The sequence below is a fragment of the Xyrauchen texanus genome, chromosome 17 (assembly GCF_025860055.1).
Source record: "Xyrauchen texanus isolate HMW12.3.18 chromosome 17, RBS_HiC_50CHRs, whole genome shotgun sequence".
Lineage (NCBI taxonomy): Eukaryota > Metazoa > Chordata > Actinopteri > Cypriniformes > Catostomidae > Xyrauchen > Xyrauchen texanus.
Window position 1 is genome coordinate 40,200,197 of NC_068292.1, and position 60,948 is coordinate 40,261,144.

The 60,948-nt window shown below is 37.2% G+C and overlaps 2 protein-coding genes and 1 pseudogene across 9 annotated transcripts; all 3 read left to right on the top strand.

Moving 5' to 3' along the window:
- The first annotated feature begins 5,187 nt into the window (after positions 1-5,187).
- On the top strand, positions 5,188-8,300 carry LOC127657795 (protein rapunzel-like). The gene is made up of 2 exons (XM_052146709.1): positions 5,188-5,280; positions 6,701-8,300. The coding sequence occupies exon 2, from the start codon at positions 6,755-6,757 to the stop codon at positions 7,427-7,429; it is 675 nt and encodes a 224-aa protein (XP_052002669.1). The 5' UTR covers positions 5,188-5,280; positions 6,701-6,754; the 3' UTR covers positions 7,430-8,300.
- A 288-nt stretch (positions 8,301-8,588) lies between these two features.
- On the top strand, positions 8,589-9,233 carry LOC127657694 (protein rapunzel-like; annotated as a pseudogene).
- Positions 9,234-31,683: 22,450 nt separating this feature from the next.
- LOC127657787 (protein rapunzel-like) lies at positions 31,684-59,296 on the top strand. Of its 8 annotated transcripts, none has more exons than XM_052146693.1 (5): positions 31,722-31,831; positions 34,134-34,225; positions 34,306-34,342; positions 39,530-39,734; positions 41,266-43,066. In XM_052146693.1, the coding sequence occupies exon 5, from the start codon at positions 41,307-41,309 to the stop codon at positions 42,486-42,488; it is 1,182 nt and encodes a 393-aa protein (XP_052002653.1). In that variant the 5' UTR covers positions 31,722-31,831; positions 34,134-34,225; positions 34,306-34,342; positions 39,530-39,734; positions 41,266-41,306; the 3' UTR covers positions 42,489-43,066. The 8 variants fall into 8 exon arrangements, with proteins under 8 accessions (XP_052002654.1, XP_052002659.1, XP_052002653.1 ...); XM_052146692.1 differs by having other exon boundaries at positions 39,579-39,734; XM_052146694.1 differs by lacking the exons at positions 34,134-34,225; positions 34,306-34,342 and having other exon boundaries at positions 31,684-31,831; positions 39,579-39,734.
- Positions 59,297-60,948: the final 1,652 nt, after the last annotated feature.

The following is a 60,948-nucleotide window of genomic DNA, read 5'->3' on the forward strand; positions in this document are numbered from 1 at the left end:
GTTAGAAGGGAGCTTCCCATGCACTCTCTGCTTATTTATCATGTGAAAATGTCCATTGTCCAAGCTGCCTTTTTTTCTTTTCTTTTTTTTTTTTTAAAGAAGTCCCTAGAGATATAAAAATGTTTCTTTTTTTTTTTTTTTTAAATAAATTGTCCTGCAACAGGGTTTATAAAACTAACCTGCAGCATATAGAAAAATGTCATCAAAATAGATATAAGACTTGACTTGTGACAAAAGACCAAGGCTTGAGATTTTAATGACAGGACTTGGCCTTAAAAGACTTGAGAATTGACTTGGATTCTAGGTCAGAGAGACTTGAAAACATATAGATGAAGGGAATGGCATAACATGGAAATTATTATTCTGCATTTCAGTTGATTGTTAATTTATGACCAACTACTTGCTAAATCCTATTTCTATGCAATCGTTATAAAAAATTTAAAAAGTCATCAATGAAAAGTATTTTTTTTTTGACATCATACTCTTGATCACACAGGAAATCATAGGGTTGTTTAAAATGTCATACTTTTTTATTGGATAATAGGCACAAATTGTATCACATGCATTTAAATACTAGCCTTTATAACCTCTTATTTCATATTGTTCATCTTTTTGATTCTTTGCACTTGACATATTAAAGTAATCTCATCTTCTTGACTACCGGTACTCTTATTTCTCCAGATATTCTCCAAATTAAAATTCGTATTCTTTTTTGTCAAGCTATTTTCATTGTCTGCTGATTCAGAGACGCTGGTTAGAATCCTGCTCAGGCAATCAGTCAAAAGAAAAGGAAGATGGGAAGATGCCCAAAAAAGGGGAAAAGCACACCTGTCTCTCCCTTAACAGGCACGAATCGGTGTTATTCAACAATGTTCAACACACATTGAGTTCAGTTAATTGATTAAAGAGAATGGGTGTTTACTAATTTTTAAGACACACACATACATTCAGTATCTTGTTGATGTTTTTTCTGAACTGGTATGGGATGTGATCCAAAATGTAAAAGAATTTCAGCCTCCGAATGGAGTGCTTCACGTGTATCCTAGCACTGGAGATTAGTCTGTTAATGTTCACTTCCACCTGTGTGAACCATCCATTGACAAGGAAAGATGGGATGTTCAGCGAAATGTCCTGAATTGTGGAGCCCTTGTCTGCCATAACCATATCACCTGGTTGTAGATGTTGAAGAAGTTCACAGTCAGCTCTTATTGCCTGTATGAGGCACTCCCACCATACAGGTCACTGGCGAAGGTAAGTCTTCCCCTCATTCAATGTGACCCAGCAGCTTTGCTTTTGGGGAAATGCCAACTGCACACCTAAGAGTTGCACTTTGGGGTAAAGTTTTTGCCCCTGTAAAATAAAAAAAAATCATCATTACTTAAGTTCTTTATTAATCATGTGCACAACAATTACAGTGAAGCAGTCATTGGCATGAAAGTCTTAAATCTCAGGGTCCCTCCAACAATGCTCAAACATTATGTATAGAAAAGAGAAACACACAAGTTAAAGTAAAAATAAGAATCTAAGACAATAGTGCAGAAGTTAAAAAATAGTAATAAAATATAATATAATACAGTGGTAAGATTATATGATAGCAGGTCTACAGTAATGATAAACTCTAATGTAGACAGGTTGTGCACTAATGTATATGCATAATGAGAACTGGTAAAGGCAGGTAAGAACAGGATGTAAACAGCACTATCTTGCTTGTTTAGAACAAAAACTGTCAAATCAGGGACATCCGCAAAGCGCCGGTTTGGCTTTTGATAGTGGTTGCTAACGTTAGCATCCACTTGTGCCAAACTTTGTTTTTCTTCATTTGTTTAGGAAATGTAACTTACCTTATCAACTGCAGTCATTTCCTCTTCTCTTTCTCCTTACAAGGAAAGCGGTAGAATGACAACTGAATAGTTTTTTGGACTCAGAGCACTGCGGCATGTTGAAAAGGCAAAACAGCATCATCGGAAGGTCAATACGTCACGTCTTAACAAGCGGATAGCGTCCAGCTATTAAAAACCAATGGCAATGCTTGGCAGCTGGCCTCTTTGAAGACTCTGTGCACCCTCAGCTGCCTCCAGAGTGATAGTTGGTTCTCTGCACTGACTGTCTGACTGTTGGAAGGCTGGAAAATTTGAATGTCTTTGAGGGAGGCCATCTGTGGCTTTAGGAGGGGGCTGGCCAATAAGGCCAATAATCCATGCCTCTGCAATGGAGCAAGTGGAGACTTGCATTAATATGGAGGCCAAAGCGCCCCTTTTGTCCCCAAGGCCTTTTAGACATCATTGGTATAATCCTATCTGAATAGCCCTCCATATTGATCTTAAATGGAAGAGCCTCTTGCAGTGTTTGCTGGGAAGAAGTTCACAGGATTGGGACTTTGGAGAGGGTGGTAGCGATCTAAAGAATTAGTCTTTAGAGCTGTGTTCCACAATAGCCAGGCCACTAATGGATGGATGGGCTCATTGAGATGCACAATGGCCCTCATGCATTCTTGTATATGGACTTTTACTGGTCTTACATGGTGTATGTATAGGGTTGAAAATGGTTATCATGCTTAGCTTGAGCTAGGAAATAATAAGGGAGCTGCTAGGGGGAGCTATTACAGGGCAAACAGCAGCTATCTGAAAAAGATCCTCTCCAGATGGGATGTAGACCCTTAAAAATACTGCTTTGCAATTGTTCTGTCTTGCTCGCTTGGCTGCATTTCCAAGGGAAATGCCTAAACTGATAAAAAGGCAATGGTCTATAAAAGAGCAAAAAAGAAAGAAAAGGTCTTTAAACACGATATAACCATATAAATCATATGATTTATTGTGTAAATGTGTGATTTTTACAAGAAAAGTTAAGATAAACAGATTAGCTTCTCAGTGAATTGACTTCTCAGAGCAGTGAAAGCTGTTGGGACGGTTTACTTCCTGAATCAGCTGAATCGCTGTGTTGTTTATCATTGTGTTCAAGCATATCAAACCTTTTTCCAAATAAAAACATTAGAAGATGTAATCATTATAAACAATTAAGCAAACAAATAAAAATGATGGCTCATCTGCATGCTTGACTTGCTACCAGACTCTGGCCTAATCGAAGTTATTGCTAAATTAAGAAGTCTAAATCTGTGGCATTTGGGAACTGTTTTAGGATTAGTTAAGTGTAAAGTATGGATATTTCTCTGAATTATCTTTTCAGAGTCCTCCTTTAAGGTCTGACATGGACTAGTATTAGTTTAAAGCACAGCTTTTGATTGTTTATAATGTCCAAAGACACTAACTTCTAAGATGATGTTGAACTGGTGGTGCTGCAGATATATTTTGACCTAAAAACCCTTTCTGTGATGATATCAACCAATAATGATTCACAAATTGTTTTTTGTCAATTTCTTCTTGTAAATGGAGGAAAGTTTAGAAACTTTACCTACTGTACATAACTAAGCTATTCGATTAATACACCGATCAGCCTCAACATTAGAACCACCTGTCTAAAATTATGCCCCCAATTCAAAATCAAACAGAGGTTTGATCACTAGCATGCAATCAACAAGGAGCTATCTATTTTATTTATTTGATTCACACCTAACCTGCATTCCAATCTACATTTTGATTACCTTTTTCAGCTGAATGGGCATTCCTTCTTCACAAGCGGATCAACTATTCGGTGAATCCAAAAAATGTATTTCCAGGTTTAATTTATATTTTGAATAGACTTTTTCAGATTATGTTTTCTCGTTTAATTGAATTTTTAGTGGGACTATGGTTTAAGGGGGGTGTTCCTGTATGCTGGGATGGAAACCTCAAGGATTAATAGTGGTGTTTTCCTCATTACATGACGTGCTGTGATAAAAGTAAAAAGAAACAAATGAAACACGTAATCATAGCGCGATAAACCGGCTTGAGATGTGCGAATGGCTTGCACACACTACACAAGTATGTTGGGTATACTGCATTCTTGTCACATTTTAACTTTTTGTTTAGCCATTCAGCTCATGAAAACACTCTGCATGATCATGAGGTAGGATTACATCAATATGTAGACAGGAATGCAGGTGAGGAATTTTATATGAATAAAATGGCCTACTTCTCTCATCTTTGCTGGCGTGCCAGCCACTCCGCGTGCCATAGGTTGCCGACCCTACTGTAGTATTTGTTTGTACCAGTCTGGCCATTCTCTGTTGACCGCTCTCATCAACAAGGCATTTCTATCTGCAGAACTGCCGCTCATTTAAGGTTTTTTGTTTTTGGCACCATTCTGAGTAAATTCTAGAGACTGTTGTGTGTGAAAAAGGGGCAGTGGTGGCTCAGTGGTTGAGGCTCAGGGTTACTGACCAGAAGGTCGGGGGTTCAAGCCCCAGCACCACCAAGATGCCACTGTTGGGCCCTTGAGCAAGGCCCTTATCTCCAGGTTGCTCCAGGGGGATTGTCCCTGTAATAAGTGCACTGTAAGTTGCTTTGGATAAAAGTGTCTGCCAAGTGCATAAATGTAAATGTAAAATCCCAGGAGATCAGCAGTTACAGAAATAAGCAGAGAGGAGGCTTGAGATTTCATGATATTTTAATTGTTTAATTTATGTACAGTAGTTTATTTTTCTCACCCGAATTTTTGAGGAGGCCCTGCCTGCTCTGACTTCTCAGAGAAATCGCTTCTGACTTATAGTATTTTTCTTTTTTTCTTTTGCTCTCTCCGGTATGACTCGCAAAGAAAAGCCATTTGGGATATCCATTTCTTGCCACTGCGACGTAAGAGTTCATTTTCCTGTCTTAACTGGAGTGTTTGCAAAATGAAACCCCTAAAAGCCCGGCTCACATGTCATGAACTTGACTCGACTTACTTACAGCTGTTTAAATGGTAGCTGACATAAACAGTTGCCAGACAACCGATAGGCTTTTACATCTATTCATCCTTTGTTTTATGTTTTAGTGGTATTTCTTTTTTAACTTAACCAGAAGAGACACAACAGGAAATACCTGCTTCCTTCATTTTTACACACATGGCAACATTCATGAAAATGAACAGGAAGCACTATAGTGTAAAAATAGTTGCTATGACTTAAATGACAGAATTGTTTTACAAAAAATGTACACAATCATTTTAGATGATTAGTTTCATGAAGGAGTGCACATTTTTTTCCACCTTTCTAAGCCAATCAGCATTGCTTAGGTATGAGTCACTCCTACACCCTGCCCTTATAAAGGAGGAGCTGTTTCTCAGTCAGGACAGTGAAATGGTGGCTGCTTATACAAAAACTGCAGCAACACCTTTAGGAACTGAGCAGCTAGAGACGTATTACTGGTAAGATTCGTAGCTTAGCCATTTTCTTGCTCTCAAGTGTACTGAATTTGTAATCATTTTGCTGCTAAATGTGTTGTGTAACTGACTACTTTAACTGTTTATCTTGTCTTGAGCTAATTATGTTAGCCTGCTTGTGGGCCGTGCCTTTTTTCAGCATTCATTCTGTCCAGAAACCTCATGCAGTGAACAGAGACAGCTGCATGTTACAAGAGGATATCTGTTGCATTTGGAAATCTTTTAGTTTAAAACGAGGAAAACTCGAGGAAAACCACAATCATGATATCACTTATTATTCCATGTGGTTTACTAAATGTGTAAAACTTCTCAACTGCGTTGTTTTGGTTGTAGATATACCAGTTTTCTTTTGTATATCCTCTGCAAACCGGTTTTGATTAGTGAACTGCTAAATGAGTTGCCTTATTTATGTGAATATAAGGATGAGTCAATACTTCCTGTGAGCATTCTTTGTCAATGCACAAAAACTTGTAAACCAAATGAAAGGCTGTGTGACTTATTACCTGTTTAATCTTAGTGTTTAAGTTTAAATGTTGTGTATAGTATTGCCTTAAGTGTGAAAATTGGGGAACAAAATGGTATAAATGGGGAAACTGCATCACTAGACAATGCAGCTTTAGAACTGGAGCTACTTTTTGCACTTGTAGGAAGAAATATTTCAACCTGGACTCATAGAATCATATTACTATACCTAAATTTTTCAAATTGATTTCTATGTGGCTTGTTTGTATTGCAGATGTTTCCTGGTGAAGAGAACACTAGAGGCGCTAAAACAACTTTTTTTATTTCCTTTCACACAAAACGCAAATAATACGACAGATCATCAATAAACACTTACTTTTCAACCTGTTCCTCACAAAAGTCCATCTTATGACATTAAACACTTTTACTATAATGCATGACTTGTATGGCAACATATTTTAACATTTGTATTACATAACCAACTACGCTAGTTAGGTCGAGAGTCATCAAATTGCACAGTTGATCAACTGAGAGTGTTGCGATTGCAATGGACTGGGGTACGAGACCTAAAGAACACACAAAGTCCACAAACAAGCCGAAAGTGCCAAAGAAGCATCACAAAATGACGTGGTTGCTTTAGCAATTACGTTTTTCATCTTTTGGCACTATTGGTTAGGTTTAGGGTAGGTAAGTGGGTTTGGTTTAAAAACATCAACTGTTTAGGAGAAAATGTAACTCTTTTAACGCCACTTAGTGGACATTTCACCTCAGATCTGCTTATTTGATTTTGTGAAAATGTCGCCGCAGTTATGTAATTTTCATGTGATCAGGCCAAGCATGTTCAGTTCAAAATTTAACGTTAAAGACAGAAAATAAGTGGAATCATTATTGTTTGCTGTTTGAAGAGTGTCATTTAAGAACTTCTGTTTTCCTCTCGTTTCAGAATCCAACAAGACTGAAAGACTTTGGGACCAAAGCCCAAGGATCAGACCTTCCTATGGCAGACAAACAACAGATCAAAGTGACTGCAGTCAAAGTGCTGGGCTATGTGGAGAAGATCTCGTCCTTTGCCGCCTCCATCGATCCTCTCTTTGGGATCGTAACCTCTGTAGTTGGGGTGGTTAGGAAAGGCCTAGTGGATGAGGAGGACAATGAACTGGACAAGGACTTCAAGCAGATCCATGATAAGCTGGAAAACATCTCTGAGAAGAACAAGCAGACCCTTCGACAGATCCACATTGACGAAATCAACGAGACGTTTGGGAAATATGAGGAGTTCATCAAGCATCAGTATGGAGCTTTCAACACCATGGTGGAAAGAGTAAAGCTAGATCCTGAGAACTCTGATCGTCACATGGAGGAGTTTGTGAAGATCTATGAGAGGGACAAGAGTGACTTGAGCTTAGATGTTTATTATCGTGGTGTGATTGGCATTGGTGCTCTTTTTGGGAGGCCCATGTTGAAGGTGTTCCTGGAACACTGCAACAAGAATAGACAGGTGATGGAGGCCAGGTGCTCTCACCTGGCTCACTTGTTCTACATTGGTCTCATGGCACTGATGGCTTACACCTCTGTCACCGAAGATGACGAGGATGAAGTGAGAGACAAATGGGCCCAAAGGGTCATTGATATTCAAGCCAAGATGCAAGAAGCTCTTGACCAATGTACATAGATAACTGAAGGCGACATGTTGCACTAAAAGATTGCAGAGACAAATTCCAGATTCTGAAATTTTGAATCCGGAAGCATACACTACCGGTCAAAAGTTTTGAAACGTACTCCTTCTTTATTATAATTTTTCCTCATTTTAGAATAATAGTAAATTAATCAAAACTATGGAATAACATAAATGGAACTATGGGAATTATGTTGTGACTAAACAAAATCCAAAATAAATCAAAACCGTTATATTTTAGCATCTTCAAAGTAGTCACCCTTTGCCTAGAATTAACAGACATGTACTCTTGACATTTTCTCAACCAACTTCTTGACGTATCACCCTGGGATGCTTTTTAAACAGAATTGTAGGAGTTCCCATCTATGTTGGGCACTTATTGGGTGCTTTTCTTTATTATTTGGTCCAAGTCATAAATTTCAAAAACGTATTTTTTATTTCATTTTATAATGAAACCAATTAATATGGTGGCACAACTATATTTTTGTGTACAAAACTAATTTCAAACATTTAAGCAAACGCCTTCAAATCAGAAGAGAAACATTTCAGTCAAGTGTTTTAAAACCTTGGACCGGTAGTGTGCATATATGTATGTGGGTAAAGGGTCGTAAAGTGGGTAATTTCTTTCAATGCAATAATAATGTCCCTGTAATGCAATGCTCTAGAAAGCTCTCCGCCAAAGCTTTTTGTTCTGCTTTCCATTTCTTTTAAAGCATGTTGTGGGTCCAAATTATGTGTATGGTCTGTGTGACACCTGAATCTTTGATGTGAGATACAATCATTGTTATATAATAACATGCTTCATTATGTTTTGTGGTATTCTTTGCACAATAAATTTATATTTATTCTCTTGAATTGTGGCAGTTACTATTCCGTCCAATAAAATGTGATTTCTGTCAAGTCAGTTCATGACATGAGTGCACAAAGTGCTGTGATTTATGCATGGATCCAGGTGAATATGGAAATTGCTCTGATTTGCATTAAATGCAAACTTGTCCGACATTTTCAGAGACTGGATTGCCATCGATGGTCAGTCTACTAATCCTATCTGGGAAATAAATATATTGTGCTTTTAGAAGAACTAATGTGAACTTTCCAAATGTAATATGATTCCTTCTTTAGGTGAACATCATTAAGAAGAACTTCTCAAGTCGCAATGGATGATCATGAGATATTCGAAGACCCTGAAAAGGTAAAGAGAGGCCTTGTGAAAGTTCTCGAAAGATCTCGACAGCAGCAGTGGTGGTCAATCCCATCTTCGGCATTGCTGGCTCTCTGATCAAGTTGGTGCTGCACCATGTGAACAATGAAGATCTTCAGAAACTCAAGCGGGAAAATGGGAGCGTGAATCGAGCCCTGGATGAAATTTCAAAAAGAACCATCGAGACCCTGTTGCAGATCATGAAGGAAACTGGACAAGCTGCACAACTATGTTTAAGAAAATTATTATGCATGAGTTCTGCAAATTCATGGAGCTTGTAGAGGCAAATCCAGATTCCCTGCAGCATCAGAGGGAGAATTTATTTTCGTTAACAACAAAGATGTCCAGAACCTGTACATGCTTGATGGCGGTGTAATTGGGAAGAGGAAGCTCTTCAGTCAGCCCATTCTGGATGTATACTTGAAGCATTCACAGGGTGACCAGCACGTCATGAAAAACCACTGCACCTGATTTGCTTACCTGTTCTGCATTGGTTTCATCACTCTTATGGGCTACTACGACTTCATAGGGGATGACTTGGAATCTCACAATGAGGAGTGGGAGGAGAATATGCAGGAGGTGCTGAGGAAGTGCGACTGATTTATCTCAACGACTTTCTACAAAACCAAAGCCTTCATGAAAATAGTCTCTTTTGCCTTCCTAGGTGTGTGCTTTTGCTTTCCTCTCTCGCTTTAATGGACCGTTTCATTATGGACCTGCAGCTATCTAATGCAGCATTACCCTTGCAATGCCTGCAGATTACGTTGACGTGAAAATATGATACACTTCCTATCCTATCTATATTTCTTTTTTTTCAAGTACAGGATCACACATTTGTATGGCTTGTGTTAGTTTAACACTACACCAAATTGTCTTTTTTATATATATATATATATAAATAACAATGCAAATAGCTCATAGTGAACTAATTGTGAATATATGAGATTTGTTAGGAATGCCATGCATAAAAATTATTAAAACGGATTCCTGTCCTATACTCTTATATTTTTTTATCACAGGATTACACTGCAAATATATGCATAAGCAGTCATAAGTAATGCCACACATAAAAAATGATTCAAATCACCTTCAACACTACATAATGAACATCTTTTTTACTGAATAATTATTGAGAAAATAAAGAGAAAAAAATTACAAAATGAAATGTATCTATAATATCGTCCGTCCGTCTGTCTGTGCATATTCAAATAAAAATGATTTTCAAGGAAGTTTTAACATTTATAGTTGTCATTTTTATAATTGTTATTATTTTGATGATTATTATTTTTTTATTTTCACCATGAACTGGTGTTAATACAGATTACCAGAGCAGGCATACAGTATATTTTATTATGAGAACTGACATCGACACATAAGGTTTCTTTTAGCATTACTTTGATCTTTTTATTTTGGATACATGAAACAGTTCTACTGATGTTATGGACTTGTGCTACAGTGCAGCATGTTTTATCCAACCTTGCCAAAGTTTTTCTGGATAATCATGTTTATTGCACATTTATTTATACATAAAATACTGGAATATATAAAGTATTTTTTTTTTAAATGTCTAAATAATTATCACCTTCCTAGTCATTCTTCAAATAAGTTTTCATCTACACAATTCTTTGGAATTACTGCTGTTGTCATCCACTGCAGTTTCGTCGTCTCGCATTTGTCACTACTGAATTAATGATACATTAATGATACATGAATGCTTGTTTCCAATTGCCACTCATATGTATGTATATATATATATATATATATATATATATATATATATATATATATATATATATATATATACGCTGCCCTGACTACTGCTCTTTGTGAAGTATTGGAGGTTATATATGCCTGATGATTTCCCCCTGGTTTTTGCCTTTGTGTTACACCTTTGGATTAATCAGTTTATCTTTTCGACTGTTACCTGGCTGATTACTATTTTTCTTCTTTTTTTTTTTTGCCTGTTGCGTTTGGATTATTGTATGTCAATTAACTACTCTGCATATGGATCCATCCCACTCATCCACAACACCATACTTGCGGATACAATGTTATCACAATGTACCACACTTTAAAGCCAGAGTAGATAGCCGAATACAGTAGTCTTTAACAAATATTTCTAATAGATATTTAGTCAAATGTTTAGACACAGTTGGCTGAATTTACATTTCTTGTGATTTTAAAGACCTTTTGATCCATTCATGCATGAATACTTGGAAATTATTATTATTATTTGAATGGATGATTTGGAACAGATAGTAAAGGAAAAGCACCCAACAATTGTCCAGCATAGATGGGAACTTCTCCAATGTTTTTTTAAAAAGCATCTCTGGTGGCACCTCAAAAAATAATTTAGCATATTTTTAAGATTGACAAATTTCTGTTTCATAACAAAATTCCATAAAATAAAATATGTATATATATATATATAATTTAAGTTTTATTAATTTCATTTTGTTCTGAAATTAAAAACGTAAGTCTTAATATAAGTAATAACTTAATATTTCCAGTGTGAAATTGATTGAGTGTTAAAAGCTGTAATCTAGGCAAAGTGAGGATAAAATCTTCATGTATTCATGGATCTTTATATATACCATATGCCATATGCATCATTTATAGGTATAAATCAGCCAGGTAACAGTCGAAAAGATAAACTGATTAATCCAAAGGTGTAACACAAAGGCAAAAACCAGGGGGAAATCATCAGGCATACACTCACCTAAAGGATTATTAGGAACACCTGTTCAATTTCTCATTAATGCAATTATCTAATCAACCAATCACATGGCAGTTGCTTCAATGCATTTAGGGGTGTGGTCCTGGTCAAGACAATCTCCTGAACTCCAAACTGAATGTCAGAATGGGAAAGAAAGGTGATTTAAGCAATTTTGAGCGTGGCATGGTTGTTGGTGCCAGACGGGCCGGTCTGAGTATTTCACAATCTGCTCAGTTACTAGAATTTTCACGCACAACCATTTCTAGGGTTTACCAAAATGGTGTGAAAAGGGAAAAACATCCAATGCCTTGTTGATGCTAGAGGTCAGAGGAGAATGGGCCGACTGATTCAAGCTGATAGAAGAGCAACTTTGCCTGAAATAACCACTCGTTACAACCGAGGTATGCAGCAAAGCATTTGTGAAGCCACAAAAGCCACAACACGCACAACCTTGAGGCGGATGGGCTACAACAGCAGAAGACCCCACCGGGTACCACTCATCTCCACTACAAATAGGAAAAAGAGGCTACAATTTACAATTCACGGCCTACCTGAGCATTGTTTCTGACCATGTCCATCCCTTTATGGCCACCATGTACACATCCTCTGATGGCTACGTCCAGCAGGATAATGCACCATGTCACAAAGCTCGAATCATTTCAAATTGGTTTCTTGAACATGACAATGAGTTCACTGTACTAAAATGGCCCCCACAGTCACCAGATCTCAACTCAATAGCTCAAAGCTGCTGCAAATTTGATTGCTAAACCCATCTCTTCCATTTTTAATCTTAGTTTATGTAGTGGCTCTATCCCCAAATCATGGAAATCTGCATTTGTCCTCCCACTATTAAAAAGTGGAGACCCATTGGCCTTAGATAATTATCAGCCAATTTCCAGATTATCTGTCTTGTCTAAAATATTTGAGTCTCTTATAAATGAGCAACTAAAACATTTTTTAGCTGATAAATGTATTTTAAGTTCCACTCAGTCTGGTTTCCGGAAAGGACACAGTACAATTACGGCTGTAACCTCTGTTACAAATGATATTGTTAATGCTTTAGATGGCAAAAAGTCTTGTGCTGCTCTATTCATTGACTTATCTAAAGCTTTTGATACCGTTGACCATAATCTCCTTCTGCAAAGATTGCAAAACATAGGTTTTAGTAGCACTGTGCTAAACTGGTTTTCTGATTACCTGAGTGGTAGAACACAGTGTGTGTGACACTAGATAACTGTACCTCATCATTGCTAGAAGTAAGAATGGGTGTCCCCCAAGGATCAGTTTTGGGTCCTATTTTATTTTCTATTTATATAAATAATTTAGGTTTAGGTCTGAATCAAACAAAGGCTCATTTTTACGCAGATGACACTATTTTGTACACCTCTGCTACATCATTGAAGGAAGCATTTTATCATTTACAGTCTGCCTTTAGTCAGGTACAAAAATCTTTGGTAGGATTAAAGTTGGTATTAAATGCTAAAAAAACTAAATTAATGGTCTTTACACGTTCACATTCTCCTATGGATTACACTATTTTAACACAAAGTGGTACTCCAATAGAGAGAGTGACTTCTTACAAATACCTAGGTATTTGGATTGATGATGAATTGTCTTTCGGGGTCCATATGGAGAGCCTTTTAAAAAAACTCAGACTTAAGTTAGGTTTTTATTTTAGATTAAAGAGGTGCTTTCCTTATTCAGCAAGGAAAAGGTTGGCGCAGAGTTCATTCTTAACAGTATTGGATTACGGTGATTTAATTTATATGCACTCTACCTCATTTTTATTTAAAAAAACTAGATGTATTATATCATTCTGCCTTACGTTTCATAACAGATGCAACAGCTAGGACTCACCACTGCACTCTGTATGAAACTGTAAAATGGCCCTCCCTCTCTCTCAGAAGAAAATTTCATCTATTGATTTTTATTGGCAAAGCACTAATGGGTAAATTACCCATTTACATTTCAAATTTACTTATTTACCAAAACAGTGTTTACAGAACAAGGTCGTCAAAAAAAATATTATTAATTATTCCATCAACAAAAACAGAATTTGGTAAAAAAAGCTTTTTCATCATATGCACCAAATGTCTGGAATGAACTCCAAAACGCCTTAAATTTAGAATCACCTCCATCTATTCATATTTTTAAAAACCTTTTAAAGTCAACTTTGACTGAACGGTGTAATTGTTTGTAACTAGGTACCCTTTAAATTATATGTTTGTATTTACTTAAGTTAAATAAAGGTTAAATAAAAAAAAAATAAAAAATCTCAACCCAATAGAGCATCTTTGGGATGTGGTGGAACGGGAGCTTCGTGCCCTGGATGTGCATCCCACAAATCTCCATCAACTGCAAGATGCTATCCTATCAATATGGGCCAACATTTCTAAAGAATGCTTTCAGCACCTTGTTGAATCAATGCCACGTAGAATTAAGGCAGTTCTGAAGGCGAAAGGGGGTCAAACACAGTATTAGTATGGTGTTCCTAATAATCCTTTAGGTGAGTGTATATAACCACCAATACTTCACAAAGAGCAGCAGTGGAGCTTGACGCTTTTAGCCTTTTAGTGTGTGCTGTCATCTTCTGCCACTAGATGTCAGTAAAAGATCACAGGCTAAGCTCAGTGTTCAACCAGGAGTTCTATTTAAGGATTAGTATTGCAGGGGGACAAACAAACAAACAGAATCAGAAATAAAAAGCTCATTAATATTAATTATGCACAAACAATTTTAAATTGTTTACTGTTTCGATCATTAAACTGATAGAAGAGAATTTGGACATTTCATTTTCAACAAATACTCATCACAATATTAAATATTGGCTATGGCAATAAGTGGTGGGGACATGCCCCACCCATAAATGATGCATATGGTTTTTGCCCACAGTGTGTAGTTGCAGCATTAACCACAGGAGCTAATATTGTGTTATTTAATGATCATTCAAACCATTATAGTGCATTTCTATAATAAAATATTTCTATTGTTATATCCACAGTAGTTTTGTCAGAAAGAAACACAAGTCTGTCAAAAGAGGAATTTAGCACTTTCCTATTTTCTTGTTTTATTAAATTAAATAAATGAAAACAATAGTGTTACATTACCCCTTGTGACGCCATTACTCGCCATCTGACAGAATATGATGTGAAGATTCAAGCATCAAGACGGAGAGGCTTGTTTTCTAATGGGCATATGGACATTTTACATTCCACTCAGAGCAAGAGTGTGTGTTTTAGAGATAAATATAAGATGAGATTCAAAATGATTCAGTATTTGACAAAGAGTCTTTTCTCTGATGGTAAAACAGATCTGGGTCTTACAGACCCATAGATTCCAGTAGACTTAAATTGAAGGAGGGACACGAGCCATATCTGGACCAGAATATTAAAGAGACTTGTAGGTGGGCTCTTTTGACTCAGTCCAGTAAGCAACCTAGCAACGCCCTAGCAACAACCATCCAGAATATCCTCGCAATCGCACAGCAAGATGCTGAAAACACTTCAGACCACTTCAGCAACCACCGATCAACACCCTGGCAAACAACCGCACCCACAAGCTTCGTGGTGGCAGCTTTTGCACGGGCAAGCACAACACACATTTCCCTCAGAAAACTTAAAAATCTAGTTTGATGTTATTACTAGTACAATGAACTGGGAATACTTCTGTATAGGCACATACCTAAAAGTCTTGTCTACATAAATTATGTCACCCAGATAGAGGTTATTTAACATATAATTGACATTTAACATTCCCTGCTGACATACTGTAAGATAAAAATAAGTAAAAGTAAGACACTAAAAAGGCCTTCTTCCACAATAGCTGTGTTTCAAATGCAGTATTATAGGGTCCTTCATGGCTTTTCAGTCAAATTTAAATATACAACAAATATGATAACACTGTACAATTCATGAAAGAAGTAAATTGGAAAAGGTAACATACAAAAATATAAATACTTTCGCTGGCCAACACAATCCAACCTTCAGTTTGCAGTCAAATCTATATTTTTATTATATAGTTTATTTGGAAATGTCTTTACTTGTCTACTCAACCACTTTGAAATGTTTTGGTTTAGGGAACAGTTTACAATTCTAATTTCAGACTAGAGAAAACACAATAATGCCATAGGACTATATTTTACTGAAAATCTTAGGATGTTTATTTTTTTGGTGCACACAGAACATTAAAGTGATACACAGAATATAAAACAAGGTAAGAGTATAAATAGACATAGAAATAATAGGACATATAACAGAATGGCATATGTACATGTGCAAGCGGTAATGTATGTGCAAGCGGTAATGTATGTGCAAGGGGTATGTACAGTTATTTAATTAAATATGTGAATTTACATATGTACATGAGATATGTATTGACATTACTGTGGGAGTCCTTAGGCAGTTTGTTTGTTCATGAGGGTAAAAAACTGTTCTTGTGCCTGGATGTCCTGGTGCTCTCTCAGCCAGAGGGTAACGGTTTAAAACGTGAGTGGGCAGGGTGTGTGAGGTCCAGAGTGATTCTACCTGCACGTTTCCTCACTCTGGAGACCTACAGGTCTTGGAGGGTGGGCAGGGCGGCACCAATAATCCACTAGAAATGATTAATTACTTCTCAAAAATTTTAATCAGATTACTTGTTACTTCATAGAAAAGTAATAACATTACTAATTACTCTAGGAATATTCTGGGTTCAATACAAGTTAAGCATTATGCCATTATGCCAAAAAAATATTTCGACTCATCCCTAATCGAGGTAACAGTGAGGCACTTACAACGGAATGGCATTATGCCATTATGCCAAAAAAAATTATATAGGTATTTTATATAGGTATTTTATTTGTTGTGTAGTCTCATGTGGTCCTATGTTGGTCCGTTGTTGTTTTTATGTAGCACCATGGTCCTGGAGGAACGTTGTCTCATTTTGCTGTGTATTGTACTAACTGTATATGGTTGAAACGACAATAAAAACCACTTGAACTTGAAGTCAATGTGGCCAATTTATGGAGGGTTTAAAGGCAGAAATGTGATGCTTATAATTTTACACCTATCAGCCACAACATTAAAACCACCAGCCTAATATTGTGTAGGTCGCCCTCGTGCCACCAAAACAGCAAAACAGTCTCTAGAATTTACTCTGAATGGTGCCAAAAACAAAAAATATCCAGTAAGTGGCAGTTCTCGATGCCTTGTTGGTGAGAGAGGTCAACAGAGAATGGCCAGACTGGTTCGAACTGATAAAGTCTACGGTAACTCAGATAACCTCTCTGTACAATTGTGCTGAGAAGAACAAAATCTCAGAATGCTAAATCTCAGATGAGGGTTGCCACTGTTTTGGTGGAACGAGGGGGACCTACACAATATTAGGCTGGTGGTTTTAATGTTGTGGCTGATCATTGTATAACAGCTCTTACATTAATTCCTCTCTTAAAACTCATGCATTACTTGAGCTGTACATTTTTTTAAATCCAAATTTTTACTGTCGTTTTAGGGTTTGTTGACATTACATCGTCATGGCAACACAGTTGTAAAATTGGCTATAACTTCACACTATCACTATAGTGTGACAGGGCGGAGGGCGGGGCCGGGTCGTGATTTTACACAGGATAAGGGCCGACTGCAGACTGTGATGTGGGAGAGAGAGAGTGTTTATGGGCAGCTGTCCGTCATATGTGTGTGTTTGTGTCTTTTTATTTAATTAAATATTATTTATATTGTTAAGCTGGTTCTCGCCTTCTCCTTGCCCATCTTAACCCCCTTTACAGTAAGTAAGCAATTGCATCACACTAAAATCATGTTTACAGAAATTTTGTTTATGTCTTGAGGCTATACTTTTGAAAAAAAAAAAAGAGTATTTAAAAAAGATTTACACCCATTTGAAAAGAAACGAGGTATAAATCCAAAAATGTTTGTGGTAATCAATATTAATCCACAAATACTGTCGATCGAGCTTTGCTTGTTTTGAACCCTGCATATTCTTTTAAGTTCCTTTAAGTAACAAAAATGTTTTGCTCAGATAATGTGAAATAATGTCTACATTTTCTCTTTGTTCATCTTCGCATGCAAGTTATAAGCTTGTTTCTCTCTTGCAATGACTTGTTAGGAGGCATACACTCTTCAACTGTTAAAGAAATGCAAACAGAAGTACATATAAACATGATTCATGTTTGCATTTCTACATAATAATGTTTTAGAAATGTGTAACCCAAGTATTGTACTTTAAAGTAATCTTAATTGAAAATCAGTAACTGTAATCTGATTAGAATTGTTAAAATGCAATGTGCTATACTGGATTTTGACCAGGTAATTGGATAACTAATAAATTAGTAATCAGACTACACAAACCCTGCTGGCCATAGTCAAAAATTAACAGCGGCTCGGTGCAAAAATGCCACCAAAATTGACAAAAATGACCCCAAAATTCAAAATACTGAATACAAGCAAAAAATACCCCCGTAATGATTTCCTACTGAAATACATTATTACACAAAATATAAGTTGATGCTGATTTATTTTATAGGTAACAAACTTACAGTACAACTTGAAAAGGTTGAAAAGATTGAAAAGGTATTGAAAAGATATTCCCATGAATTTATTAGACTTATACTATTGAACATGAAATGATGGCATTTAATGTGTTTAATGTGTTTTTAATATGGTTAGAAAAACATATGCCCTCATAAAAGGTAAAAATGCCCCTGAAAATCAATTCCAGATGGCAAATATTGCACCTTAACTATAAAGTTAATTTCTGACACTGCTGCTGACAACCCTATTACTCATTCTGGCAGAGTTTTGTTTTTAATTATTATTAATTATTTAATTGCTATAACATACTGACCTTCCACAAATCACAGTTTTAAGCTGTATTTATGATTTCAAAAATTGCAGATCTCATAGAAACGGAATAGAGAATAAAACAGCTCATGTAGTTTGACGTCCAGAGATTGACAGCTTTCTGAAGTTAAGTACCACTTTTCACTGTTTACATGAATTGCATTCTATTATAATTAATTCCAGGCCATATTTTGGATCCTATTCATGGAAAATTCCTACTGATTTCAGCTGATTTATTGTTTTGTTTGGCATGTTTCACATTTACATGACTTACAAGCAATTGTTGAAATTCACTTGCTGAAGTGGACACAATGTATACAACTCAAAGCCATGTTTAATAAAATTAGTGCTTTTGTAAGTAATTCAGCATTTTCTAGCCAAGGGCTGCAGCAATAGAGGGTGAGTAACCTTTCACTCTGATAATACAAAGCAGACGAGCTCCAGAATGCTGTTCAGACCTCTGGATCCAGTCATTAAGACACTGAGGTGCAGAGAGATGGAACAATTGATTATTTTACACTCAGGAGGACCTTAAGCTAGTATGTGATTCTATTACACACTACTGATGTTCTTTAAAACACCAGGCCAAAAAATGTGTATTAACAATTAATTGCAAGACAGATTAACAATCTTCTTGGTATCTTTGAGGTTAAAAGTTCTGTCTGGTGCAATTACTTGATATAAATGGGAATGCTAACAGACTGTCCTCTTCGGGTATTATAGTAACTCATATATTCATTAGTGGTCAAGGCGTCTGTCCTGGATGGAGCTATTGATCCATCTTGCTTCCATCTCTGATAAAGCTTTCTCAGTAGCTAAACCTTTAAGCCTGGCTGTTACCAGACCAAACCAAATGTATATGATTCCAGTATGACCTAGTGATGTGCTTGAGTTTTACTGGACTTCAATAATTAATTATCTTAGAGAAATAGGCTAGCCTTTGTTGTTAAACACTCTGTTGGCAGAGGACGCTAACAACACACCGATTGAAGCAATAGTAATGGTGACTTCACTGATTTATTTTCCTTTATCCTACTCATTTTGAGTTTGCCAATAATGGATGAAGTTACATATAGCCTGACACTGGGCTAGTAAAAATTAGAACTTAGTAAAAAAACAAACAAACAAAAAAAATACATATTAAAACATTTACAAACTGCATTTAGATGATGAAAAATCTAAGCCTACTCCAGTAAAGTCAATATCAATATTTAATAAACCAATACGTGATTTTAAGAGACCCAACAAGATGGTAGTGCCAGGGGCAGTCAATCAATCCCAGGATGCCTCACTCTGGCTGAATCTGCCAGTTAATGACATTACCTATTCATCAGAGTGGACCATCGACCGGCCTGCTGCCTTTATCTGATCTGATAAAAAGCATTCAAACATTTGTACTGTGACACACCAGCTCACCTTCAGCAGCCATATGCATAGTATTGTTTGCTTGCAGATGCCACTTGGCTTAATATTTTGTATCTAATGCAATGAGGCACAGACATTTTTTGAATGACTTAAAGGAATAGTCCATGTAAATTCTCTCATCATTTACTCACCTTCATACCATCCCAGATGTGTATGACTTTCTTCAGCAGAAGACATACAAAGATTTCTAAAAGAATATTTTAGCTCTGTAGGTCCTCACAATGCAAGGGAATAATAAGTTGATAGTTAAAAGGACTTACATTTTGATCTGTTTCTCACCCACTCTTATCATATCACTTTTGAACACAGGATTTATTCCAACTGGAGTCATATGGATTACTTTCATGCTGCCTTGATGTGCTTTTTGGAGCTTAAAACATTTGGTACCCATTCACTTGCATTGTATCGATCTACAGAGCTGAGATATTGTTCTAGAAATCTTCATTTGTTTTCTGCAGAAGCAGGGACGGATTAACCACTGAACCAATTGGGCTGTTGCCCAGGTGCCTCTAAACCCAAAGGGCTTTGTAATATTTGGTTAACCGTGAGTTTTCACGAATGGTTACTCTGTGATTTGTAGGGCGTCAGGAATAAAGAACATTTATTGCCATGGATGCATCAAACTCAATCTCAGATAGCAGGGAATAACGTGCACAGTGAGCTATGAGCCTAAATAGAGCCACAATACATAGATATTCAAATGATAAAATCACATTAAATTCGAACAAAAATAATCTGTCACATGGAGCCAGCTAGTGTAAAACCTCACTTCCCTGGCCTCAACAGGCGCACTAGTGACTGAGGCTAGGGGCTGCAGCCTTTGGCCTCCTCGCTAGCATGCCTGCCTCCCATGCCGGAGATGCCGGGTGCAGCTGGACCGTCGATACCTGCAACATAGTAGGCCTATTCTTAACCAATGGAAAATGCATAATTCTGCCCGGTAAGTTCACTTTCCATGAGGCAGCGAACACTATGGATTATAGGACTCTTTGGAATACTTCGATTTTTTTTAACTTGTGTAATTATTGTCTGCACACCAGAGCAAAAGGGGGAGAAACATTTGCTCACCATGTATCAAGCGCTGAAAATTCACATTAAGCCTTCTTTGCAACTTGAACTTCATCAGAATGTCGATTTGTGACACCAGCACTGATAAAGCTTGATGCAGCGCAACAAATGGTGAAGACACAGGTGTCTCGAGATGCTTTAATAAATATTGAAATTCTTTTTACGTTAACGTTGTCTAAAAAAAATGCAAGGGTCCTGCACAATGAATTGTAAAACAGAATGTCTTGAGATGCTTTTATAAATATTAATGTTCTTTTAAACTTGACACAGTGTCTAAAAAAATGCAACGGTCCTGCGAGGTACACTGACAAAACTGAGTTGTGGCACAACGATCAAAGATGTCCATCCAGTGCGTGTTGACGCATGTGTGAATAGCTCGTAATTCGCCCTATCCACCTTGTTTTTCAGTGAATTAGAGCACCGCCATTAACAACCACTTCTGGTATAACATACAGTACTTCCAGCTATTTTAGCTATACAAAAAATACTACATTATTGATTATAGACTGGCAATATGTGTCAACATAATATTATCATTAATTACAATTTTCATATAGTTTTAACATTTATCGCATTTTGCCATTGTTTCATCACATAATGTTGCACAGGAAGAATGAATTAAATCAGGCGCTGTCAAACTTCACACAACCAGCACAGAGAAAGCTGCCAGGGAAATGCTGCTTCAACTTTCTTAGCACCAAAACGGCATCTTGTTTCATCTTAATAATAAATAATTAATGCATTTTACTCTCCGTTCTTGTCAGAGAACATTCTCTCTCTTTTAGAGGGGCAGGGAAGTAAACAAATGGACATGTATACCTCATTCAGCATGGCTTATGAAACATCACCTTTGAAAATAAACAAATAAAAGCATCATTGGAGGTTATGCAGATACATATAAATGGAGGTTTACATGAAGACATGAAAGACTGCATCATCAAGATATCGGTAAAGAAAGAAGCAGATTTGATTACATCTCTTCAATACAATAAACACAGCAACAATTGAGTTATTACTTACTCTTTTACTATAAATGCTGACATTAGAAATGATCAGACATTGACACATAATTCTGCTGTATATGTGGTTGTTATAGTTTATAAGCCCAGATCACTAACTGGTATTATTATCCTTCTGTTAATTTACACTGTGGTCAATGCCAGCAGAACTTACACACATTCGCCGGAAATGCAACAAGTCGCGGAAGTAGGTCGCTGCTTACTTCCGAGTTGCAAAAGAGGGTGGATAGCCTACTTGAAAAACTGACCCAAACCTGGCCCAAAACCTGTAGGTTTGTTGGGTACCGTAGGACTCAGATCGGATTGAAGACCTCTACATGTGTAGAATAACCAAATAGTGATTTGGGTTTTTGAATGCCATGCACATCATTAACAACGCATGATTTTGGATCGGATCATAATTAAAAATGACATATAACTGGCCGTGGAAGACATTGCTCCAAACTTTTCTTCTGTCAATTTGAAAAATCCAACCAAATCTGGCAAGCGTCCTGTAGCGCATAAAGGTGAATGTAGTCATGTGACACATCGTAGGGGGCCTCCATGGTGTGCCGGCCCATGGGCCTCTCAGTTCTTAATCCGTCCTTGTGCAGAAGAAAGAATGTCATACACAACTGGGATGGCATGAGGGTGAGTAAATAATGAGTGGGTGAGCTATCCCTTTAAGTGTCCAAAAGTTTCCAGTCTGTCTCTGAAGACACGTCAACACTCTGGAATCTCTCTCTATCTTGATGTTTTCTGTCTGGTGGTGAGATAAGCTCCACTCCCGTGCTCTGTTGACTCTAAACAGTGTGTCTCCTCAACACTGCAGTATATCAACCTGACAGTATTTCTCCCACTCTACTGCCTACATGTTCTAATATAATATATCTAATATATGTATGCACTAGATATATACACTGGCGGCCAAAAGTTTGGAATAATTTACAGATTTTGCTGTTTTGGAAGGAACTTGGTACTTAAATTCACTAAAGGTGCATTCAGCTGATCACAAAGTATAGGACATTACTGATGTCAAAAACATCACCTTCACTATTTGAAAAAAGTCAAATATAGACAGGCCCAATTTCCAGCAGCCATCACTCCAACATCTTATCCTTAAGTAATCATACTAAATTGCTAATTTGGTACTGGAAAATTGCCATTATATCAAACACAGATGAAAGCTATTTGGTTTCTTAAACAAAGCTTAACATTGTATTTTATTGTGTTTGTTTTTGAGTTGCCACAATATGCAAAAGACTGGCATGTCTTAAAGTCAATATTAGGTCAAAAAATGGAAACAATAAAAAAGAAACACCTTTCTCTAGAAATTTGTCAGTCAATCATTGTTTTGAGGAATGAAGGCTATACAATGTTTGAATCTGCCAAAAAACTGAAGATTTCATACAAAAGTGTACATTACAGTCTTCATAGATAAAGGGCAACAGGCTCTAACAAGGACAGAAAGAGATGTGGAAGACCAGATGTACAACTAAACAAAAGGATAAGTACATCAGAGTCTCTAGTTTGAGAAACAGATGCCTCACATGACCTCCGCTGACAGCTTCATTGAATTCTACCCGCTCAACACCAGTTTCATGTACAACAGTAAAGAGAAGACTCAGGGGTGCAGGCCTTATGGGAAGAATTGCAATGCCAATTTTGAAACAGAAAAACAAAACGAAAAGGTTAGTGTGGGCAAAGAAACACAGACATTGGACAACAGATAATTGGAAAAGAGTGTTATGGATCTTAACCCCATTGAGCTTTTGTGGGATTCGTTAGACTATAAGGTGTGTGAGAAGTGCTCAACAAGACAGTCACATCTATGGCAAGTGCTACAGGAAGTGTGGGGTGAAATGTCACCGGAGTATCTGGACAAATGGACAGCTAGAATGTCAAGGATCTGGAAAGCTGTCATTGCTGCATGTGGAAGATTTTTGGATGAGAACTCTTTGAAGTAGTTTAAGTAAAAGTTTTTTTTTTTTTTTTTTTTTTAGAATTGTAATAGTAATTATTCACATCCTGACTGTACATTGTGATCAGTTGAATGACATTTTGATGAATACAAGTACCAATTTCTTTCTTTATACACTCGTTTTATACACACACACACACACACACACACACACACACATATATATATATATATATATATTTATATATATATATACACACACAAATCACAACATAATTGTATTTAGCCAAAATCTTCACATTGAAAGGTGTGATGATCTGCTTGTATAGTAACAGTCTAGAGATGTCAAGAATGTAAATAGACTTATTTGCAATGTGGTTTGAAAGTTGGTAGGTACATATAGCAAGGATAACATTCAAAATGTTGGTATTAAGGCAATGCGAGAAATTCAGTCTTGTAAAATAGGCGAAATAACATTATTTCCACATAACAAGTCTAATTTCTTGTTATGACTTCACAGATAGATGTGATGTGCGATAAACTTGCATAATATACAACGATGTGATAAACCTCAGATTAATTGGTCAAAATAAAATAATCCCCAATAATAAAACGAGCAAGTACCAAGTAATAACCCCAATATTTGCCCCCACCAATATTTATACCATGATCAGTGGAAACATGTAAAAGCCATGTTGCATATTGCTTATTTAAATGTACTTAAATTTTTTTTCTGAAAAAGTAGTCCTCCTAAACAAAGTAGGCTTAAGGCTTAGCCTACATCTAATTACTTTTCTTATATAACAAATTTCTTAATTTAATGAAAAAACTTTATTTTCTAATCCTGATGCTCTTCTCTTATACCAGCACCTTAAAATCCTGCACCTCTGACACAATCGTTCACATTTTAAAGAGTCTTCCTCAAGAGGGCGCTCCAAAACCGGCCAGGCCAAAAAAGTTAGAATCCTCTATTGGGCTATAGTAGCCTACATCTAAAACTCAGGACGTTTAACTTTATTGACAGGAAACATTTTGTACACGAAAAGTATGCTTGTTCGGTGTCATGCGCACGCGCTAAAATGATCAGATGCTACAATGTAGTTAATAATAATATTAACAAAAATAATATCTGGATGTGTTAAATAGCCTTGATGTTAAATAAAACGTTATTAATTATACATTAATAATTTTAAAGAACATTAACCACTTCATATCTCTGAATAATGTTCATTGATTTATTAAATTGGCTTGAAGGAATTGCTAAGTTTTATATAAGCTCCTTATTCCCAATCCAGAGAAATACTGTCATCTACATCTACTGTGTCAGTGCATTTGATTTGTGGGCTATTCATTTAATAGCCAAAATATTTGGAAATATGTGAATGAAAAAAAAAATTTGTCTTCCGCACAATGCACGTTATGCAATGCCCCCTATATTTAAGGGGGTCAACCCCAATAATAATATAAAAAATATGTCCAGTTTATTATCAGACACTTCATTATAAAAAATTGGTATTGGTTTAAAAAAAAATCTATATTAGTCGATCTCTATGTAGCCAAGTGGAGAAATATCTAGTAATCATAAATTGGACGTGGCCCCTTTAAGAACTGGAATTTTGCGACACCCGCTTTCCTGCACTCTCTAGAGGTGAAAACACAAGTTGTGCAAGAGAGCTCCCAGTTTTGTTCATCGGTTGAGAATTCTTTGGGTAAAATATCAAATTCTACACAAAATGTTAAAATTGCATTAAATATGTGTTCAGAAGTCTTGTATGTTTAAATAATAATAATAATAATAATATATATATATATATATATATATATATATATTTTTTTTTTTTTAAGAATGCATATGGTGTGGAGTTCAACCACGTTCTGTGCACATGTAGGACTGGGTGTGTAAATTTAGTATTAATAATATCTTATTCAATGATTCATAGCCCAGTGTGTTTTCCAGTTCAGTGAATAAGTGTAATTTGTGTTACATGTGAAAACGTGTTATGCATGTCCTTAAAGCCTGGTTAAAAATGCATAAAGTGCTTTGAGAGATTTAAGCATGTGTTAAATGCATACAATGCTGTGAATGATGTAAGCATGTATTAAGGTGATGTATGTTGACGTATATGGGTAAGCTAATGCCATTTGAATATAAGCCTCTTCCATATTTCATTTTCCATGTTCTATTTTTACATTTCATTTCCTTTATATATAAATCAACAGCTGGGGCATATATATAACAAATCAGACATGTCATGCTACACGATTAAGCTGCATGCTTCTGCATTCTGCCCCTTTTTGTGATGGGAGTTTAATTGTCTGAATGTGAAGGTCAGAGAGAGCGTGAGAAAGCGTAGGAGGGAAAAGATCAGGAGAAAAAAAAAACTTGTGGACTGTGCAATCTTGGAATTCAGGAAGTGATTGCTCGGTCAAATAAAAGGATATTTTAATAATAACAATGATTTACAAATATTTTGAACCAGAGTATTTTTGTTTGAAAAAGATTTAATGGTACAATTGTATATTTCAAGCATGAGTTCGGCAAACCGGACAAAGCAGAAAAGAATAGGGGCTTCTTTTGGCAGAGAGGTTGCTATGACAGTCCCAATGTTTTTCCATCTGATTGTTTTTCCCATCCAGTTCATGTAAACGGTTTACTGGACTGCATAACACAATGTAAACAAATGTTTAATACAAATTATTCAAATCTTTCATGAGCGTATGCTTTTACTTCAAGCAAGAAATCTACTATGAACAAATATAAGTCAAATGAAACTGATAGAGGCCCTTTGATCAAGTAAAAAGCAGAAACTTGTCTGACAGGAACTAGATAAACAAATGTAGGCTCATGTGGGAGGAGAGGACAGCTCTGGTGTTTGTTCCAGGGTCTTTATCTCTGTGCTGGGAACGATCTCCCAAAATGTTCATGTAATACCTTATCTGTGAATTTATTGCCCTGCAGTTTGTTTTGGACATTTTCACACTAGTCTCTTACAAATCCTTTACAATTTAAGGATTTATGTAATGGATAAATTATTTCCATGTTCAAAGTTATTGTAAAATGATGCACACTTGTGACTGCACAAACAAATTTTATGTAAAGTTGCTATGTTGCTTGGCAACCGTAAACAACAAAGCAGCATAGCATGCTAAGGCTAATTAATCATCTTAATTTGTGGACTTACACTTATAATTAATAATAAATGTAGCTGTAAATGTAAAAAAGTAATATTTTAACCTGGATGTTGACAGTGTCAGTTTCAGGGGTTCCAGTGTCCGTTCTTGTCTAACAAAATCCACAAAAGCCATCTGTAAGCACACAGTCTTTCCTCTGGGCTTCTATCTATCTGTGGTAGTGTTCACAGTCTACATGTTGATGCATTTTATCACTGTGTTCTTGGTGGAGCATCACATGACCACCAAAGTGACCCTGGATTGTGGTAAAAATGGGCAGCAATAAATGTCCTTCATACAGAAACTGAATGCAATGACATAGCGTTTTCACACAGCAAAGAGGATCTGTGGGATCGCTGTCCTTCAAAACAGATACAAGCCAAAACACTATTAAACTCATTTTCAAGATGGGTACTACACAAATCTCTAGTTTGGTACACCCTTCTTTTTTTAAGGGATAGTTCACCCCAAAATGAAAAGCCTCTCATCATTTAATCACCCTTATGCCATTCTTTCTTCATCAGAACACAAAGATTTTTAGAAGAATATATCGGCTCTGTAGGTCAATACAATCAAGTGAATGGTGATCAGACATTTATAGATCCAAAAATCACATAAAGGAAAAATAAAAGTAGTCCAAACGACACCACTGTTTAAATCCATATCTTCAGAAGCGATATGATAGGTGTGGGTGAGAAACAAATCATTATTTAAGTCATTTTTAAATGTAAAAGTGGAGATTTATAGTCAAAAATGACTTAAATGTTTATCTGTTTCTTACCCACACCTATCATATCACTTCAGAAGATAAAGATTAACCACTTATGAAAGATTTGATTTTTATGATTTTTTAATCTTCAAAGGTCTGGTCACCATTTACTTTATAGACCTTTGTATAGTTCTACAGAGCTGAGATATTCTTCTTAAAATCTTTGTTTGTGTTCTGCAAAAGAGAGAAATTCATACACATCAGGGATGGCATGAGGGTGAGTAAATGGTGAGAGAATGTTCATTTCCGGGTGAAATATCCCTTTAATTAAACTAGATTTTTATATTTTCTTCAGAATATGAGTGGTACTTGCCCATGCAAAACTCACTGCCACGATAGGGTTGCTAAGGTGCTCTGAGTGGTTGTTAGCATATTGCTAAGTGATTTATAAGGTGTTGTGGGTGGTTGCTAGGCCATCAATGGGTGGTTGCTAGGGCAATGCTGTGTGGTTGCTAAGGTGTTCCGGTTGGTTGCAAGGGAATTGCTAGATGGTTGCTGAGGTGTCATTAGATGGTTTCTAAGTGGTAAATATGCAGTTGCTAGGGTGTTTTTGGATGGTTTATAGGATTAATTAAATGATTAATCTTTGAGGAATTTTGCATCAACCCTTAACTACAATATAGTAGAAAAACCTGCAATTATGCAAATTACTGTATATAATAACACAATTTCATACTGGTCCAGGTTTACTCGCATACAGTAATTACCCTCAGACAGTGAAAACTTCAATATAAAAGTCCTAATAAGCATTATTAGCAATGTTATCTCATTAAACGAAAACATTAATCTTAGTAAACTTTAATAAATGGTGCCTTTCAAACCTGACAGCAAAACATTGACAGCTTTTGAGAAGAGACAGGCAGATTTATCTGCGCTTGAAACTATAAAACAACAAAGCAAAATGTAGCACCTTATTTGCATACTGTACATTTCCTCATTCATAGTTACAGAAGACAAAGTTTACCTGTTTACCTTTTACTTGCCTAAAGCTGATTGTTGATGTATATAAAATGAGGCGTGCATACTAACAGCTCCACTGAAATATTTTGTCAAAATGCCTTATGTAACAATACAAACAACAAAATTATTTTGTTTCAGTTAAGAGGACAAACCTGTATGAATAATTTCAACTTAAATGTTAGTCAACGCAGCCCCAAGCCAGTTCCCATAATTGACTCTGAAACTTTTCCAAGCAACATGCCAATGCTTGTTTACGTTGTACCGTCTACTGGTACAGATTCATAAAATGAACATTTAAAAATACAACAGCTTTGTAGGCTATAACTTCACCCCAACATGGCATATATCTCAAGAAAAGTGACCTCTGGGGCCTGGGTAGCTCAGCAAGTGAAGACGCTGACTACCACACCTGGAGTCGCAAGTTCAAATCCAGGGCGTACTGAGTGAATCCAGTCAGGCTTCCTAAGCAACCAATTGGCCCAGTTGCTAAGCTGGGTTGGGTTAACCTTCTTGTAGTCACTATAATGTGGTTTGCTCTTGGTGGGGCGCGTGGTGAGTTGTGCGTGGATGCTGCAGAGAATAGTGTGAGCCTCAACGCGCGTTATGACTTCATGGTAACGTGCTCAACACAGCCACGTGATAAGATGTGCAGATTGACGTCTCCGATGCGGAGGCAACTGAGATTCATCCTCTGCCACCCGGATTGAGGCGAGTCACTACGCTACCATGAGGACTCCTAGAGCATTGGGAATTGGGCATTCCAAATTGGGGAGAAAAGAAAAAAAAGAAAAAAGAAAAGAAAAGTGACTTCTTGTGGCTATGAGCATACATAAGCACATAAATAAACATCTTCCTGCAGCCATATAGTGATACACTCCACACACTGAAGCTAAAAAAAGCCTCTGTATGGATCATAAATCTGCCACAACACACTTCAAGTCCCTGCTTACTGATTATCAAGGCACGTCTGTCAGCCATCCCCACACTGTTGGGGTACTGCAAGGTCACATCATTTGTTATGAGCACAACTGATTTGCATAGTGCAAGATCTTACAGTGACATCGAAATGCTAAATTACTGGCTCGCCCATGCCAGATCCTCTGTATTGCTTGACAAACCCTCACTGTTCCTCTGTGGACGATGTATGCCAGCGTATAACAGCGACTGCTTTAACACAAAAGCTCTGGGTTTGTTCGCCTGCCATGCCGGGGACAACAGTAGAGTCTTTCTCTGCGATGTAAAGCACTGTGGAGAAATGACCTAGACGGATCAGGGCAGTTTTCACAGTTTTAGTTTGGCGAGTGTTTCTCCCCACATTATACCAATTTCCTTTTTAATGCAGAGATTTAATGTGATGAATTTAACTTATTTGTTTAAACTTTATAATTCTTCTTTTATCCATCTGATGATGTCCATCATTACAAGCCATTTTTATGTAATCAGGGTTTGATGTTACCTCCAAACCACCATGGGTCATTATCTTTGAAACTTACACATAATTCTATAGGACTGTCCCCTTTATACAATATGTCGTTGTGTTCTTAATTTTAGCTTCAGTCACCATTCACTTTCATTGTATGGAGAAAAACAATGCAATAAAATTGAATGGTGACTGGATGAACAAAATGAGGGTGAATAAATGATGAATATATATATTTGTACAAACTATCCCTTTAAATAAAAATATTTACCAATCTGGTCTCATAGAATCATACCTACATTTTTGCTAATTGAAATTAATGTTGCTCATTCTAAGTATCACTGCAGTTTCTACACACTCTCATGGTGAGATCGCCAGAATTCGTACGACTTTTCTGAATTTGGCTAATTCGTATGATATTGTGCGACTGCACTTGTTTGAATTCATATGACTTTCAGTACAGCCAATGACATCGCTGGAAATCGTTTCCATTTAATACCGGACAATTACATGCTTCTGTCCCAAACAACAGCTTCCTATCATCTTTACACACTCTATTGATTGTTAAGTTTAGATAAGTGGTTAGGGTAAAGACATAATATTAATAAGTACAGTATGTCTTTAACGCCTTGTGCGCGAAACTCGCGCTTACTTCGCATTAGACATCCGGGAATTTGCAAGTGATGAAGACGTACGTGTTTATGCGAACAACATCGTGCAAGACCATACGAAATAGCCGACTCATAAATTATGTATGACTTTTCATGAGTTGGCAGTTTCCTGGTGAAATGAACCCTAAATGTGCTACAACAACAATTAATTTTATTCCCTATCACACAAATCTGGAGTAAAATGGCAAATTATCAGTCCATTAACACTTACATTTCGCCCTGATCCTCACACAATGCTATCTTACGACATTAAAACCCTTTTACTTCAGTGCATGACTTAACACGTTTTCATTAAACAGCAAACTACAATTACAAGCGTGTTCAAGCATGATTAAGTTGTACGGTACTACAACTTTTAGCACGAGGCACTTCCAACGTACGAGTCCCGAAGAGATGTCACGTGAGCTGAAAGTGTCACAGAAGCACCATTAAATGACGTGGTTGCTTAGCAATTTTGTGTTTCATGTCACATTTGCTATTTATGACACTATCAGTTAGGTTTAGGGTTAAGGGTTTAAAACTCAATAGAGCGTTAACCTTAAAAATCTAATCTGTTTGGGAGAAAATGTAACTCTCTTTTGGTTCCACACAGTGGACATTTCACCTCAGAAGTGGCGTGATGCGTGCAACCATGTAATAATAATAATTAATAATAACTCCTTACATATAGTTCTTTTCTAGGCACTCAAAGCACTTTACATAGCATAGGGATGATGCGACGGCAGCCATAGTGCACAGAACGCCCACCACACACCAGCTATTGGTGGGGAGGAGAGAGTAGAGTGATGTAGCCAATTCAGGGATGGAGATTGGTAATACGATTTAGCAAAAATGTCGCCACAGTCACGTCATTTTCATCAGATCAGGCTGATGTTTACATATTCTCTTAAATCGCAGCTACTAATAGTACTTGTATCCATGGCAACACCTTCAGAAGTACGCAGCATATTTTATATAGGAAAGTCTGCCACTGAGCATTTCTGGCACTATGGTACACACTACTATTTTCTCAAAATTCTTACAAAAAGGGAATCTTTACAGTATGTTATCTGTCTCTGTACTTGTCCCTCATCTCTTTGTGTGGGCTCAGAGGAATGCTGGAAGTGGACGGAGTTAATCCGAAGGCGGAGTGCCAGAGGGGAGAGTCTATATATTCATGTGGACCCTGGGAGGCTGGTGCTTCAAGGCACATTTGGACTATGTTGGAACACTAGAGAGCACCTCTGTACACGTCACCAGACTAACGGTGAGTCTCCTTTTCTCCATTTTGTCTACTTCCTTTAAAAATCCTCTCTATTCTCTTTCTCCATCTTTTGTTATTTTATTTGCACAGTTTCAAATAAATACAAAAATTATTTAAAAAACACTTAATAGAACCAAGGCTAAGAGTTTCAACAATGGCAAACCTGTATCAACATTTAACTACAGTATAGTAGAAAAATCTTCAATTATGCAAATTATATAATGACACAATTTGATACTGGTCCACGTTTACTTGCATTCAGTAATTACTCTCAGACAGTGAGACCTTTAAAATAAAAGTCGTAATAAGCATTATTAGCAATGTTATCTCAGTAAACTTTAATCTTAGTAAACTTTAATAAATGGTGCCTTTCAAACCTGACAGCAAATAATTGACAGCTTTTGAGAAGAGACAGGCAGATTTATCTGCGCTTGAAACTATAAAACAACAAAGCAAAATGTAGCACCTTATTTGCACTGAATACTGTACATTTCCTCATTCATAGTTACAGAAGACAAAGTTTACCTGTTTACCTTTTACTTGCCTAAAGCGGATTGTTGATGTATATAAAATGAGGTGTGCATTCTAACCCCTCCACTGAAATATTTTGCCAAAGTTCATTACCAATACAAACAACTAAATTATGTCATTCTTGTAAGATCCTTCTAAATGAACATTTAGTTTCATTAAGAGGACAAACCTGTATGAATAATTTCAACTTAAATGTTAGTCAACGCAGCCCCAAGCCAGTTCCCACAATTGACTCTGAAACTTTTCCAAGCAACATGCCAATGCTTGTTTACATAGGGGAAAACAACCACAGCAGGTGCACTGTCTACTGGTACAGATTCATAAAATGAACAGTTAAAAATACAACAGCTTTGTAAGCTATAACTTCACCCCAACATGGCATATATCTCAAGAAAATTGACCTCTGGGGCCTGGGTAGCTCAGCAAGTGAAGACACTGACTACCACACCTGGAGTCGCAAGTTCGAATCCAGGGCGTACTGATTGACTCCAGTCAGGCTTCCTAAGCAACCAATTGGCCCAACCTTCTTGTGGTCACTATAATATGGTTCTCTCTCTTGGTGTGGCACGTGGTCAGTTGTGCTTGGATACCACGGAGAATAGTGTGAGCCTCCACACGCGTTATGTCTTCATGGTAACATGCTCAACAAAGCTACGTGATAAGATACGCAGATTGACGGTCTCAGATTCTGAGATTCGTCCTCCGCCACCCGGATTGAGGCAAGTCACTACGCAACCACAAGGACTTAGAGCACATTGGGAATTCCAAATGTTCCTCTGTGGATGATGCATGCCAACGTATTACACTGATTTCTTTAACACAAAAGCTCTGGGTTTGTCCGCCTGCCATGCCGGGGACACAGATGGTTTCAGGGGTTCCAGTGTCAGTACTTTTCTGATGAAACCACAAAAGCCATCTGTAAGCACACAGTCCTTCCTCTGGGCTTCTATCTATCTGTGGTAGTGTTCACAGTCTACATGTTGGTGCATTTTATCACTGTGTTCTTGGTGGAGCATCACATGACCACCAAAGTGACCCTGGATTGTGATAAAAATGGGCAACAATAAATGTCCTTCAGACAGAAACTGAATGCAATGACATAGCGTTTTCACACAGCAAAGAGGATCTGTGCAAACATTCAGACACCTTATTTTAAATTACCAATCGCAACTATGATTCATCATTGTTGCCTAGAGAGAGGACAACCAAAACAAGATAACAAACTAAGGTTGAATAAGAATGAGCATAAATTAACTCCAATGGACTTCACGATATAAAACAGCCGCACAGTAATGAAGATTTGCAAAGCGTTGACCTTCTCCTTTCATCACTGCCTGGGTGGTATTCACATTTTCCATTTGCATAAGACTTGATGATTTTAAAGGGCCAAGGGAGACACTCTTAAGGAATCTTAACTGTAATCAAAATAGATATGCTAGGAGCCAAAACACTACTATACTCATTGTCAAGATGGGAACTACACAAATCTCTGGTTTGGTACATCCTGCTTTTGTTTAAAGGGATAGTTCACCCCAAAATGAAGATTTTCTCATCATGTAATCACCCTTATGCAATTCCAGGTGTATATGTCTTTCATCAGCAGAACACAAAGATTTTTAGAAGAATATATCAGCTCTGTAGGTCCATACAATCAAGTGAATGGTGATCAGACCTTTATAGCTCCAAAAGTTTAACTTTCACATCTGAAAGTGAATGACAAAGTGGAGATTTAGGGTAAAACTTGCTTAAATATTGTTCTGTTTCTCACCCACAGCTATCCAGTTGCTTCAGAAGACATGGATTTATACACTGGAGTCATATGAATTACTTTTATGTTTCCATTATGTGATTTTTGGAGCTACAAAGGTTTGATCACCATTCACTTGCATTGTATGGACCTACAGAGCCGATATATTCTTCTAAAAATCTTTGTTTGTGTTCTGCAGAAGAAAGAAAGCTATACACATCTGGGGCTTCATGAGGGTGAGTAAATGATAAGAGAATTTTCATTTTTGAATGAACTATCCCTTTAACTGTTGCAAATATGATAAACATTGGGGCTAGTTGTCACACTTTTACATCCATACATGGCATTTTGCCACACTTTTTATGGGGTAAGTTGTCACAATGGGAACTTGTCTTCAATAGCAAAATGTTAACAGTAAACCCATTATAAAACACAAAACGATTTATAATACAGTAAAAACAAGAAAGAAAAAAGGGGAAAAACAAATGTGTATGTATTAAAAGAAGGTAATAAACTTATTATTAATCTATATTGCTTATGTAAAAATGTATGTATGTCAGTGTGACCATGTGGACCATGAAGAATGGATTTATTTATAAAGAGATGCATAAAAAGAAGCACAGATATCTTATACAGAGAAAATATACTTATTCTCACAATAATAACGTGGCCTCATTTGTAATATTGCAGTATCTATAGTTACTGTCATTTCCTCTACAGCGTGTTCAGACCAGAGGAAACAGATATTCAGGTCTGTCATTACAGTAGGATAAATTCTCTGCCTTCGGCGTAATTACATGTTTTTCCACAGTTCACTGAAACCTCTCCTTGTCTGTCCTGTGATCTGGAAGCAGCTGTGTTCTGACACAGAAAAGGAAAGGATCAACAAAATAAGAGTTTGTCCCAAATGACTTAGCCTGCTATTCAAAATAATAATAATAATAAATATAGCTGTAAGCAGCGATATCGTGGTCAAGCCAATTATCGCCACCATGAGCAGCAAAAGAAGCTTTGTGACATGTTTTTGGTTAGAGTCGGATGAACAGTTTATGAGGATTTAGAAATGTAAACTTTCAATCATAAAGCACCCCATATATTTTTTAAATAACTAAAAATAGCTGGTTCTTAGAATTTTTGTCCAGTGTGTGGCACTGTTCTGAAACTACTAAGGTACTATCTGGGCGTGATGGTTATCATGCAGGAAAGAGTTCAAGAGTTATAAGCCAAAATATACATTTTTCTATTTCCTGATCAGTGTGCCAAAATGCTGCAGGTAACCTCAGGGCCTAATGGTGATGACACATACCAAGATTTGTCCCAATCCCTCAAAGCATTGCAGAGATACAGCCTCAGGTTGCACATTCTTCGTCAAATTAGTTGAAGCGCCATTCGAAAACGTTATGGTTTATCAAAATTCTGTGAATAACTTTCTGTCAAGAGTGCCTCTAGATGATGTAGGCCAAAATTCATGCAAATCGGACAAACAGTCTAGGAGGAGTTTGAAAAAGTAGGTTTTTCAGAAAATTCTAAATTGTAATGACGGAAAATGACGTCATAGGGTGCAATCGGGAATCAGAGAAAAAAATAATTTTCTAGGACTCACGGTTCAATAGTTACTAACATAAAAGTGAGTGCAAAGTTGGGCAGTTGGTGGCACTCGAGGGTTTGAGGTAGAGGCGCCAAATTTGCTCTGTGTGCCAAATTTCATAAGTTTCCCACAAGCGGCTCTATGGGCTGCCATACACACAAGAGCGGAATAATAATAATAATAATAATAGGATCACCCTTCGTGGCTTGACCCCTAATAATACATTTAAAGGGATAGTTCACCCAAAATGAAAATTATCTCATCATTTACTCACCGTCATGCCATCCCAGATGTGAGACTTTCTTTCTACTGCAGAGCACAAACAAATGTTTTTAGAAGAATACCACAGCTCTGTAGGTCCATACAATTCATGTAAATGGTGACCACACCTTAGAAGCTCCAAAAATCACATAAAGGCCACATAAAAGTAATCCATACAATACCAGTAAATCCATATCTTCAGAAGCGATATGATAGGTATGGGTGAGAAACAAATAAAAATAAAGTCATTTTTTCATGTAAATCTACACTTTCATTTTTAAATATAAAAGTGGAGATTTATAGTCAAAAATGACTTAAATGTTTATCTGTTTCTAACCCACACCTATCATATCACTTCAGAAGATATAGATTAACCACTTATGAATGATTTGATTTTTATGATTTTTTAATCTTCAAAGGTCTGGTCACCATTTACTTTATAGACCTTTGTATAGTTCTACAGAGCTGAGATATTCTTCTTAAAATCTTTGTTTGTGTTCTGCAAAAGAGAGAAATTCATACACATCAGGGATGGCATGAGGGTGAGTAAATGGTGAGAGAATGTTCATTTCTGGGTGAAATATCCCTTTAATTAAACTAGATTTTTATATTTTCTTCAGAATATGAGTGGTATTTGCCCATGCAAAACTCACTGCCACGATAGGGTTGCTAAGGTGCTCTGAGTGATTGTTAGCATATTGCTAAGTGATTTATAAGGTGTTGTGGGTGGTTGCTAGGCCATTACTGGGTGTTTGCTAGGGCAATGCTATGTGGTTGAGATGGTGACACTAGATGGTTTCTAAGTGATTGCTATGCAGACACTAGGGTGATCTGGGGTGGTATATAGGATTAATTAAATGATTAATCTTTGATTAATTTTGTATCAACCTTTAACTACAGTATAGTAGAAAAACCTTCAATTATGCAAATTATATAATGACACAATTTCATACTGGTCCAGGTTTACTCGCATACAGTAATTACCCTCAGACAGTGAGACCTCAAAATTAAAAGTCCTAATAAGCATTATTAGCAATGTTATCTCATTAAACGAAAACATTAATCTTAGTAAACTTTAATAAATGGTGCCTTTCAAACCTGACAGCAAAACATTGACAGCTTTTGAGAAGAGACGGGCAGATTTAGCTGCGCTTGAAAATATAAAACAACAAAGCAAAATGTAGCACCTTATTTGCACTGAATACTGTACATTTCCTCATTCATAGTTACAGAAGACAAAGTTTACCTGTTTACCTTTTACTTGCCTAAAGCTGATTGTTGATGCATATAAAATGAGGCGTGCATACTAACCGCTCCACTGAAATATTTTGTCAAAATGCCTTATGTAACAATACAAACAACAAAATTATTTTGTTTCAGTTAAGAGGACAAACCTGTATGAATAATTTCAACTTAAATGTTAGTCAACGCAGCCCCAAGCCAGTTCCCATAATTGACTCTGAAACTTTTCCAAGCAACATGCCAATGCTTGTTTACGTTGTGGAAAACAACCACAGCAGGTGCACTGTCTACTGGGACAGATTCATAAAATGAACATTTAAAAATACATTAGCTTTGTAAGCTATAACTTCACCCCAACATGGCATATATCTCAAGAAAAGTGACCTCTGGGGCCTGGGTAGCTCAGCAAGTGAAGACACTGACTACCACACCTGGAGTCGCAAGTTCAAATTCAGGGCGTACTGAGTGAATCCAGTCAGGCTTCCTAAGCAACCAATTGGCCCAGTTGTTAGGGTGGGTAGTCACGTTGGGTTAACCTCCCTGTGGTCACTATAATGTGGTTCTCAGTGGGGCATGTGAGTTGTACCTGGATAACGTGGAGAATAGATCCAGAAGTATCTGAGTTTCGTCCTCCACCACCCGGATTGAGGCGAGTCACTACGCTACCATGAGGACTCCTAGAGCATTGGGAATTGGGCATTCCAAATTGGGGAGAAAAGAAAAAAAAGAAAAAGAAAAGAAAAGTGACTTCTTGTGGCTATGAGCATACATAAGCATATAAATAAACATCTTCCTGCAGACATATAGTGATACACTCCACACACTGAAGCTAAAAAAAGCCTCTGTATGGATCATAAATCTGCCACAACACACTTCAAGTCCCTGCTTACTGATTATCAAGGCACGTCTGTCAGCCATCCCCACACTGTTGGGGTACTGCAAGGTCACATCATTTGTTATGAGCACAACTTATTTGCATAGTGCAAGATCTTACAGTGACATCGAAATGCTAAATTACTGGCTCGCCCATGCCAGATCCTCTGTAATGCTTGACAAACCCTCACTGTTCCTCTGTGGACGATGTATGCCAGCGTATCACAGCGACTGCTTTAACACAAAAGCTCTGGGTTTGTCCGCCTGCCATGCAGGGGACACAGAAAACAGTAGAGTCTTTCTCTGCAATGTAAAGCACTGTGGAGAAATGACCTAGACGGATCGCCCCCCTCCCCTCAGGGCAGTTTTCACAGTTTTAGTTTGGCGAGTGTTTCTCCCCACATTATACCAATTTCCCTTTTAATGCAGAGTTTTAATGTGATGAATTCTACTTATTTGTTTAAACTTTATAATTCTTCTTTTATCCCTCTGATGATGTCCATCATTACAAGCAATTTTTATGTAATCAGGGTTTGATGTTACATCCAAACCACCATGGGTCATTATCTTTGAAACTTATAATTCTATATGACTGTCCTTTTTATACAATATGTCATTGTGTTCTTAATTTTAGCCTCAGTCACCATTCACTTTCATTGTATGGAGAAAAACAATGCAATAAAACTGAATGGTGACTGGATGAACAAAATGAGGGTGACGTGAACAACATCATGCAAGACCATACGAAATAGCCAACTCGTAAATTATGTATGACTTTTCATGAGTTGGCAGTTTCCTGGTGAAATGAACACAAGAGGCGCTAGAACAACAATTAATTTGATTCATCACACAAATCTGGAGTAAAATGGCAAATTATCAGTCCATTAACACTTACATTTCGCCCCGATCCTCACACAATGCTATCTTACGACATTAAAACCCTTTTACTTTAGTGCGTGACTTTACACGTTTTCATTAAACAGCAAACTACAATTACAAGCGTGTTCGAGCATGATTAAGTTTTATGGTAGCACAACTTTTAGTGCGTTGCACTTCCAACGTACGAGTCCCGAAGAGATGTCACGTGAGCTGAAAGTGTCACAGAAGCACCATTAAAGCGATAGAGCGTTAACCTTAAAAATCTCATCTGTTTGGGAGAAAATTTAACTCACTTTTGGTTAGTGGACATTTCACCTCAGAAGTGTCGTGATGCGTGCAACCATGTAATATGATTTTGCAAAAATGTCGCCACAGTCACGTCATTTTCATCAGATCAGGCTGATGTTTACATATTCTCTTAAATCGCAGCTACTAATAGTGCTTGTATCCATGGCAACACCTTCAGAAGTACGCAGCATGCAGCATGTTTTATATAGGAAAGTCTGCCACTGAGCATTTCTGGCACTATGGTACACACTAATATTTTCTCAAAATTCTTACAAAAAGGGAATGTTTACAGGATGTTATCTGTCTCTGTACTTGTCCCTCATCTCTTCGTGTGGGCTCAGAGGAATTCTGGCAGGGGACGGAGTTAATCCGAAGGCGGAGTGCCAGAGGGGAGAGTCTATATATTCATGTGGACCCTGGGAGGCTGGTGCTTCAAGGCACAGTTGGACTCTGTTGGAACACTAGAGAGCACCTCTGTACACGTCACCAGACTAACGGTGAGTCTCCTTTTCTCCATTTTGTCTACTTCCTTTAAAAATCCTCTCTATTCTCTTTCTCCATCTTTTGTTATTTTATTTTATAAAAATAGATAAATAAAAAAAAAAACTTAATAGAACCAAGGCAAAGTGTTTCAACAAAGGCACAAAGATTTCTTCTATACTTTTTGTTCATTTTTTTCAAAAACAGAGGGAGAGGACTCTTTGTAGCAGGATGTTGTGCTTAAGTCAATATTGACTGCCACGAAGCTGTAAGCAGCATTTGAATATACTGGAGTAGAAATAAGGGATGTGGATTAGACAGTTGGTTTCTTTTCCTCTTTTTCAGAACCAGTTGGCTGGTTCCTTTCCTTTTACTCTTAGTAGAACAAATCACTAGACTGAATTTTCTTTACAAAGAAATTATAAAAAGAAATCTGTTAAACCATTACATAGTTTTTTCCTACTATGAATTCATTTTGTTCTCAAATCGGATACATCCTGGAATTTTAATTTCAAAGTCATCATAATTGTTCTAACAAGGAGGACTTGCAACAATCAGGACCATTGTATTGTTCAGTAAGTATTATTTTGCTCCTAATTCCATTGAGATCAGATTGTTCTCATTAAAAATGGATTGAGTCATTAATTCCACTACATGCTTATCTGTATTAAAGCCATTGAATTCCCCTAATTGTTCATATAATCTACAAAACTATTACATGAATCATGACATAAAAGAGCAATGGCATGTCTTTGATCTTTAAAATAATCTTTGATAAAGTTTACCATTGTATATGCTCATTTTATATATAAAATCTGAGTCATTTTGTTGACTGGAGATTGAGAATATGGTTTTACCACAGAACAAGTGTATTGGTTACAAATTCTTTCAGATCTGGGTGTGTCTTTTTTCAGTATACTGAGTCTTGGGAAATTAGATATGACTGTGAGATCATCTCCCTTGTGTAATCTCATCATCTCACAGTGCCCAGAAAGGTCCTGAAATGTTGAAAAACTACAGCAGTCAAATATATTTTCTCAGCAAACCCTCCTGAAAACATCTGCTCCACATTTGGGGTTTTAATGATAAATTATTCCCCAAACAATAGGAGGGAACAACTCTCCTGTTTACAAGAAAAGCCCGCTCATTACAATTTAATGTGTACCTTGAACTGATGTAAACATTTAGTGAGTGACTGTTAATTCTTACCTAATAGACACTTGACTCCAGTGATCTGCATTTATTAGCGCATTATTTAGACTTAGCAGGCGGGGTGTATTGCGGCTCAGGACATGCCTGAACAAGATCAGACTTTTTTTCATTTTTTTAATGGCTTGAGCCCATGGAAAACACATGTATAAATGTACAAGCACTCTTCAATGATATGTTTACCCCTGTGGTCTGGCTGTCCCATTGAATCTCATGTTACTCTAAAGGTCCTGTTTTGTGCAAACAAATATAACCCTAAGAAATGGCTGCATTGATTTCAGTACTGATTTTTATGTTGTGGCTTCCACTTCATGATATATATGCCTTGATTTCTTGCAGACAAAGGTAAGAATAGGACGGCTTCACTTCTTTGAGCCACAATGAATCGGGTAGAAGAATGGGTTCTGGAAAACAAAGACAAGATCGAGAAAGGAGTGGAAATCATGGGGCAAGGTTGCGAGGTTTTAGCAGCCACAGTGGGACAGTTCCACCCCATTTTGGAGGCCGTGTTTGTAGCCTCCGCCGAGCTCCTTAGCAACCCAGATGGTAAAGAGGCCAAGTACCTTACAGAGCAGTTTGAAAGGATCAACCAGAAACTGGAAGGCATCCAAGATGAGATCGACAAAATTGCTTTGGAGTTGCAGCGGACATCCATGAACAAGCAGAACTTTGACAGTGAGGCGCAAATGATCAGTCAGTATGAGAAGTTCCAAGACTTTGTCAATGCTAAGCCCAAGTTCAAGGAGAAAAAGATGGAGAAGTTTCTAAGCCACTATGAGAACACCAATGGAGATCTGAACATTGACGCCTTGTACAATGCTATAACTGGAGAGAATACCTCTGGAGATGCCATGTTGGACACAGTGGTGACCACAGAGCAACGAAGCAGAAGAGCGGTGGAGGAGTTCTGCTCCAGGCTCAAGAAGCTGTTTGTTGTGGGAATTATAGCTGTCATGGGTCACGCTGCTCTAAAAGAGGGGGCGGTAGGCGAGGCCATGGTCAAGAAATGGCAGGATCGCATGGAGGACGTAGAAAAACGGATGAAAGCTGCGGTGGATGACTGCATTGAGAATTTTCCCGAGCAGGCTAAGACAGATGTGGAACGTCAGCTTGTAGAGCGACATGGCAGCGTTGACCCTGAATTTACCACATTTCTACTGGATATCCTTGCCAAGAAATATGACTGGGTTTCCTGGTCTGTTCGGGTCTTCAACCACAGTGGCATATTCTTCTGGAATTGGCTCGCCGGCAAAAAGTACCACGGACGAGGGGGAGGTGGCAACTTTTTTGATCTTTTGACCCCAAACAACATCAGAATTGTGGTTTCTTTCAGTGCCGATCCAAAACCGATCAACAAAAGCCAGCTGCTAGATCAAATAGAGTCACAGAAATTAAAGGGAAACATGGTGTCTGTGGCTCAGACTCTGTGCAACTCTCTTCCCAACACCGTAGTGCATGCCGTTAGTCGCTATAAGAAAGTAGAAGAGAAAAACAACTTCCAACCTGAATTCTACTACTTTGGGATGCACAAAAAGGCATACCTCTGCATTCATTCTGAATAGACATGAAAACACTGAAAACATTAAAATGGCAATCATTCTTCTTTATGTTTCTGCTTTTAACCATTAGATTGTATTAGCTCAGCATTAGATAAGGAAAAATATGGGAATTCCCTCAGAGCAACTTCAATAAAAAAGTTTATTACCACTGGTTCACTGTATTTTTTGCATGTCTATGGATAAAAATTACTTTTTTAACAAAAATTACATTTTATTTCTGTAATTGTGCCTGTGACCAAACATGAATGTGCACGTCAAAAACGATCTGAAAGAACTGTCATTTGCAAGTTTTGTTATGAAATGGTTTTGAAATCATATAGAAATTAATTTAAGACAGGTTGGGTGGACAAAATTTCAATGATCTACACAGAATTTATTGTTAGTCAATGTGTTTCCATTCAAAAAATAATTGCAGTTAAAATTGTCTTAAAGAGGGCAAAAGTCTGTACTGAAAAAAGTTATTCTTAAAAAATATATATTCAAGTAATCTATACTGTTATATAGTCTATGTAACTCAGGAATCCTGTCCTTTTCATGTATAAACAAATAAACCATTGATTTTTGTGTAATAAAATCACTTACTGACCATTTCTGTCTAAAGTTATAACCAATTTAACAACTTCGTTGCCATGACGACGCAACCCCAGGCACTTACAATGGAATGAATAGGGGCCAATTTGTTTACATTAAAAATAATCACTGTTTCAAAAGTATAGCCACAAGATGTAAACAATATGTGTAAACATGAGTTTAGTGTAATAAAATCGCTTACTGACCATTTCTATGTAAAGTTATATCCAATTTAACAACTTTGTTGCCATGACGATGTAACCCCAGGCACTTATACTGGAATGAATAGGGGCCAATTTTTTTACATAAAAAAAACCTCACTGTTTCAAAAGTATAGCCACAAGACATAAATGATATGCGTCTAAGTGTGATAAAATCCCTTTTCTGTGTAAAGTTATAGCCAATTATACAACTGTCACAACTATGACAACGTTGTGTCAACAAACCCTAAACCATCTGTAAAAAAAGGACATTTTAAACAACTTTACAGCTCAAATAATACACAAGTTTTAACCAAAGTATTAATGCAAGTGCTTTTATAAAATTATAAGCTTTACATTCCAAAACTAGCCACATTCACTTTCATTGTCCCCATTCGCTACCATTGTAAGTGCCTCACTGTAACCACGATTTTTGCTGGTTTTAATAAAAGGAGAGACCAGTTGAACATTTTTTTTTTTTTTTTGGTAATCAACATTATGCCACAAATGCTGTCGATTGAGCTTAACTTGTATTGAACCTGGGATATTCTTTTAAATAAACCCCTTTGCTAAATTTACTATGGTAACCATAGTGCCTGCCAAATTACCATAGTTCCTACATAATTGTTCCTTTCAGTATTTGATTCTGATGTTTTTGTCTGTTTTAAGGAGGCCCAGCCCAATTTATTATGATTTTACAGAGGTAACAATAAGAGTAATACCTAAACTTTGTAACTATAGTACATTTTGCAAGACAATCCTTAAAATTGCTTTTCTGATGGGTGTGTCACCAAGAGAGAGAGAGACAAGAAAATCCACGTGAGCGGAAGTTGGGCGAGACCGAACAGTGCGAACTTTTGCCTTCTTTAATTCTATGCCACTTTTCTATCGGTTTCAGGTGAGTTTCATTCGTATTATTATAACTCATTTGTTCTCTAAACGTAAGTTCGTATATCATTTCGTTCGTCTGGGCGCTGTAATCTCAGTTTTTGCTCAAGAGCTGAAGTTTTGGGCGTTTCTTTTCAAGCGTTTTCTCCATGCTTGTGACATTTTCTCCAACTCGTGACTTAGCATAGCTGATCGATTATGTACGCAAAATAATGAACTTCTCTGTCATTCAACCGCTTTTATATGTTATTGATCTCAAAAACTCCGAGGGCTAGTTTAGTTTGACAAAGACCAAACCTATGCAGTCTGAACCAGGAAGTGTTGCTTGCATGTTGCATGCTATCCACTCTTCCAGCCTAATATATAAACAAAATGACGTTAATGTCTTATTTGAATGGATCTATGCCTGTTTGCTGTGTTGTTATGAACTACTAAGCATGACTACAGTGTTTGGGAGACTTCCGCTTACCTTATCATCTGTGTCTGCACGCATATATTAGGCCCTGTGACAGCGAATCATACACTGATATAAAAACAATACAACCACGCTTTGAATTAAAATGCTGCTTTATCTTAACTCTTCTTAAGTTTGTTTTGTCTCATCATAAGTGGGCTTGTTTATGTACTCATATCCAGCTTTGTAAAGTAAGGGATTACTTTTAATTTTTCAGTAATTTAATTAGATACTTCTGACGTAATTGCGCTAAATACTGTATAGAATACAGAACAATTGTTTATAAAAACAAAAGTGAATTTTAAATAAAAATTTAATGTATAATGTTAAAATACGTTTTCTAATTTAACGCTGTCCTCTTAAATGTTTTGGCCAGTTCATTAATAATTTATCTGATTTTATGTGATTCATTTGAAAGAATTAAAAGAACAGTTTCATGTAGCCTTGTATTTTTCATCTGGTCGAGGAGGTTGATAAGGGTTTTAGAAAGTAATTAGTAATAAGTAATTCAATTACTTTTCAGACAGAGTAGTACAGTAATCTAAATACACTGTAGAAGTAATTAGTAGTACACATCTGTTTTTGTAGAGTAACTTACCCAACACTGCTCATGTCATATGATTTTTAACAAAGGGTGACCAGACGTCTCCATTTTCTGTGGACAGTTCTGGTTTTTGGTGGCCTGTCCCCAACTGGAGCTGTCCCTGTAAATGTCCCTGGTTTTCCCCACGCGTACAAGACAACGTTCATAGTGAAATATTACATTGCAAGAAAGCCAGAGCAGCAAAGCCTACCATGTGCTGTTTATTTTGTCTAGCAGAGGGAGCTGCTCGCTATAGCAGCTTAAATTAAATTGTCTTTTACTGATTACTTGGTCGGGCCAGTTTTGCCATTAAGAACAGAACCAGGTGATTGAAGAGAATTATCATCATTGTAATGAGCTTCAAAAATAAGGCACATACTAGCTGTTTATGTTGTAAAGTTATTGCGTTATGTATTTTATAACAGGTTTTGAATTTGGGATTGTATTGCACAGTGTAAAGCATTCCTGAAAGTTTGGCCTTCATAATGCGGGAATTCCCGCACAAACTATAACATGCTGGTGAATAGTCAAATGAATCCCCGCATATAAACAAATAAAATAATTAGTATGTGTTGTGTACATCAGCGCTATCAGCCAACCATCCTCTCTCCCTTCCTCTCGCACAAGTAATATTTACACACTGACTAAAGGAAGCACCTTCTCACATATTTACTCATTTGTTGTATTAATATATACCCAAAATAAATTTAAAATACGAATATGATATTAATAACATGGAAAAATAAAAATGTACAATAAAATATCTGCAAAGAAATGTTCAGGTCAATTTTATATTTAAATCACCTCAGCTGCAAGTTAGTTAATCCATAACTGAGATTTAAATCAGAGTTTAAAGTAATGGAGAAACAAGATTATAATTCATTCAGATTTACTGTGAAATTTAAATCAAAACAATGATTTAACAGTTACCCTGATTATTTTTTTAAACAAAGTTTAAAATTTGGTGCAACAGAATTATCAGATTGTGGCTGGGCCGGGGCCGGGTCGTGATTCTACACACCCGGTCCCTTATCAGGCAAATCAAGCCTCCGAGAGGGATAAAGGCCGACTGCGGAGGATGGTTCAACATATCAAATTCTTTTGTTGACATTTTGTCAGGGGGTCTGTAAATGATCTATACCAAATTTTGTGTCGATCGGACTAACGGTCTAGGAGGAGTTCGAAAAAGTACGTTTTTCAAAAAATCTAAATGGTAGAAAGAAATTACAGACGCAAATTAAATCAGAGGTACACATTTTTTAGGGCTTGTCTCAAGGAATCAGAGAAAAAAATATTTTGATTCTAGCCCTTACGGTTGCAGAGCTATGAGTCCAAATTTAAAAGTGTTTATTATAGCACCACCTAGTATCAGATGGGTGTGCGTTTGTGCGCCTGAGTAGTGAGAGGGATTTGGGACCATCCTGCTAAGTTTGGTGTCTCCACAACTTACGGTCCGTGATGCCCAGACACTTTTAGGGCACAAAAAAAGAAAAAATCAGTACAGCTACAATAGGGTTCCAGCAATTTCGCTGTTTGACCCCCTAATAAACAAAAAAAAATAATTGTGGTTACAGTGGAAGTGAATGGGGCCAGTCTATAAACGTTACACATGCAGTTTTCAAAAGTATAGCCACAAGACAAGAACATTATACGTGTTAACATGATTGTGATACATTTGCTTACTAATTGAAGTTATTTAAAATATTACAACTTTGCTGCCACGACAACGCAACACTGTAATCTGGTAAACGTCATAACGGCAATAAATGTCTGATTTTATCCCACCAAAATCATGTTAGCATGTATAATGTTTTCGTCTTGTGGCTGTACTTTTTAATCAGTGTGCATTTTAATGTTTATGGACTGGCCCCATTGCATCCATTGTAAGTGTCTTACACCCTATCTACTGGGACGGATTAACCAATAGGCCGATTGGGCCATTGTCCAGGTGCCTCTAAACACAAGGGGCCTCGTGCTCAAGGAATCTGCATCTCACAGGTGCAGCTCGTTTATTTAAAGTACAACAGAGAACAGCCTTGATTCAGAAAACACTTTCAAACACAAAGTTATGGTGCAATTTATCCCGGCTGTGTACAAAGCTGATGGTTTAAATTCATATAAGCGACAGAATCCGTACAGAATTAATGTTTAATGATAAAGCGATAAATGCCTTAAGTACTCTAAATATGTGCACGGTAACCATTTGCAATATTTGGTTAACCTTGAAAGTTCATGAACTGTTATTCTATTATTTGTCGGGACTCTGGAATAATTATTTTTTTTTTTGCGTCAAACGCAAACAGCAGGAAATAAAGTGCATATTGAGCTGTGAACCTAAATAGCACATTACCACAATACATAGATGTACAAATGTTAAAATCACACTGAAGTCGAACAAAGATAATATCACATAATCAGTATAGGCCTATTCTTAATCAATGGGAAATACATAATTCTGCCCTGGCAGGTTCACTTTCCATGAGGTAGCGAATGCTATGGTTTATAAACCTCTTCAGGATGTTTTGATTTTTAAATGATTCAGCAATTATTATCTGCACACCAAAGCAAAAGAGGGAAAAAACATTGGCTCACCATTTATCAAGCGAAACTTTACCTGGTGAAAAAATGTATCTAGAATCATGTGTAACTGTCACATTAAGCCCTCTTTGCAACCTGAACTTTGCGAACTTGTGGGATGCACATCCAGGGCACGAAGCTCCCGTTCCACCACATCCCAAAGATGCTCTATTGGGTTGAGATCTGGTGACTGTGGGGGCCATTTTAGTACAGTGAACTCATTGTCATGTTCAAGAAACCAATTTGAAATGATTCAAGCTTTGTGACATGGTGCATTATCCTGCTGGAAGTAGCCATCAGAGGATGGGTACATGGTGGCCATAAAGGGATGGACATGGTCAGAAACAATGCTCAGGTAGGCCGTGGCATTTAAACGATGCCCAATTGGCACCAAGGGGCCTAAAGTGTGCCAAGAAAACATCCCCCACACCATTACACCACCACCACCAGCCTGCACAGTGGTAACAAGGCATGATGGATCCATGTTCTCATTCTGTTTACGCCAAATTCTGACTCTACCATCTGAATGTCTCAACAGAAATCGAGACTCATCAGACCAGGCAACATTTTTCCAGTCTTCAACTGTCCAATTTTGGTGAGCTCTTGCAACTTGTAGCCTCTTTTTCCTATTTGTAGTGGAGATGAGTGGTACCCGGTGGGGTCTTCTGCTGTTGTAGCCCATCCGCCTCAAGGTTGTGCTTGTTGTGGCTTCACAAATGCTTTGCTGCATACCTCGGTTGTAACGAGTGGTTATTTCAGGCAAAGTTGCTCTTCTATCAGCTTGAATCAGTCGGCCCATTCTCCTCTGACCTCTAGCATCAACAAGGCATTTTCGCCCACGGGACTGCCGCATACTGGATGTTTTTCCCTTTTCACACCATTCTTTGTAAACCCTAGAAATGGTTGTGCGTGAAAATCCCAGTAACTGAGCAGATTGTGAAATACTCAGACCGGCCCGTCTGGCACCAACAACCATGCCACGTTCAAAATTGCTTAAATCACCTTTCTTTCCCATTCTGACATTCAGTTTGGAGTTCAGGAGATTGTCTTGACCAGGACCACACCCCTAAATGCATTGAAGCAACTGCCATGTGATTGGTTGATTAGATAATTGCATTAATGAGAAATTGAACAGGTGTTCCTAATAATCCTTTAGGTGAGTGTGTATATATATATATATTGATTGAAGTTATTTTTAACCTAAAACTGTGTCTAAAAAAAGGCAACAGTCCTGCGCAGTACACTGAAAAAGTGAGATGTGGCGCAGTGTCCGTCAAACATTTGAAAAACAGCACAGATGCACATGTGAACAGCCCGTAACTCGCCATAGCCTACTTGAAAAACTGACCTGAACCTGGCCCAAAACCTGAAGGTTTGTTGGGTACCATCGGGCTCAGATTGGGTTACATGTAGAATAATCGAATAGCAATTTTGGTATTTGAATACAAGTACCATGCACATCCCTATTAATAGCGCATGATTTTCGATCGGTTCATAATTAATAAGTACTTATAATTGGCCGAGTAAGACAATGCTCTAAACCTTTCCATCTATTTGAAAAATCCAACTAAATCTGCCAAGTGTCTTGTAGTGCATGAAGGTGAATGTAGTCGCATCATGGGGGGCCTCCATGGTGTACCAGCCCATGGGCTTCTCAGTTCTTAATTCATCCTTGCTTGTCTACACCAGATATGAGCGGCATCGCATCGCAACGCCTTGAGGCTGTCTGCACTGGACGCATCAAAGTGAATGCTCTATACAGTTTATTTATCTTGTTGGCAGGAGTAATGGCAGGGCATGCAAAATAGAATGGGGCATCCATTTAGTGATGGCACGACAAGGTGCCACAAACGCTACCAGTGTTGACCGCATCATTGATCATAATGTGAGCGATTTGCTTTTGTCGCATTGCTCCACGTCTGGTATAGACGAGGTGTGATGAATCATGATTTTAGCTTTTCTTTTTTTCTTCTAGTAAGTGAGGGACATGTCAAAATAAGTTTTGTGGTAATCGACAACATTATGCCACAAATGCTGTCGATTGAGCTTAATTTGTATTGAACCCAGAACATTCCTTTTGAGGGTCACCACAATATTGTATTCTTCTACCAGTGTGTTATCATTAAAATGGTGTTGTGTTGAATTGTTACCCTTTGGGAGGTCTGGCTTTCAAGCCTTGTGTTAAGAGCTCAAATGAAAAGTTCAAGTGAGGCATTAAGATAATGGACCCACTTAGTGTTTCGAATTAGTCATACCTTTGCTTTGATCTATGCCAACAAAAGTTTGTCAACATTTCAAATATGCATACAAGTCTAATCTGGTTTGTAAAAGGGGAACTTTTATTGCTTGAATCAATTGTATTTTGTCTCGAAACACTGCCCAGTGAAAAGGATCTTAATACAAAATGTTGGTGGTAAATGTGTGTGCCCGGAGAGAGAAGCGCACATAATATTTTGCCTTGTCTCGTTTCCATGGTTACTGTGGTGCTTTGGAAAATGTGTTCTTGTTCAGCTAGTTGAACTACCCTGTTAATCATGTACACACTTATGGTGTTGCTCTAGCAAAAAGGTTAAGCAGTTTTGGTGGATGTTATCAAACTATTTTGCTGTAAAGATTTATTCAGACTTTCTGTATCTTCATGTAAGAGGCTACTATATGTAATTTGGTTTACATTTAAAAAAAAAAGTTTCAAGCAGCTTGGTGTTAAGTAGTACTCATTTTCAGGTAAAAATTTTTACCGGTAAAACAATTACCTGTTTAAAGTAGTTTCAGATTTCTGCTAATCGAGTCCATGTTAAACTGCCAGTCAAAGGTTTGGACACACCTACTCATTCTTTATTATTACAGTTTGGCAGTTTAGAATAATAGTGTGAAGTCATCAAACTATAAAATAACACAAATAGACAATAGAACCTGCCCGGTCAGAATTATGTATTTCCCATTTATAAACACACATGTTTTACTTTCTGTTCCAACTCATCCATTAAAAAGATTTGTTTTGTAAAGAAATGAATAGGCACAATTTTATCTATATTTGTCTACAAATGCAATCTAAAACACTTTAGCATAACGCTTTAAATTGACATGTTTTTTAAGATCATGCGAAACGTAAATTCAGTAAAATGTGTTCCTACTAGAACAAGTACACAACTATTAAAAAGTTTGAAGTTATAACACACTACTTTGTTATTTTAACACAAAAGGCAAGCTTTGTAGTACTACTTTGTGTTACGTAATGTATCCAAGTGAACTGGTCCAACTTTTTCCAATTGAAACACATTACCTCCACATTGTAGCTTTGTACTTTTGCATACTGTATGGTTAATTTCTTTCAGTGTAGGTTTGAATGAATACATCTGTTCCATTTTCAGAAATCCTACCTATCTTAGCATGCGTACATACACCTGGTGTGTATTGTTGATGTATTGCTTGCTTTCCGGATGTGTTCAGCAGCAGTTGTATGGTTTGTATAACACAATTCCTTTCTCTTTTATCTTATTCAGTGATTCACAACATCTATTCCAAGTTTGAGAGGAAACCAGCACTGACACATGTAAGTTTCTTTTTGAAAACCACTCTCAAGAAAGAAAGGTCTTTAGCCTTGATTACTAAAGGTTTGTTCATATAAAACACATACAAACTTAAAGGAATATTCAAGGATCAATACAAGTTAAAGGGATCATGACATGCTTTTTTATTTCATTAAATTATCTTCCCTGAGGTCCACTTAAAATGTTCGTAAATTTGTTTTGCACCAAAAAAGTCATAATTTAGTAATATATAATAATTTTAATCCCTGTCTCTGGCTGTCTTTCTGAAAAGCTCAGTTTTAAGCTCTCCAGCCCTTTAAGATTTCACTGTAAATGCCCAATGTTATGATTGGCTAACATTGCGCAGCACCTCTAATACAGCCATATTTGAAACTCAATCGGAAGAAAATAAACCAGCTTGACATTATAATTTATAAAACTCAATTTTAGGGTTAACATATAATGTACACATTTTATCTGAATGTATCAAACTTTTCATTCAAGCACAGCAGTGCCATAAATTATCGAACAGTCATATTTGAAAAATTCAAACATAATAAAACAAATTCTTGAGTAGGCGTAGCCTGCCTTTTTCAATCGGCCTATGCAACTTACTGAAATGTAAATCTGGGGCACTTGCCATTCCAACTTCCAGACTTCGGCATGCTATCAAATTGCTTGAAACATCTATGGGGAGAGATTGTAGCAGCTAGATGAATTTTGGAATACAATTCATTTTAATAACATTAACTATCCCAATCATAGATAAATGTAATGAAGCCCACCTGCCCACATCGCTCAACTTTTTATTAAAGTGTCAAAATTAACTAACTAAATCACACAAATTTCCTGGGAATAAAATGCCCAAATATTGAATGCACTGTTTGGGCCACTGGAAGGCACTTGGCTGAAAAGCCATTACCACTATTGGATTTAGACCAATTGACTTTGTATCCTGACAATTTAGAAAAGTAATTAATCATTCTGTGGAGGCAAGGCATAGATCTAGAATGTTTGGAGATGACTAATAAAATATCTGTGTAAAGCAAAAGCTTATGCGCTATACCTCCCACCACCACTCCTGGAAAATCATCCTCCTTTCTTATTGCTGCTGCTAATGGTTCCAGGGCAAGACAGAACAATAATGAGGAAAGAGGGAAACCCTGTCAGGTGCCTCTATCCAGAGTAAAATAATCTGAATTAATGTATTTATATTTTTATACCCGTATATTTCCAAAATCTTACAAATATCATCCCATTCTACCATATCAAATGCCTTTTTGGCGTTAAGTGAGATGGCAGCGACCGGAGTCTGATCATTTGCTACTGACAACATGATATTGATGAACGCCTAATGTTATCAGAAGAGCTACGGCCCTGAATAAATCCCAACTGATCTATATGTATAAGAGATGTCATAACTTTATTAATCGGTTAGCCTTAAATTTGTTACAATATTTGAACGTCTAGCTGGATCAGGGAAATTGTACAGTAACTCTTATACTTTTTTGGATCTTTGTCCTTTTTAAGAATCAGACTGATCCGGGCTTGTGTCAGGGTTGGCGGAAGCTTTCTATTCTTTAATGATTCTGTATAAACTTCTTGCACAAGTGGAGCCAGTTCTGTAGCATAAGATCTAAAAAATTAAGCAGCAAAGCCATCTTGCCCCAGAGCCTTAATTACCTTCCCAAGCTCTGATTTCTTTTTTTCTGTATGAGGCAACTTTTCTAAACACACCAGGGTGTTACCTGAGACTAAAATGTTTCCTATTGAGCAATCAACAACATATGAAATTAGGAACTTAGATATATATAAAAAAATCTATTCTAGAGTAAATCTTATAGACTGATTAAAAAAAATTATAGTCTCTACCACATGGCTTCAAAAGTCTCCAAATATCTGGAAGACCAAGATTTTTACACATCATGTGAAGCGTCACTGTTGCTCTAGGGGGCTTGCACACTTTTGCTTCACTATGATAAAGGACTGAGTCCATCAAAAGATTAAAATCTCCTCCCAATATTATTTCATGAGTGGTGCCAGTGGCTTGCAACATCCTTTCAAGATCTATAAAAAAAAGCCCTGATCATCAACGTTAGGTGCATAAATATTTGCCAAAATAAGAATTTGTCCCTGAATTTCACAATAACCTGAATAAAACAATAATTACTCTTCCTAATTTATCTTTACTCTGTTTGAGACATTTAAATTGTAGATGTTAACTTATCAATTTAATGACTCCCCTGGTCTTACTCGAGCCAGTGCTATAAAACGATATGCTCACTCCATATCTTTCCACATTTTTCAGCTTCCTGCTGGGAAAAGTGCATTTCTTGTAGAAACACTATATCATATTTCTTTCACTTAAGAACTGAAATAACCTTCCTTCTTTTTAGTGGTGTGCCCCAACCCATTCACATTCCACGTGGAGAGAGACAATCCAATCATATTAACATTTGTCATATTGACATGTAAGAGAAAATTTATTGTGTGCCAAAAACAGGATTATAAAACCACATTCCAACGTTGGTTCAACTGTCCAACCCCAATGATTCCCCAGAACTAATCAAACAGAAAAAAATCAAACAGAAAAAAATGTCAAACTTTCGATGCACGCCTTCAAGAACCTCCGCGACAACTTCGGATTGCTCAAGTCTGGTGATTAAAATTTTGTGAGACAGAATTTCTCAGTAACAAATTATCTATAAAACATACTCCAGCCAATAAGCAGAATAAAGACAATGAACTGTGTGCTCCACAAAAAAGACTCCAGCCACTAGGCAGAACCAGCACAACAAGAGCGTGCAGAATCTTCAAACATTCAAGCGAATGTTCAGTGAGTCGGTCCACCTGGTGGCAACATGAGTACAACAACACGACTCACTCACTCCATTAACTTTATGAAGGACATTGCATGCTGTGGGCTTGTGAATGTGTTACGGCCATCCTTGGCATCTATTCTCAATTTTGCCAGGAATATCAGTGCAAAAGCAATCTTCCTTTGATGTAAAGGTTTCTTGCGTTCCTTGAATTGATCGCGTTTCTCTCTTGTTGATTTCGCGAAGTCTGGGAGCAAGAACATTCTGTGGTTCTTTCAAGAGAGCCTTCCTTTACTCCTCGCCTCATGTAACACCAGATCTTTATCGGATGATCTCAGAAATTTGGCCAGAATTGATCGGGGCCTGTTTCCCTCAGCGGATCTCCGAGCCGGAATCCTGTGAGCTCACTCAATTTCCAGCTTATGGCCTGCTATGTCAAGCAGACTCGGAAAGAGCCTGTCCAGGAATTCCACCATATTCTGTCCCTCTACTCCGTCCGGGACTCCTATGATACAGACATTATTCTGCTGGCTACAGTTTTCCATGTCCTTCAATTTCTCCCAGACACACCCCAAATCCACCTTGGTTGCTAGCGGATTAACATATAATTTCCTCTCCGATGACTCTGGATTATCAATCTTTTTCTTGACATCCCCCACTCTTTTGGCCACATCAGTAAATTTCCCTTCCATGGCAGTGATCAATCGTCGTATCGCTGCAAGATCCTCCAAGTCAGCAACGACCTTCATCAGCATTGCCGACATGTTCAACATTTCTCGAAACTCACCGACCAAATCAGCTCCCTGGTCCGCGGCCTTCTCAGCGGTATCAGGCATGTAAGTGTCTTTTAATGTCTCGGAGCCTGAGGATTTTGAATTCTTTTACATATTGTCCTCCAAGAACAGTTATAGAATGGAGTGTATTGAATCTCACCGGTTTATATCATAAAAATTATTAAAACTAGTGTGCAGAGTCCAATTCACAAGTCCAATCCAAATCCACACCTCCAAATAAATTTTTGTGGTAGTCAACATTATGCTACAAATGCTGTCGATTGAGCTTAACTTGTATTGAATCTGAAATATTCCTTTTAATAGCATGTGCAAATATGTCTAAGCTGATCTACTAAGATAGTCTACTGAAGATTGCCTTTTTCAGATATGTATAATAGCATGCATTATCAGTTTTTGTAGGTTTCCCTCAATAAATATTTAATTTTGGGTGTGCCTCCATAAACATTTTTTAAATAAAGGGCAGTGCCTTTTGCAAATAGTTGTTCAAATAATTTAAATTGCACCTACAAAGTATTACATCAATTCTAAATCAACTTCATAAATGGTAACTGTGTGTGCAAATTCAGTATGGTGTTTTATTTTAATATGTCCAACCTATTTGGACATGTGGCTATTTGCAAAATTGATCTTCGTAAATTACCAGCAATATGCCAACAAATTGCGCACACAATTTGTAAAATTGCACATTCAAATTTTTGTAAATAATGGCCATTTTATTAAAACTGCTTTAACATCAGTATCATACTGGACTAAAAACTATTGTGTGTCTTATTTTTCACAGAGATATTTTTGGTATAGAAAAACTTGAAGGATGGCCGAGCAGCTACAAAAGCTTGTTGCACAGAAGAAGGATGTTGTCGAGACTGTCATGGAAGTGTTTGAGCAGGGCGCAGAAGTGGTGGCCAGCATTGCTGGAGATTTGTTCCCTGTTTTCTCGATCGCAGCTCCTATTGTGAAGCTGGTGTTGGATAACGTGGAAAGTAAAGAGGCTGTGTACATGAAGGACCAATTCCAGAAGGTACGAGATCACCTGGAAGTCGTCTCTGAGGAGATCCAACAGATTAATGAAGAGATCAAGAAAAGTGGGGTAGATGCCACCTATTTCTCCGTAGAGGAGAACATGACCAACCAGTTCCGCAAATTTATGGATGTCCTTAATGCGAAGCCTAAATTCAGAGAAGTCAGGAAGAATGACTTTCTGAAGCACTTCGCTAGGGCTGACGGTGACAAAAACTTGCACGTTCTGTATAATGCCGTAACGGGAGATAACTTTTCTGGAGAGTCTGTGCTGGTGATCATTCTGAATTATGAGCAGAAAAGCCGCAGGGTGGTTGAGGACTTCTGCGCTAGACTGAAGAAACTGTTTTGCATTGGTTTGATCGCCTTTCTTGGTTACACAACACTGAAAGGCGATGATGACGAGAAGGTGCTTCAAGTGTGGAGTGAAAACATGAAAGTAGTCCAGGCTAAAATGAACGTCGTTATTGAAGACTGCATCAACAGCTTCCCGACACAGGCCGAGCTGGATTCGAAACGTATCGTTAGAGACCACAGTGACAAGAGCAACCAGCAACTTGCTGACATGATAGTGGAACACCTGAAAAAGAAGTACGACTGGGTGTGCTGGGCAGTCCGCATCTTTAACTCGCCCACTGGCCTGTTCACCAGCAAGAAAGACTTCCAGTGTTTGGTTGGAAAGAGTCGGTTTCAGGTGCAGGCGTCGGATGAGAAGCTAAATGTTGTGATCTCCTACAGCTCCTCACCTGAACCCATAGATAAAGCCCGGATACAGAGCCTGATCTTGGAACAGAAGAATCCCAAGGTGATAGCAGTGGCGGAGCAGCTTTTTGAGACAATTCCACTCTGCGTGGTCCACACAGTCAAGACCTCATGCAAAGACATGGGCTTCTCCTGTAGCTTTTCTGACGAGCTGCACTTCTTTGAAGAGTTTAAGGACTTCTATGTCTTTCTGCATTCTGCTTAAAGTATGCAGGCAGGGAAATAGTGTTCACGACATATTTGATCAAACATATGGACCATAATAATTACACAATTTTTACAGGGCTGAAAGATATTTTAATTAAAATTGTAATGACTAATATACTTCATTCTATTTTACATTTTTATGTAGTACTTTTAATTTGTGCTTGTTTTCTAAAGCTGTAACTGAACACTTTTAATATATCAAATTTGTGCTTTGTTCTCCCTTATTAATGTCATGATATCTATTGTGTGATAGATAATTTTTGTAGCTGGGATGGTAATACAAAAGTTTGAATTCAGATAGAGGTGGTCTCAGACTACTATTGGACGCAAAACTTCACAAAGCTTCAATAAGGCTATCTAACCACAATGCAACTTCTTGGAATCGGGGTTCGGGGAAGAAATAAACACTAGTAGAGTTTTACTTGACACATTTATTAGCATGTAATCAATGTATTGATTAGAAGAATTGTCGCTTTGAGTTATGCCTGTGAAATCTGTTTACAAAGTCTATATACATTTAATGCTAATTTGTTTAATGTTTTCTATACAGTCACTTATGCAGGATACTGCTCCATATTTCAGAGTTTTTTTCTGCACTCATCTATTATTGTGGTCAAATGTCTTTTACCTCTTTTAAATGGCATGTACGAACAAACCGAACTGTGGTTGGGTTGCTTTACATGCAGTCAGAAGGTCTCTTCATGTCTAAGTGGGCGGTTTTGTCCAGAACAAGCTGGCTTCTTGAGACTAATGTAGATGGAATTTCCCTGCAATTAATGTTTTTTAAGATTTAGAAGAAGAAAAAAACAGCTTTGTACGTAGACAATAGACTGACTGAGCACACATTTGGACCCACACTGTGTTGTTCCAAAATTGTTAAATATATTTATGTTTGAACATCATATAATAATTTGCCCTTCCGAATGTCTTTGCAGATTGAATATATATTAAAATCAACATTAGATCAAAATGGACCCTGTTTACTTTCTTAATGCAACGATCCTGGTCTTGTTGAGTACCAATAATTATTATTTTTTTGCACATTAAAAACTACATAATGTAATATTTATCAAAATGTAATCAATTGATCCACTTCTAAAATGCCTTTGCTTTACAGTTGATGACAGTTGAACTGAGAGGAGAGTTTGGATTAATGTACAGATTTTGCTGTTCTGGAAAGAAAGTGGCATTCAACTGATCACAATGTATAGTCAGGATATTAATAATGTGAAAAATTACTATTACAATTCAGAACTTCTTAAACTACTTCAAAGAATTCTCATCAAACAATCCTCCATGTGCAGCAATGACAACTTTACAGATCCTTGGCAGTCTAGCTGTCAGTTTGTCCAGATACTCAGGTGACATGTCACCCCACACTTCCTGTAGCACTTGCCATAGATGTGTCTTGTCGGCCACTTCTCATGCACCTTACAGTCTAACTGATCCCACAAAAGCTCAATGGGATTAAGATCCATAACACTCTTTTCCAATTATCTGTTGTCCAATGTCTGTGTTTCTTTGCCCTCTCTAAACATTTTCTTTGTTTTTCTGTTTCAAAAGTGGATTTTTCTTTGCAATTCTTCCCATAAGGCCTGCACCCCTGAGTCTTCTCTTTACTGTTGTACATGAAACTGGTGCTGAGCGGGTAGAATTCAATGAAGCTGTCAGCGGAGGACATGTGAGGCCTCTATTTCTCAAACTAGAGACTCTGATGTACTTATCCTCTTGTTTAGTTGTACATCTGGTCTTCCACATCTCTTTCTGTTCTTTATCTTTGAAGACTGTAGTGTACACCTTTGTATAAAATCTTCAGTTTTTGACAATTTCAAGCATTGTATAGCCTTCATTCCTCAAAACAATGATTGACTGACAAGTTTCTAGAGAAAGCCGTTTCGTTTTGCCATTTTTTATTTAATATTGACTAAGACATGCCAGTCTATTGCATACTGTGGTAACTCAAAAACAAACACAAAGACAATGATAAGCTTCATTTAACAAATTAAATATCTTTCAACTGTGTTTGATATAATGGCAAGTGATTTTTCTAGTACCAAATTTGCAATTTAGCATGATTAATCAATGATAAGGTGTTGGGAGTGATGGCTGCTAGAAAATGGGCCCATCTAGATTTGATCAAAATGATTTATTTCAAATAGTGATGGTGCTGTTCTTTACATCAGTAATGTCCTGACTATACATTGTGATCAGTTGAATGCCACTTTGGTGAATTAATATACCAATTTCCTTCAGAAAAAGCAGAATCTGTACATTATTACAAACATTTGGCCACCAGTGTTTTTGACAATCCAATAAATTCCTGGTAGAAATAAATCAAGTTCCACCCTTGAATATGTTGCTGAATTTCATTTCATGTTGAGTTGAATGTTTGCAACAAAACAAATTCTATTTAATGTATAAAATATTTTTGATTGTGCTATTGTTTAATAAATTAAACAATCAATCAATGAAAAATATTTTAAAGTGTTGTGTTAAACATTTTCACTGTTCAAGCATTCATGGATGGTAGAGATACAGAATCACACACTCCCCACCTCATTATTAGATTTGGACACTAAAGTTTCTGAGAAGATTCTGCTCCTTGGAACAGTGAAACATTCAATATCTGTACCGTACTGTACTTTTCACATTGTATTGATATTCCTGAAACATTCTGGTTCATTTTAAACTCTCAACTCTGATTCTTCAACTTTAATTCAACCCAAACCACAATATACATTCAAACGTAGTTTTTTTTTTATTATTTTTTTTAGATAATGTCACCTTTAGCTGTGCTACCTATTTTTGGTTATGCTTTATTGTGTCTTATTACACTGCTCACTGGAATACTTGATTCTGATTGGTCAAAGGCGCCATCCAGTGGTCAGATACTGCTCTGTAACAACCGTGTGTGTGTGTGTGTGTGTGCGTGTCACAAAATATTTCTCAACATAGCTCACCTGAAAATGACTGTGATTGACTAAGCAGGGAGGAGAATTATAGTAAAAAAGGACTTAAATATTGATCTGTTTCTCTCCCTCATATCACTTCTGAGACATAGATTTAACCACTGGAGTCTTGTGGATTAGGCTACTTTATGCTGATATATGTGATATTTTGGCACTACATTCACTCGCATTGTATGGACAAAAAGAGCTGAGAAATTCTTCTAAAAATCTTTGAATTCAGCTGATAATAGAAAGTCATACACATCTAGGATGACATAAGTGTGAGTAAATGATGAGAGAATAAAATGTTTTGAGTGAATTATTCTTTTAAGATCATTATTTATATCTTCAGCTTTAGTGTCAATAGCAGAGATGGAAACTCTTAAAGTCGCAAAGAAAAAAATGTGTGACTTGTAAACAATTGACTTGAGGCTTGACTTGGACTCGAAATCATAGACTCATGAAAAACACAGGTCATTTTGCAACCGTTTTTCCCACCAGTGTGATTACAGAGTCGGCCAACTGTCTCTCTCTCTCTGTTTATGCACAGGCATTTTATGCTAAGCGATATCAAATGGCATAGGCCTACGAATCAAAAGTGGAATGAAATAGCCCTGATCAATGGACAAAGCAGCCCGAGAGCAGAGCAGCTGTGCTTACGCGTCTCACTTTATGTACTTTATTAGACATGTTTAAATAAACAAGCCAGTCCCTTAAAGTAGTCAGTTTTAATATTTCAAAATTGATTTAGACTTATTCAGGGTTTATTGAACTACCCAGCTGCAGATCTGGAGCTTCAGTTAATGTTCACATCATCCATCACAATGGGGAAAAAGTGTGATCTCAGTGATTTAGACTGTGGCATGATTGTTGTTGCCAGAAGGGCTAGTTTGAGTATTTCTGTAATTGATGATATCCTGGTATTTTCATGCATAGCAGACTCTAGAGTATATAGAGAATTGTGTGAAAACCAAAAAACATCAAGTGAGTGACAGTTCTGTGGGTGAAAACAGCTTGTTAATGATAGAGGTCAGAGGAGAATGGTCAGACGGGTCCAAGCTGACAGAAAGGTGACAGTAACCCAAATAAACACGTTACAAAAGTGCCAAGCAGA

Bases quoted from the DNA above. Each gene is read 5' to 3' on its own strand.
- LOC127657787 (XM_052146694.1), top strand. From the start codon at position 41,307: ATGAATCGGGTAGAAGAATGGGTTCTGGAAAACAAAGACAAGATCGAG.
- LOC127657795 (XM_052146709.1), top strand. From the start codon at position 6,755: ATGGCAGACAAACAACAGATCAAAGTGACTGCAGTCAAAGTGCTGGGC.